At 38.6% G+C, this 72,089-nt stretch overlaps 3 pseudogenes; all 3 read left to right on the top strand.

Annotated features, from left to right (window-relative positions):
• The first annotated feature begins 37,855 nt into the window (after positions 1-37,855).
• LOC110288804 (large ribosomal subunit protein uL23 pseudogene) lies at positions 37,856-38,358 on the top strand (annotated as a pseudogene).
• A 9,845-nt stretch (positions 38,359-48,203) lies between these two features.
• Positions 48,204-52,565, top strand: LOC147004964 (uncharacterized; annotated as a pseudogene).
• A 6,037-nt stretch (positions 52,566-58,602) lies between these two features.
• LOC147004963 (large ribosomal subunit protein uL3 pseudogene) lies at positions 58,603-68,233 on the top strand (annotated as a pseudogene).
• The last annotated feature ends 3,856 nt before the right edge of the window (positions 68,234-72,089 follow it).

Genomic DNA, 72,089 nt, shown 5'->3' with positions numbered 1-72,089 from the left:
ATATTTTTCATATTAATGAAAAATTCAGAATTGATCATTTCTAGCTAAATGTCCCCACCAACCAGTAGGTATTGAAAAACAGAACCTATATTTTAAAAACATTTTCCTAAGTATCTTCTTCCCTAAGAAATTAGACATAAATAAACCACATAATCCAATTTTAAAATGGAATACAGATCTAAGTAGAGAATACTCAACAGAGAAATCTCAAATAACTGAGAAACAAAGAAATGTTCAATATCCATAGCCATTAGGGAAATGCAAATACATTGAAATTTCACATACACCTCTTGTGATGGCTAAGATAACAAGGGACAGTTCATACTGCTGAGGAGATAGAGCAAAGGAAACAATACCCCCATTGCTGGTATGAGTGCAAATGTATAGGTCCACTATAGAAATCAATGTGGCAATTCCTCAGAAAGTTGTGAATTGTTCTACCTGAAGATCCATCTTGGGCATATACCCAAAAACTGCTTCATCCTACTGCAAAGACACTTACTCAGCTATGGTCATAGAACTTTTATTCATAATAGCCAGAAACTGGAAACAACTTAGATATTCTTCAACCAAAGAATTAGTAAAGATAATGTGGTACATATACACAATGGAGTTTCTAAGCTGTTAAAAAAGTGACATCATGAAAATTACAGGCAAATTTTTTTGAGTGAGGTAACCCAGATCCAGAAAGACAAACATGGTGTGTTCTGCCTTATAAGTGGATATATCTGTCAATTAAAAATTATAATCATGCTGAAATCCACAGACTAATAGAGACTAAGTAACAAGGGTGACTCTGGAGGAGTGGTGTATAGACTGTCTTTGGAAGGGGAAATTGAATAGATGTTTCTGGTAAATTTGGTAGGTATGGGTGGAGGAAGAGAGTACTGGGAGAGACAACTAGAATTGAGAAGCATTTGGGGACAATGTGGAAACCCAATTAAGTGGAAACTCCCTGGATTCTACAAGGCTGACCCTATTGCAGACTCCTTATAATGCATGTTATGCAGTCTTAACCAGTCATTTTCTGAAATCAGGCAAGGCTCCTAGTTGAGGGACTGGGACCCAAGCTCTTCAACCTATAATTTGTCCTGAATGCAAGGTTTGTTGGATAATGAAAGCATATAACTTGTAGTAGTGGCTAACCAATGTTTGCTCCAACTTAAGACCTATACCATAAGAGAGAAAAATCCATTCTTGTCACTTATTGGATGGCAGGAAACTAGAGACTGGATGGCTCAGAGATCAATGGTAGGAACAAAGATGATTGCATTAAATAAATAAATATGATTTCTAATGATATCTAATGCTGTGCTCATAGACTTGAGTGTAGTAAATCATCATCAGAGAGTCCCAGAGACTTCATTCTGTAAGCTGATTGGAGCAGATGCAAAGACCAACAGTTAAATATTAGGTAGTACTCAGGTAAACCTGTGGAAGAAGAGGAATAAGAATTGTAGGAACCAGTTGGGGGTTGAGGATTCCAAAAGATCAGGGCCCATAGAATCAATTAATGAAGGCTCCTAGAGGCTCACACAGACTACAGCAATAATCATAATGCCTATGTAGTGAACTACGTCCTCTGCATGTATGTTATGGTTGAGTAGTCTACTCCAAGTGTGTGTGTGTGTGTGTGTGTGTGTGTGTGTGCGTGTGTGTGTGCACGTGTGTGTGTATGTGTGTGTCACTATGACTCTTTTGCCTGCTCTTCAGACCTTTTTCTTCCTTCTGAGTTGCCTTTTACAGAGTTAATATGAGGGTTTGTGCCTAGTCTTATCACTTATTATGTAATGTTAAGTTGATATCTCTGGAAGACCTGTTTTTGTTTGTTTGTTTGTTTTGTCTTGTTTTGTTTTGTTTTTCTGAAAGGAAACAGAGAAGGAGTAAATCTGAGGTAGAGGGGACTGTTTTTGTTTTTTTGTTTTTTTTTTTGTCACATCACCGAGATGAGCTAACAACATACAGATCTTTTTTTTTCTCTCTTTTTTTTATTGGGTATTTATTTCATTTACATTTCCAATGCTATCCCAAAAGTCCCCCACACCCTCCCCCACCCACTCCTCCACCCACCCACTCCCACTTCTTGGCCCTGGCGTTCCCCTGTACTGAGGCATATAATGTTTGCATGTCCAGTGGGCCTCTCTTTCCACTGATGGCCAACTAGGCCATCTTCTGATTCACATGCAGCTAGAGACATGAGCTCCGGGGGGGGTGGGGGGGTACTGGTTAGTTCATATTGCTGTTCCACCTATAGGATTGCAGATCCCTTTAACTCCTTGTACTGGTTTGAAAATGTTTGGCCTAGCTTCTGAGCCCAGCAGAGGCCACTAAGGGCTCCAGAGTGCTCTCATCGCTGCAGGACCTTGGGATCACCTCTGGAACAAGGGTGAGTGGAATTCAACATCAGCTCCAAAGAATTGCACAGGGTCTTGGGCCAGCAGGATCAGGGACAGACAGAGGAACCCCGACCGATCAGAGGCTGGGATCCCTTCTAGTCACAACCCCCGCCCCCCGCCATCTTTCTTCTGAGCCCAGCGGAGGCCACTAAGGGCTCCAGAGTGCTCTCCACACCTCAGAACCTCAGGATCACCGGTGAGTGGAACTCAACATCAGCTCCAAAGAGCCGCAAAGGGTCTTGTGCCAGCAGGAACAGGGACAAAGGAACCCCTCCTGACCAGAGTCTGGGATCCCTTCAGGTCTGAGCCAGCATCTTCTGTGTGAACCAGTACCTCCGGAGCTTGTGTCTCTAGCTGCATATGTAGCAGATGGCCTAGTTGGCCATCATTGGGAAAAGAGGCCCCTTGGTCTTGCAAACTTTATATGCCCCAGTACAGGGGAATGCCAGGGCCAAGAAGTGGGAGTGAATGGGTAGGGGAGCAGGGCAGAGGGAGGGTATAGAGTACTTTTTGGGTAGCACTTGAAATGTAAATGAAGAAAATATCTAAGAAAAGAAGAGAAAATAAAATAAAATAAAATGTTTTGCCCAAAGAGTGCCATTATTAGAAGGTGTGGCCTTGTTACAGGAAGTGTGTCACTGTGAGCGTGGGCAATGTGACCCTCCTCCTCGCTGCATGGAAGAGACAGTTTTCTTGTAGTGGCCTTTAGATCTAGAAGTATAACTCACAGCCACTCCTGAGCCATGCCTGCCTAGAAGCTGCCACACTTGCCACCATGATGACAATGTATAGAACCTGTAGACCCGCCCAAATTAAATACTGTCCTTCCCTACCAACCAAGTGTTACAGGACCCACGATGCTGCCTGGACTGGCCTGCCCTGCTGGGTGGACTCAGTCTCTGTCTGTCTATCTCTGTGGCATTCACCCCCACTCCTATACCAGCTCTGTACAGCACTGCCTATGCCCTGTGACCCAACAAAATACATGTGTATTTATAACAACAACAAGAAAAAGAGTTGCCTTGATCATGGTGGCTTTTTACAGCAATGGCATCCCTGACTAATACAGTGGGCACTGGGAAGAGTGAAGCGAGGAGAAACTCTGGTCAGGAGGTAACTTATAGGAAACGAATTAAAAAAACAAATAAAGCACTCTAATCCAGAAAAGATCTAATAGTTTTAGCTGTAGTCACTCTACAGCAGCAGGATTATCTACAAAAATAGACTCAGTATCTGGTTTGGATAGTAGTCTTCAAGAATGTATATGGAAATAACATATTCCTCCTTTATTAAATTGTATTAATTAGACTTCCTTTTTAAAATGTATTCTTCTCTCATACAATGCACCCTAAATGCATTGTCCTCTCCATTCACCCAAATCCCCTCACCATCCACCTCACGATTTCTCCATATCCACTCTTCTATTCTAAAAAAAAAAAAAAAAAAAAAAAAAAAAAGCAGGCTCCCCTCTTTGAGAGGACCTTGGTTCAATTCCCAGAACCCTCCTAGCAGTCCATAATTGTTTTTAAGTTCAGCTTGATGGCATCTGGCACCATCACAAGGACATGGATTTGAGAAAACAATTTCCATAAAATAAAAATAAATAGTAAAAATATTGTGAATATATGGAAATAGACTTCTTAATGAACACCTTATTCTGCAGACCAAATACTTCTGAAATTAATGTAGTTTTATAATAAGTCGTGAAACTTGTTAGCTATAGTATAATGTTTACCAACAGATACTTTCTAGAGTAGTAGTCTGATTGTGTGATGTGTGATAGAATTACCCAAATAATCTTTATAATATAAGTCCAATGTGAAGAATTCAAAAGCACACAATTCTTCTGTTTCCTACAGTTAACATTCTGACGCTTGGATAAAATCTAGGGCAAGTCCTACAATTTATGCAGTCATGCTTAGATGGCAGAAATCCCTGCTGTCACTTCTGATCACTGGCATAATCTCCTTTCAGGAGTGAAGTCTACAGATTTTATTTGAATGCAATAATATCCCCCAATTCTACTTTTGTCAGCACCAGGAAAAGAAGGTCACAGTTTACTATTTTGTGTTTCTTTAGAGTAGACTTTTTTTCTTACTAACCAATCAGTCTGTGAAGATTGCGCAAATAACAGAGAAGCATTAGGAAAAATTTTGTTTGATTGGTACAGATTCTCAATAACATTCTTTGCCTTAAGCTACAGCAGATGCTGACCAGAACACTTTTTCTTTCAGAGTGACTGAGGGATCATTTGAGGTTCCCCAGTCTGATAGTCAATACTGTGCTGGTGAATTCTGAGGTAGGTAGAACACCTCCTGTACCACAGGCCTCTGACTCACTGTCCTATGTCCTGTTAATCATGGCACACACTAACACCCAGAGCATCTCTATGCTAATCCATAGTGGAAGAGGTTTCCCCAGCAGAAGACACTTCAGTCAGTTGCAGGGACTCATTTTTTTCCCTCTTATTTTCTTATATATCATTTGGGGAAACACCTTGGTATTACAATTATCACAAATAATTTTACTCAGATAAAGGTCACATGTAATTTCAGTCAGATTTGTCTTTCCCATTTCTGTTCATGTAGAGGAGTTCTCAGTTACAAATGTGATGCATATGCACCAGTGGGTATTTCTCAGCAAGAAAAACAGAAATCATGAAATTTGCTGATCAACTGGAAACGTCCCAGTCACCCAGGTTTAAGGAAGACAAACATCTCCTACGCTCCCCAGTGTGAGGTTTCAGCTGCAAATATTCCACTCTCTCTGTTTAATTCCAAGCCTATGCAGAAGCCAGGAGACTGCATATGGGCCACGGAGAGCATATGAAAAAGTGTGGGTAACACACTACAGGTAAAATAAAAATAGAGATGGGGATACTGAAGATGTATGCTTGAGCAGACAGCAGAATGATAAAGACGGAGAAGAAAGGTGATGTGGAAAGGTTTGACTAAAATTCAGAGTATTAAAAGGCTACACGACAACTTAGCAACTTAAGAAAAATATGATATGATAGATTTGAAAGCATGGAGGACAACCTGAGAGCTGATGCTTTAAGCAGGAATTTGGACATCTGTACTTTGCATAGGTGAACAATATGGCTTTCAGAAGACATAAATTTCAGTGAATTAATGAATTTAAATGAAATTTCAGTGCCTGTTACAAGATATCTCTGAAACAGTTACTAGTCTGCAAAGACCCAGAGGAATTGAAGAGAATCTACGAAATTGAACTAGATAGTAAGAATCTATTGCTAAAGGCACTATGCATTTTGTTTATAGGGCACAGAGAAAGCAACCTTGAATGAGTAGGAATTGTCCTGCCTGATGGCTGTCTATCATAGTACAGGAAGATACTGTGTAGGATGCTGAGTGAATAAAGACATCAATGGTCTTGCCACATCCTGGGTTCTGCATGCTAAAAAACTGACCTTGCACATAAGATTTTTCAATTGGTTTAAAAGTGCAAAATAACAGGTGTGAGAAACTGTCCATTCTCGACTGGATGTGACAAATGTGTCACAAGTGGCAATTCATGTCTAGTATTATAATCAAAACACATGGCTTCGGAGGTCATTGTACTTAAAGAGTGAATCTATTGCTTGATTTTTTTATGTTTATGTTTACAAACTACCTTCTAACTATTTGCATTTCTATCCATAGCTTTTGTGTTACTACACACTTTAGACAGAACAACTGTATATCACAGTAGGGGGTGCTTAATCCATTATTGTTTAAAGGAGCAAGACAAAAAACCTGTGAGTGCACAGCCACAGATGAAACACCTATATTAACCCTGACATAAGGTTTAGGGAACACCATGGAAAAATAAGAGAAAGAATGTCAGAGTTAGAAGATGGGCAGTAGCAATACAAAATGCTACTGTGTAGATATGACATGGCTGTTGCCCACTGAATTTACAGCACCTGTGGTTTCCTATGCAACGCCAAGCCAACTGAACTTCCATCACTGATGGGAGAAGAGATATATGGGCCTCATCTCTAGGTGAGAGGCTCCTAGAGATTGGCAGCTACTAGGAAACACTAATATTGTTTTGGGTGAGGTGCCACTTGTACAAGGGATGTAAAACGACTCCCAGAAATATAAACAGACCTTACAAACCTTGGTTTGGTTGTAATTAAACCATGAATTTGATCATATTTTCCAAGGTATCATATTTTCCGAGGTACTACAAATTATACCAAGTCTTCAAAACACAATATTCCATTGCCTGCGGTATTTCCAACTTTGTCTTCAGTTGTTAAATAGCTGGTTATTCAAGAGCTGTAAATTATGAGTGAATAATCACTGGGAAGATGACTCAGTAGCAGAATGTTCAGAATTATTTGAAATTGCAATAGCTGTTAATACATATACATACACATACACGTATACACATATACATACAGACATGTGTGTGTGTGTGTGTGTGTATGTATACACATATATATGACATAGAAAAGTCAGTCTTGAACGACTAGCAATCTTCCTCCCTGACTCCCTGAAGGTTGTCTTTCATAGTGTGTGAATATGTATATATATATATATATATATATATATATATATATATATATACATCAATCATATATCATGTTTCATATTTCATATATTCCCAGGCCTGAATAGACTGAGAGAGCATCTCTATTTGCTTGTTTAGCCTTCTCTACAAACTGAAGTTCAATGAGAGACACTATCTCAAGCAAACAAAAAGCCGAGTTATTCCTGAAAAAATTTGGGGGGTTATCTTTAGCACATGTGCACATGCATGCATGTGCACGTGCACATACACACACACAAGAGGCGAAAGAGGCGATGGAGGGAGTTGGGGATTTAGCTCAGTGGTAGAGTGCTTGCCTAGCAAGCACAAGGCCCTGGGTTCAGTCCTCAGCTCTGGGGAAAAAAAGAGGGGATGGAGGGAGAGAGAGAGGAGAGAAAGTGAATGAGAGAGAATAATAATATCTCTATTCTACAATCAGCATATTCTTGAGTCTTGGGAATTTTTTTTTAAATGAAAATAATATAAAATTCTTTAAGACAATGTTCAGCTTTGTGAAATAGCAGCTCTGCTTAGGCTTTAGGTCATGCCTATAAATGGTATCAGCCACAGTGTTCCTTTCTGACAGTAGCTAATATTTGAAAGTGATTTCCAAGATTCTGGAAATATCAATGCTTGCATCCTGGGGAAAAAGTTTCTATTTTCTGTTGAGAGATATAGTGTGCCTTCTATTTTTAGTAACAGTGCTGACTTTGCATCTTAGAAAAAATGTAATAGATTATATAGAAAGGCTTTTGTTTTTTTATCAATGCACAGCTGACCTTGCAAACCACTGAAGGAAATCCTCAGATGTAGAGACCAAAATAGAAGCTGAAAATACACTGCTAAGTGTGTTCTGATATTCTAGTGCCCTGTGGACATCCTGAGTTCAGTAACTCAAACCATGCCTTTTGATGTCTGCAGAAGAAAATAGAAGATTTTGTCATGTGTAAGTGGGAGAGGGAAACAGAATTATAGTTCATTTTCAACAAAAATATTAAAAAGTTTCACATTGAAGAATGTAGATTTCAATAAAAAAATCTCTTCCCACAGTCATTTCCAGCTATCAATAACACAAATCAATATAAGGCATGATTCAAGGCATACTTTAAAAACTAGATTAGGAATATAAAATATTTACAAATTATAAAGATATGGCAAGCAAGCTTCACAAAATTTTTTAAGTTTATAATTCTTGAGCAGTTTACTAAGTCAAAGACGATTTAAAGCCAGGTGTGGTGGCGCATGCCTTTAATCCCAGCACCCAGGAGACAGAGGCAGGCAGATTTCTGAGTTCAAGGCCAGCCTGGTCTACAAAGTGAGTTCCAGGACAGCCAGGACTATACAGGGAAACCCTGTCTTGACAAACCAAAAAAAAAAAAAAAAACTATTTAAGTATAAAGTAAATACTTTGGAGCATTCTTAAATACCTAGAAAAGATAAATTGTCTCTAGAAATATGTACCCTTATAAAATATCAAAATTTATGAGGATAATGGGACACTTGAAAGATTAAAAAGTGGTTGTTATACAATGACAGATGGAAATTAAAGCAATCTTCCAAATTAACATGCATTACAGCATTTTACAAATTAACAAAATATGCAAGGTTATATCTGCTCACAATCATAGTAGAAAGTAAATATTTTCTGATGATACTCTGTATAAAGAAAAGTAATTACAAATATAAAATCTTCATAATCTATGAACAATGAAACCAAGCATCTTTAAAGTGTTTTTTTAAAAGATTTACTTATTTATTTATTTATTTATTTAATGTATGTGAGTACACTGTTACTTTCTTCAGAAGAGGGCATTGGATCCCTGTTACAGATGGTTGTGAGCCACCATGTGGTTGCTGGGAATTGAACTCAGAACCTCTGGAAGAGCATCCAGTGCTCTTAACTGCTGATCTATCTCTCCAGCCCCCTAAAGTATTTTAAAGTTTGGATATTGAAGGCTATGAAATACCTTGGAAAAAGTTAGCTATTTGTATATTGTATTACATTTTGATAAAGTTAAAAAGAAACAATGAAGCGAATAAAATTTTAAATTTTCTGATGCTTGAAACAATAGTAAAGTAGACAAAACATAAGAGAGCCCAAAAGATGGTATAAAAGCTAGTCCTAAAGAACTAGCTTTATAACTAACTAGGCTGAAAAGTCACAAAGTCAAGCTACTACAAATATTTTAAAATGGCAAAGGCAATGATACAATATGAATAAGAACAGACTATTTATAGTAAAAGCCGTATCAAATGGGCAACTAATTTAATTAAAAGTGAACAGACCTCAAGCTCACAGAGATCTGCCTACCTCTGCCTCCTGAGTGGTAGAACTAAAAGTCTGTGCTCCCAAATCTATGTAAAGCTGTTCATTATCTTTGAGAAATAGGCCGGTCACACGGAGTTCCAGGATAACCAGGACTATGCAGAGAAACCTGCCTCAAAAACAAACAAATAAACAAGCAGACAAACAGAAAGGCAAACCAGGACAAGCGTGGTGGCCCACGCCTTTAATCCCAGCACTTGGGAGGCAGAGGCAGGTGGATTTTTGAGTTCGAGGCCAGTCTGGTCTACACAGAGAAACCAGGTCTCGAAGAAAAAAAAAAAAGAGGCAAGCCAAATCCAAGTATCTTTAAAGTGATTTCACTTTAGACAGATGGCTCATCAGGTAAGGGCACTTGTTATTCTCTAAATGGTTCAGTTCCAATCATCCATGTTTTGACTCACAATCATCCCTAAGTCTAATGCCAGGGAAAGCTACACCCTCTGTAGGCACCAGGTATTCCTGTGGTATAGGCCAAACACTCCTACACATGAATAAATAGCTCTTAAAAATTAAGATCAATTGTTATGCACTGCATTTAATCCTTTGCTAAAATGTATATTATATATTCTGTTCTTAAAGACAAATCAATAGAAGTTATTGTTGCATGTAACCTTAGCTACCCTATCTAAGCCCCGAAAACAGTCCCCAACCAGCTTCCCTTGAATCCACGGTTAGAACACACACACACACACACACACACACACACACACACACACCACACACAGTTGGCCAATTTCAACTTATCTTCTTGGCACAAGTCCTCCTGCTAGCATGCCCTTAGCAATGCTCTTAGCTCCGCACCTCCTGCCTGCCCTAGACTTTAGTGCCCAGTTACATCTAGTCCCTGCTAAACATCCTTCACCACCCGCCTGTAGGAGTAGCCATAGACATCCGCTCCTCCAGAGACCTTACACGGCTGCTTGGCTTTTCTCTTTCCAGTGCATCCTGAACTATTTCTTCCAGGGACCTGGAGGTCCTGCCTATTCCAGCAATGACTTCTTTACGGACATATCAAAGAGGAACAAAGATATGAACTAACCAGTAACCCCCAGAGCTGTGTCTCTAGTTGCATATGTAGCAGAGGATGGCCTAATCGGCCATCAATGGGAGGAGAGGCCCTTGGTCTTGCGAAGATCATATGTCCCACTTCAGGGGAATGCCTGGGACAGGAAGCAGGAGTGGGTGGGTTAGGGAGCAGGGCAGGGGGAGGGTATAGGGGGCTTTGGGGATAGCATTTGGAATGCAAATGAAGAATATATATATATATTCTTATATATATATCACAAAGGTTACAAAAAAGAGAGAGAGAGAGAAAGAAACAATTGGGGAACAGAACAGCATCAGAAACACCACTATAAGTTATTTAAAAATAATTACTACAAAGAAACAATTATTTGCTTTATGTAATAAAGTAATAGACCATCAGAGATATTAGAAAATTAATTAATGTTTTAGATTACTAAGAAGTCAATTTAGTTTAACATACTAGAAAAATATTAAGTCTCCCAACTAACTTCTTTGTGGATACAATTCCTGAACGATACTATAAAATAGCATATCTAACATTGTATAGAACATCGTACAACATTATTTAAATGCAACACAGCATTATTTTAAAAGGAACACAGGGCCCCCAAAGGAGGAGCTAGAGAAAGTACCCAAGGAGCTGAAGGGGTCTGCAACCCTATAGGTGGAACAACAATATGAACTAACCAGTACCCCAGAGCTCTTGACTCTAGCTGCATATGTAGCAGAAGATGGCCTAGTCAGCCATCACTGGAAAGAGAGGCCCCTTGGTCTTACAAACTTTATATGCCCCAGTACAGGGGAACGCCAGGAGCAAGAAGTGGGAGTGGGTGGGTAGGGGAGCAGGGCGGGGGGTGGGGTAGGGGACTTTGGGGATAGCATTTGAAATGTAAATGAATAAAATATCTAATAAAAAATTTTTAAAAAGTATAAATTTTGTTAAAAGATAATTTCGTGTTTAAATTAAAATGGGAATAGACAGAATTGCAAATTTTAACTACTATAGGAGTTAAAACGAGTGAAAATTAACACTTACTCATACAAAGACTAAAATTACCTTTCATAGAAAAACATGATGTTTTCAATTTGTATTATGTTAAATAATAACATACTAAAGGTATTATATAAACATCATATAAAAGCATGCTCAGTATTCCTAAATAGGAATAGCTGGCATGCTAAGACAAGAAAGAATAATCAATATTTGTTAGGAAAAATAACGAGAAAAAAAGAAGCTCAATTATTTTTAATTTTTTATAAATTTCTCTGCTGATAACAGCATGTCTATAAGAATAAATGAAAAACTATTAAATATTCAAATAAAGATTTAAAATGTTTTACACATTTATAATGCCAAAATCTATTACATATATATACATATACATATATATACCAACTATGAGTATATATATATATATATGTATATATATATATATATAATTAAGAAAAATATGTGAAAGGTGTATGCAAATCTTATCCTCACCATACTCCCATGAATCAACCTTTAAACCTAATGCTGGAAAGCAAGGACACGGGTATTCTGGAACTCACTACAAGCAACTCTTGCCCAATGAGTTCTAGGTTCAGTAAGAGACCTTATCTAAAGAAATATAAGGGAGGGAGCAATAAAGAAGACACCTGGCCTCTACATACATATGATACATAGATATCCACCTTATATCACCTTCATACATAAATGGTAGACATATCATAAATAGGAGAAATGCAACAGTGAAAAATTATGTCAATCAGGAATGCAGTAATTACTCATCTAAGACAGTCTACCAAAACAAAATACTGATACCTAAGAAAGTTTGTTTTCTTTCTATAGCTAAGGCATCTCATAAAGAAAACTGAAGGAGATTTTTTTTTAAAACTTCAAAGAAAGGGATACTGAGTAATCACTGAATTTTCATGTGTATATGAATATAGAAATAGTGAATATGGAATCAAATATGGAGAATAGTCTATTCATGCCATTTCATCTCTTTCATTAACATTATAGCATTATGTAGAACAGTAAATTTAATACTCTAGGATGTGGTCTTTAACACATAGATATGTGATTTTTACAGCGATAAAACACAAAGGAGAAAAAAGAAAATATATGAGCATAGAGTAGACATTGTGTCAGAATGAGGTCAGTATACCTCGGAAGTGTGAGATCTGATCTGCTGATCTATTTTTAACTGAGCAACTAACAACTAAAAAAAATGCATGAAAATATATCTATGAAAGAACAGAGAAAGTACAATGAACACAGTGGATCATGTTACACACACAAAGAGATGGGATGGGGCTCAGACACACAAGAAAGTAAATAGGAAGGAAAACAGGACTATAATAGGGATGGATAAAATACAAAGCATGTTCTAAAGCAATAGCCTGAAATTTACCCATAACAAGAACACTGTGAAAAAAATTGTCTAATCATAATTAGCAAGAGTTTAATATGAAAACTATCTGAATTTAGAAGATAAAAGTGTATCGCCTTGGAATAGCTAACAAATTCTTTGTATGTGCTACCCAATACATGAACATTTAAACAAAAGGAAAAATAGCAAATTACAGTAAATTTTAAATTTACTGTAAATTGTACAATAGTAATTCAGAAGACATTGATAAATAACAAAAATATAACTTGCTGACTAGGATATTGTATTTGGAAATAATAAATAATGAAGGAACCTCAGATTATATTCATAAATAATAAACAATGAAGAAGTCTCAGGTGACCACAGTGGTCCTCCATCATTTCTACAAGACTGTTTGAAACAAACATAAAAAACAGATCCTCTCTGCTAGCTTCATATCCTAAGGACCCATGACATATTCCCGTTTCAGTCAAGTATGGGTACCTTTTAGAACACTTCTAACAACAAGGTTCAGCTTCAGTCTTAGGCCAGACATCTGCACACAGCCAGCACAAGGCAAAGACATTGGGCCATATGTCAAGAGAATGAAGTCCCTCAACAATCTGAGTGATTGTTTAGAAATGTGTTTAGAGATCTGTGAGTTATACATGCATAGGAGTAGACTCTTGACATTTAAAACTCATATCACAGTACAACCAGTAAAAATGAAGAAATGTAAAATCCAACTTCTGTTTAGACTAGTTTACAGTAGGACTTCACAATAACTAAAATAAACACCTTCCTCAACTGATGACCAAGTTGTAAAAGTCGACCATAAAATGTTCCAGACAGAATACAAAGCTCTAGAATAATCTTGACAGAAAACTCACAAATGGAACTTAATTAGAACTCTGCCTGAAACCTGTCGGCACCATCATTCTTCTGCAGAAGTCTGAATGGTATTTGGGTTTATATGAATCAAATAGATAAAGTAGTAGTATTCCTTCCAACTATTTATATTTTGCCCAGTGTTTGCTCTTTTTAATGGTTAGTAACAAAATTCAGCTTAGCTAATATAAAATATCAATTAAAACGGAATTTTATGAGTTATATATTAGTTACAGATTATAAATCATTAACTACCCACACTTATGAGAGTATCTGTACTTGTTTGGAGTCACTAGGACTCAACAGCTGTAAACAAGAAGCTATTTTTTCCAAAATAAAGTTAATTTGTTGTAGATTTCCAACAGTGAGTTACTAATGAGAGCATGGTGTTGTGGGAAATACTAAAAAATGAACCAGCCAACTCTCCACACTCCTGCTTCTCTCAACCACTCTAGTAGAACACCAGTGGGCTACAACACTAATTCCCAGCATGGTCCTGACTGCTCTGTCCTACATTTCAATAACCCAATAGATCCACAATCCTTGCAGTTTGATAACACAATACCCAGTAACTCGGTAAAAACAAGACTCAATGCTTATAGCTAACCAATCTGATTTATATATCAATAAATTCTCAATATACAAGATGCCAATACAATAACTTCAGAACCAATTAATAATGATAAAAGCTGCCCACCTAGGTTAGACAAATTATCCCAATATTCTAACCTTTATGCTATAACAACCTGTGGCTGGTCATAGCCACACTGATTCATGACCACTACCATCTTCCTTTCTCTCTCTACCCAGAGACATTCGCTCCCTGTCTCTGTAACTCTTAGCTGGCAGCCCTCCCACTGCCCTAATTTAATTGGACAGGGAAAATCCTGGGACAGCATGGAAACTCTCTTATTAAAAAGTATTAATAAGTGGTGATGATAGCCCCATTATCTTATTAATGGGTAATGGAAAATTCTCATGATATTGAAAAATATTAAGTTATGGAAGCTCAGCAGATCAAGGTACATTCAATACCCAGAATTCCCATGTTAGAAAAAGACCAACTCCTGCAAATTCCCTTTTGAATGGGAGTGTTGGGACATGCAGTATGTACACACAGACAAATGACAATAATAAGTAAATAATATTAAAAGGAAACAGATTTGGAATCAGGGATGCAGCTCATTGTTTAAATGTTCATTCTGCATACCTGGGGAGCTTTGAGACCTTTACTTTCATTTTTTTCATTTTTATTAGATATTTTCTTTATTTACATTTCAAATTTTATCCCCTTTCCTCATTTCCCCTCCAACTGCCCCCCCCATCCCATCCCCACTTCCCCTGCTCACTAATGCACCCAATCCTGCTTCCCTGTCCTGGCATTCCCCTACACTGGGACACTCAAGGCCAAGGGTCTCTCCTTTCATTGATGTCCCACAAGGCCATCCTCTGCTACATATGTGGCTGAAGCCTTGAGTCACTCCTTGTGTACTCTTTTGTGGGTGATTCAGAACCCTGGGAGCTCTGTGGGTATTGGTTGCTTTATATATTGTTCCTCCTCTGGGACTTCAAACCCCTTCAGCTCCTTGGGTCATTTGTCTATCTCCTCCACTGGGGACCCTGTGCTCATTCATTTTTAACACTGTAAAAATAACTGAATAAGAATGACAATAAACAAGTAAGTAAAAGTTTGATGGGGCCTTCTCTATCTCATGTTATGTTTGCTTTTTATCTAGTGCTTTCTTATGTTGCTTATAATGTTCTATTAAACATATTTCAATGATTTTATTTCATTTATTCCAGTCTATGGATTTGATAGGCCTATTCTGGTTTGTGTTGTAAGCAAAAATGACTTATTCAATAAACATGAATTTCTCTCCCATTTAAACTTATTTTAAAACCCTGGGATAGAACTTAAAAACATTAGGAAAAAAACGGTTAAAAACATGTGGTCTAAATTTAGAACTTAACAACCCAGTGTAATTACTGTCACTGACGAACATCAAGTTGAATAACTCTTGAGCTATAGCAAATGTTCTATTAGAGGGTGAAGGAAGTGATTATTACTATTCTGATACTATTGCAAACATAAAATGATAATTAATTTTTACATCTTATTTGTCAAAAATATGATATACTAACAATTTTCTTTATTTTATACTTGTGATTTGATTAGAAGTTATATACTGTTACATGGGGAGAAAACATGGTGGTTGTCTACTGTACAACAAGTGGTGCTTTAAGACTAAGGTAATTTAATCTTTGTGAACTCTCAGTGCATGTAGTGAACTTGTGACTATCAGATATTGAGAGAAAAAAAGGAAGATTCAAGTTGTAAAGCACTTGGTTAAAAACTATTGAATACCAACTTTGGGTGAGAATAAAAACACCACTGTATTAGAGCTTGATTTCTAAAGCCCTATATTCTAACCCTGCAGTTACACATGAGTAAAAGATATGAATTGTCAGAGCTATAACTAGAAAATGTATACTTGCTTTTAAAGCCTGTGCCTTTCAGTATACAGAGTAGCAGTTGTGATGGGAGAGTGTTAGGAGAGGCTGTATTGTGTCAGAATTATGAAAATTTTTTTCTGTGTTCTTTCAGTAGGTCTAAGAAATGAGTGTGTTGAGTTTTAGGGAATAATGGTAGGTGTGATCTTGCATTTACTTATAGATCAAATAAAATGGTATTGTTCTTCGAAAAGACAACATCCTGTCATATGCCATTTGTTTTTCTGAAACAAGCTTTTAGTTTTCTTCTTTGCAGACCAACAAAAATAATTTAGGAGGGGTCAAACCCATGCTTAGATACTTTGGCTCTGCACAAACTTTGAACATTCAAAATTAATACTTTGCTTCAAATTTTCACTGTTTTTTTAAAGCTTTATTTCTTCAGGATAGCTTTCAGGGTGTAAGGTGTGATTGTCTACATTGCTATTCAATTTAACCTTTTCTCAGGAAATGGATCATAAAAGAGCAGTTGTTTCATGCAAACCTAAATTGTAATGACCACATAATATAATTTTATAGTATAAGAATGATTTTATCTCGTGATTAGGTTACCTCACTCAGGATGATGCCCTCCAGGTCCATCCATTTGCCTAGGAATTTCATAAATTCATTCTTTTTAATAGCTGAGAAGTACTCCATTATGTAAATGTACCACATTTTCTGTATCCATTCCTCTGTTGAGGGGCATCTGGGTTCTTTCCAGCTTCTGGCTATTATAAATAAGGCTGATATGAACATAGTGGAGCATGTGTCCTTCTTACCGGTTGGAACATCTTCTGGATATATGCTCAGGAGAGGTATTTCGGGATCCTCCAGTAGTACTATGTCCAATTTTCTGAGGAACTGCCAGACTGATTTCCAGAGTGGTTGTACAAGCTTGCAATCCCACCAACAATGGAGGAGTGTTCCTCTTTCTCCACATCCTCACCAGCATCTGCTGTCACCTGAATTTTTGATCTTAGCCATTCTGACTGGTGTGAGGTGGAATCTCAGGGTTGTTTTGATTTGCATTTGCCCCTTCTTAGAATTGGGAACAAAACACCCATGGAAGGAGTTACAGAGACAAAATTTGGAGCTGAGACGAAAGGATGGACCATCTAGAAACTGCCATATCCGGGGATCTATCCCATAATCAGCTTCCAAACGCTGACACCATTGCATACACTAGCTAGATTTTGTTGAAAGGACCCAAATATAGCTGTCTCTTGTGAGACTATGCCGGGTCCTAGCAAGCACAGAAGTGGATACTCATAGTCAGCTATTGGATGGATCACAGGGCCCCCAAGGGAGGAGCTAGAGAAAGTATTTAAGGAGCTAAAGGGGTCTGCAACCCTATAGGTGGAACAACAATATGAATTAACCAGTACCCCCTGGAGCTCATGTCTCTAGCTGCATACGTATCGCCTAGTCAGCCATCAGTGAAAAGAGAGACCCATTAGTCGTGCAAACTTTATATTCCTCAGTACAGGGGAACACCAGGGCCAAGAAGTGGGAGTGGGTGGGTGGGGGAGTGGGTGGGAGACTTTTGGGATAGCATTGGAAATGTAAATGAAATAAATACCTAATAAAAAAAAGAATGATTTTCTCTCCTTTAAAAAAACCCAATTTTCTCTGATTTTTTAACTTTCACTAAAGTTTTTCAAAATTTTATTCAAGCAGAGCATCATAAGGTAAAAACAAAAAATGATGATACTTTCATATGTGGCAACTACTTATATATTAAAGAATTTTGATAAGTGGGTAAATAAAATAAAGAGGTTAAGTAATTGTAGAAAGTCTCTTGAAGAATGAAGTCAGCTACAACTTGTCTATTTCTAAAACAATGATACAAAAAAAGAAAATTGGATTGCAGTTGCAGCTATTTGTGATTCAATTGAAAACAATTTTATATCTATCTTTTATTACAAAAAGTAGAAATACATTTTCCAGAGTGTGCATGGGTGGAGAACTAGGGGGAGCTCCTTCAACCTGTGCCCCCCCCCCCCACCTCCCGCTTTGCCTTGCTGGTATCTAGGCATCACTAAAGCACTCCACAAAGCAGTGTTAAAACTAGTGAGAAATCCCAGCACTTGGGAGGCAGAGGCAGGCAGATTTCTAAGTTCAAGGCCAGCCTGGTCTACAAAGTGAGGTCCAGGACAGCCAGGGCTATACAGAGAAACCCTGTCTCGAAAAACCAAAACCCCAAAAAAACAGGTTTGCAGCATGTATTCTGCACCTATTTCTTTATTCATTTCCTTCATAATGTACATAATATAGAATGAATAGAAATAAACTCATGAACTAATTGTTTTAGAATGATGTTCAAATATTGGTTATTACTACTTAATAGCCAGGAGTCTTTATCTTATTTATCAATATCCAAATTGTGAAGAAAGACATTGTGTATAACAGAATAGAACAAAACATAAATTAAATTACTGTTATGAATTTTTCAATAAAATCATATTTTGTATTATCTGAAATGTTTTGGCATACAGACTTTTTTTTTGCATCATTTATAGATACTAGAAGAAAATAAACAAACCAAATAGAATATATCTTTGGAAAAAAACCTTTAGTTTAATGATGATGGTTGTAAAAGTATAAATGTAACACTTGTGCATGAAATTCTTTTAAAAATAAATGTAAAAGTTTATATTGAAAAGAGTATTTTCTATTTTTAAGGTCCCCTTGGTCTAGTGCTGGCTTCATAGCTGAAACAGTCTTGCTAAGAGGGTTTTGGCCTATGCCTTTCACTTGGCTGTTTTCTCTAACAGTTTCAGTTTCAGGTCTACAGTTATGTCTATGATACATTGGAGTGTGTGTGTGTGTGTGTGTGTGTGTGTGTGTGTGTGTGTGTGTGTGTGTGTGTGTGAGTGTGTGCGTATGTGTGAGTGTGTGTGTGTGTGAGTGTGTGTTTGTGTGAGTGTGTGTGTGTGAGTGTGTGTGTGAGTGTGTGTGTGTGAGTGTGTGAGTGTGTGTATGTGTGTTTAGAGGAAAATATAGTAATCTAGTTTTATTTGTCTACCTGTGAGTAGTCAATTTTCAAAGCTCTGTTATAAAGATACTATCTTTTCACCAATGTCTATTTTTGACACTTGCTTTCAGTAACTGAATGTCTGTAGCTTAACGGGCTGTATGGCTTTCTTATTCTGTTCTACTGATGGACTGTTTTTTGTTTGTTTATTTGTTTGTTTGTTTTCTTTTGTCCTGTTGTAACATTGACATTGTTGTGTCCATGCTTCTGTGGTATAACATAAAATCAGATGTGGCCATTCCTCTGTTATCATTTTATGCATAAATGCTTGGCTTTCTAGGCTCTATTGTGTTTCATATATTCATATGTATTTTACGTTTTTTTTTCTATTTCTGTGAATAACAATGTTGGCATTTTGTTCAGAATAACATCTACTGTATTTCTCACAGAGGTACAATAGAATTCCTGTGGTAGAATAGCTTTTTCACAATTTAATGTTTTGATTAACATGGGAGATATTTCTTTCTTATGGTGGCTTTCTTAATTTCTTTCATCAATATTTTAAATTTTCCATTGTAATGTTTACTTCTTGGTTATATTTATTGTAAGGTGTTCTACTTGTGAATAATAAGGCTATTGTGAATAAAAGCAACTTTTATTCCCCCAGATGTAATTGTTTTCTCAGAGACTTACTGCTGTATAACTCACACTTCCTAGCAGTTTCTGAATTCTGACTTCCTGTTTCAATCTGGCTTCTCCTAGCTTCTGACTTAATTTCTCTACCTGGCCTCATCCTAACTTTGGCAGTCTGTTCTCATCTTCTGGCTCATTCTCTCTTCACCTAGGTTGTTCTCTCTGCAACCTGTCTCTGTTAAAGTGTTCTAGTCAAACTACTTCTTTATCTCTCCTCCCTCTCCCTCCCCCCTCCCCCCTCCCCCTCCCTCTCCCTCCCCATCCCCCCTCCCTCCCCATCCCCCCTCCCTCTCCCTCTCCCTCCCCCCCTCCCCTCCTCCCTCTCCCTACCCCTCCCCCTCCCTCTCCCTTTCCTCTCCCCCTCCCCCTCCCCTCTCCCCTCTCTTCTCTCCTCTCTCCCCTCTCCCCTCTTTCCCCTTTCCTCTCCCCTCTCCCCTCTCTCTCCTCTCCCCTCTCCCTCTCCCCTCTCCCCCTTCTCCTCCCCTTCTCCCTCTCCTTCCCCTCCCCCTCTCCCTCTCCCTCTCCTTCCCCTGTCCTCCCCTCTCTCCTCTCCCCTCTCCTCTCTCCCCTCTCCCCTCTCTCTCCTTCCCTCTCTCCTCTCCCCCCTCTCCTCCCCTTCTCCCTCTCCTTCCTCCCTCCCCTTCCCCTCCCCTCTCTCCTCTCCCCTCTCTCCCCTCTTCCTCTCCCCTCTCTCCTCCCCTTCTCCCTCTCCTTCCCCTCCCCCTCCCCTTCCCCTCCCTTCTCCCCTCTCCCCCCTCTCCTCCCCTTCTCCCTATCCCTCCCCTTCCCTCTCCCCTCTCTCTCCCCTCTCCCCTTCTCTCCCCTCTTCCTCTCCCCTCTCTCCCCTCTTCCCCTCTCCTCCTCTCTCCCCTCTCCCCCCTCTCCTCCCCTTCTCCCTCTCCTTCCCCTCCCCCTCCCCTTCCCCTTCCCCTCCCTTCTCCCCTCTCACCTCTCCCCTCTCTCCCCTCTCTCCCCTCTCCCCTCTCTCTCTTCTCTCCCCTCTCCTCTCCCCTCTCTCCCCTCTCTCCCCTCTCCTCTCTCCCCTCTCTCTCCTCCCCCTCCCCCTCTCCTTCCCCTCTCCTCCCCTCTCTCCTCCTCTCCCCTCTCCCTCCCCTCCCCCTCTCCCTCTCTCCCTCTCCCTCCCCTCCCCCTCCCCTCTCCCCCCTCCCCCTCTCCCTCTACCTCTCCCTTTGCAGTGAACTTTTAAGTGATGCCTCTTTTCTTGTGAGAGATGGGTGTATTCTATTTCTGACTCACTCTGTCAAAACTTTTTCAGATTCATCACATTATCTGCCTCTCAATTAGAAGTCACTTACAAACATGGCTGTTTCCATCTACAAAATAACTTTACCTTCATTTTGGGGGAATTAAAGGTGTCAATTAAGGGCATGTCTTTAATCTAGCCAGGGGGGCTTAAAAAAGTGTCATTACAGCCATTCCACACAGACCTACATTTGGTCTTTGGATTTGATCCTTTTTCAGAGCAGTCATATTGCTGGATTAAAATTTCTCTACAGGGATTCTTTCTGTTTTCTTTCTTAGTATCATTAGTACGTAGGAAGAAGGCTTTTAAGAGTTTTTGGACAAATTAAAATATTTCCAGTTTTTTTTTATATACTGTATATAATGAAAGATCATGTATACTTGAATGTATTCAGTCACAATACATTAGACTATGTTTATAAGTTAGTATGATGTTTTAGAAATTGAAATAGTAATATTAAGATGTATTATTTATTCCTATAGATTAACATTTTTGATTTTGTATTTATATTTGTTATTACTTTCAGTTTGCACTTTCTCTTTAAAGGTAGAGTCTTATTTTTGGCATAGGTGAGCTGTAAAACTTCTGGGGTCAAAATACTTTATGCTTCAACATCCTATGTGCTGTGGATACAAGCATAAATTGCCTCTTCTGTGCATAATAACAAAATTTAAAAGCACTAAAATAAAATGTGCCTAATACTTTTTTTCTGTAGAAAAAGGTAAGACAAAAATCGTTAAGAAAAATTTTAATTTTTCATGGAAAGGAATAGAAAAATTGGTATAGAGACAGGTGAATATATACTTTATAAATTAATGTGAATGAAGGAAACATGTCAGTGGAGTTTAAGAATAAGATATGTTGGTCTGGAAATACTATTGAGGGGTATAAGAACTTCTTTAGCATATAGAAGCATAGCATATATATACATACACACACATACATTTGTGTGTGTGTGTATACTGTATATACAATATATGATATGCCTGAATTACAGTATAATTTTTTCTGATGTAAATATTTTATTTAAATTAGAATTTTATTACCACCATTGTATTTAGCATGCTTTTAGTTCACAGATGTCACAGAATATAGCATAGTGCAGTTCACAAACTGCCAGAGTTGTCATTGATGCAGGTTCTGATTTACATTATTTCAACAGTGGGTTTCAGGTTAGGATGATGGAAGTTCAATTGTTTTGTAGGTCATGCATTAATATAATTGATATTAAACTTTGGAAATAAAGTGATCTAATTGTTTATTTAAGGTTTAAGAAAAATGATTGCCACTCAAATACCCATGAGCCAGGACTAATTTTATGACACTATTGCAACAAATTAAAGAATTCACTTTACTTCAAATCTCAGTTCCTTTCTATGAAAATTTGTTGGGACCAATTTAAAATAAAGGGACAAAGTTACGTTAGTGTACCCCAATCTAGTTTAATTAGCAATTATGTCTTTAATTACCATATATTGCCTATAAGAATTTATCCTAGAGATACATATCCTACTTTCTGATAATATTCCCTTTAGCACTAGTGATGTTTAAATAAAATAAATTTAGGGAGTGAAGTCACAATGCTTCTAAGCACATACCTGTTATATAATAGTCTCAGAGGTATATAATATATGCTCAGACAGCTAATACTATATCATCTGCTTGCCTTTCAAATGAACTGATCACAGACAGGTTGAATGACTATGTGTCACAGAGAGAAATTCTAGAAGTTGGGTTCTAACATGAACACGATTTTATTTTTATCCCAGTATCTTAAAATTGCTACTATTTCCCTGTCCTCTAGATTTGATGCAATAAATGCTCTCAAAAGAATAGCTAATAAGGTTTTTTAAAAAAAATAAATTTCATCTTTTATCATGGTTTTAAATATAGACCGTGAACATTATCACGCACACCTTAGTGCATATGATTGTGTGATACTCTATATGCATACTATTTCAGTAGCATTTGCAAATTCCTTCAGAAACTGAAGATAATGTGCATAAATAACTACAGAGCATTTAGAATTTAATTAGGTGAATAGGAATTAGAGTAACCAAATGAAAAAGAATTACTCATGAAGCAAACTTAAAGCACACTATGACAGTAGAGATATGTATTATAATTATTTATGCTGTTCCAGCTAATGTATCATGTGCTATATTTGTTAGTAAATAATAATATTCCTTTCATAAAATGCCTCAAGTGTATAGAAAATATTTTGATATACAATTAAATTGGGTTAAGCAAACCAATATCTTAAAAGGGATTACAAGCTTACAGGGAAGCTTGAATTACGGAAAAATACTGGAAAGTATTTCTTGAATGACAATGTCTCTAGGGGTTGAACTGGCGTTGCAGTCCAAGTGCTGGCAAAGCATACTCATTGGCTGTTCTTTCTCCTGTTTTTCACATGATACTAGTGCTTCAGCTAGCAGTTTTTACCATGCTGTTGCAGCATCGGGACATAAAATGATAGATCACCTGTCAACGGCTGGAACGGCTACATAGATGAAGACACATTGCATGAAATGAACTTGCTGATAGTCATTTTAACACAATTTTTGAAATTGCAAGCAATTTAAACAGCCTATCATGACAGCTTTCTGTCAAAAAATCAGCATATTTCTATCTGTAGCTTGAAGAACTCATTATGATGTGTGCATGCTTGGTTTTCTTAATGATTTAATGAATACAGTACACTTCAACTGATTTTTGTTTCTACAGACTGAATAAAACTCAGTATTTAGGATCGTGGTATTTAAGAATGATAGAGATGACCTGATATACATAAAATTACATAGAGATGAGACTGATAAATTTTGAAATTAAAGTAACCTAATATAGTGGCTACTACAGTGAATAAGATAGAGAGAAGGAAAATAATCATTTCTTATAATTAGAAACATTGACTTAATTTAACATTATAAGCATTCAATCAATGTTCACACTGTGGTGATATTGTTCAGAAAGTATTTATTACTTTGCTAATATTGTTTGACATGTGCCTAGGGCTTACTTTTTAAAATGACTTCTTATTTCGTGCCATGAAGCAAGAGAGCGTAAGGAAGAGTTTAGTAATTTTGTATTCTAATGGTTTGACTTATGCACTTAGCAGCCAAGCACATGCAGTATCCAAAGTCTAAACAATGCACCTAGCATACTTGGGAAGACAGCTTTGTAGGGCTGCCCATATACTGCTCTCTGAACTATGGGTAACATTTTTCTTCTCCTTAATAACAACCAGACATAGACAATTTACGTTTAAACACATTCACAATATAACCATGTGTGAAGATAGGGAGGATGACCAAGTATGAACCAAAATCTGAATCTAAGTGAATATAAAGCTTACTATTTCCTTACATGAACCTTAGAGAGAATACCATATTACCCTCCTATACATATTCACAATTGGACATGAATATAAGGTTAATTATGGAAGGGGAAATGTACAGTGTAAAATATTTATATAATCTCATTAATCAAAACAATGAACCACCCTCACTGTGGCTTTGGCAACCAAACGTATCCCTGTCTTTAGTACCATAAAACAAAGTACAGTCCTTTGGGTGGATCCTTGAGGGTGGGTCCTTTAGTATTTTCATTCATGTGTAATCTGACCATTCTAGTCTTTTGTATTTTTGCAAAATTACATAAGTTTTTATTTTAATTTATTTATTTTATTTTTGTGTGTACTGCAGGAGTGTCACTTGCATATATATATATACATATATGTATATATATATATATATATATATATATATATATATATATATATTTACCTCCTCCCCCTGTTTCCAAGAGAATGTCCCCCCCCACACCCACTCCCTGGGGCTTCCTATCAGTTAGCATATGGTACCTGGTTGGTGGCTCAGTGTCTCAGAGATCTCATGGGTTCCTGTTAGTTGAGACTGCTGGTCTTTGTATGGGGTCACCCTCCTCATCAACTTCTTCCAGCCTATCCCTAATTCAACCACAGTAGTCACTGACTTCAGTAAGGTTGGGTATGAGTATCTGCTTTTGTCTCAGTCAGCTGCTTGTTGGACCTCTCAGAGGAAAGCCATGCTAGGCTATTGTCTATAAGCACACTGTAGCATCACTAATACTGTCAAGCCTTGGAGCTTCTTCTTGAAATAGATCCCAAGTTGGGCCAGTCACTGGACCTCCTTTCCCTCAGTCTCTCCTCCATTTTTGTCCCTGCAGTTTTTTTACACAGGAATAATTCTGGGTCAGTGTTTTTGACTGTGGGATGTCAACTCCATTGCTCCACTTGATGCCCTGTCTTTCTATTGGATTTTTATCCCAAATATTATGTACTGTTTTGGCTAATATCCATTTATTAGTGAGTAGATACTATGCATGTCCTTTTGGGTCTGACTTAAGTCACTCATGATGATATTTTCTAGTTCTATCCATTTGCCTGCAAAAGTCCTGATACCCTTGTTCTTAATAGCTAAATAGTATTTCATTGTGTAAATGAGCCATATTTTCTGTATCCATTCTTCCATTGTGAGACATCTGGATTGTTTCCAGCTTCTGGTTATCACAGATAAGGCTTCTATGAACATAGTGGAGTGTGTACCCCTGTGGCATGGTGGGGCATCTTTTGGGTATATACCCTAGAATGGTATAGCTGAGTCTTCAGCTATTTCCAATTTTCTGAGGAATTTCCAGATTGATTTCCAGTGTGGTTGTATGCCGATTTTTTCAATTCCACCAGAAATATAGGAATGTTCCTTTTTCTCCACATTCTCAACAATTATGTGCTGTCACCTGAATTCTTAATCTTAGCCATTTTGATTGGTGTAAGTGGAATCCCAGGGTCATTTTGATTGCATTTTTCTGATCACTAATGACCCTGAACATTTTTTATGTGCTTCTCTTCCATTCCCAGATGCTTCTCTGTGGATTCTCTGTTTATCTCTATACCCCAATTTTTTTTGGTTTGGGATATTTAGTTTTTTGGAGATTAGTTTCTTTTATATTTTGGATATTAGCCCTCTATCAGATGTGAGGTTAGTCAAGATTTTTTCCCCAAAATGTAGGTTGCCAATTTGTCCTATGGACTACATCCTTTGCCTTACAGAAGCTTTTCCGTTTCATGAGGTCCCATTTTTCAATTCTTGATCTTAGAACCTGAGACACTGGAGTTCTGTAACACACAAAGACCTTTTAAAACCTAGCTCAGACTGTGATCACCCTTAACAGATGGAGATGCTTCACCCTTCATTGAGTTAAAAAGGACAGATTCACTAAAGATTCACTAAAGATTCACTAAAAGTAAAGTTTTCATTGCAACCATGGCTGTCATAGTGACCATTATACTTGGTGTAGCATTTCAGGACTGTTTTGTTCCTTTTGAATGAGCTGAAATGGTGATGGCCTGCCTCTGAAACCAGGTGTCCAGGATCATCTGATGACTCGTAGAAGACATGAGTCTCACAGATTCTAATTCACAGGTGGCTTAGTTACAATATAAAGAATTCATGTATGGGGACAGGTGGAGCTTTCAGTCAATGGAAAATAAATAAATAAATAATAAAAATACAATGAAATAAAAGGCAAAAGAAGGACTGCAGAGATCACAAACATCCTTTTGTTTATAGATTTAATGATGACACTTCCCAACATCTTCTTTAGTATTCATAATATCTAGTGAAACTAAACAGCTGGTTCTGATAATATCACACAGTGATAATAGGTCTCACATCGGATGTTTATTAAAGGGAGGAATGAGCTGTACAAAGAAGCTGCCTCTGGGATTTGTAGGGAAGAAAAGGTGAGGACAGAAAACATGGCTTTTATTGGGGTCATGGTGCATGTGCACCTGACAGAATTGGTCATGGAAATGCATCTTCTCTAGGCAGCTAGTGATGAGGTGTGTTCTTGTCACTGAGTCACATGGGGCTGGCCAGGAAGTAGCCTGATTACTAACATTGCTGGGGAGGTACCTGATTGCCAACAGTATCACCTTGTAAAATGTGACAAAAATAAACAGCATTGTATAATATTTTTATAATATGGTATTTATTGGCCCTCTGAATCAACTAAGCCTGGTACATATATGCTCAGAGACTGAAGCAGGAAGCACAGGTCCTCTCTGTATATATTATAGCAATTAGTTTAGTATTTAGGCGAATCCTGAGAACAAAGTTTTTCTGACACTTGTGCCTGGTCTTGGGATTCTTCCTTCTGTTGGTATGTGTTATTCTGTTTCAATATGCTAGCTCATGCTTCATCTTGCTACATTTTATTTTTCATGTTGTAGTGCCCATTTTCAATCCCTAATAGACTGCCAAGGAGCCAATTTTTTTAAATTAGATATTTTCTTTATTTACATTTCAAATATTTTTCCCTTTCCTGGTTTCCTCTCTGAAATCCCTCTATCCTCTCCCTAACCTACTGTCAAGAATTGGGCAGTAAAGCGTGCTGGAAATAAATTCCTCAAACTTAGTGGGAAAGGTTCTAATACTTTTGTTTATAAACGGCAAAGCAAATAAATGGTAAAACGGGTCCGCATTCACTCGTTCACACACACACTCTCTTACTAACCTTCCAGTCTGGCAGGCCTGTCCTCAGCTCCCCAAGGCACACAGGTTAGATGCGACTTGATGTCCCTGGCTTCGGATCCACTGGAATTGAGCGGCAGTGTGCAGGCTTTGCGACTGCATGGGGTCCACGCAAACTTATTTCTCTACCTGTAGTTTTTCTGCCCGGATCTCAGGGGTTGAGCAATTTCACAGTGCCAGACTGCAGTTTTTTGTTTTTTTTTTAATATTTTTATTACATATTTTCCTCAATTACGTTTCCAATGCTATCCCAAAAGTCCCCCTTAGCGCCCCCCCACTTCCCTATCCACCCATTCCCATTCTTTTGGCCCTGGCATTCCCCTATATTGGGGCATATAAAGTTTGCAAGTCCAATGGGCCTCTCTTTCCATTGATGGCTGACTAGGCCATCTTTCGATACATATGCAGCTAGAGACAAGAGCTCCGGGGTTCTAGTTAGTACATCATGTTGTTCCAACAATAGGGTTGCAGATCCCTTTAGCTCCTTGGGTACTTACTCTAGCTTCTCCATTGGGAGCCCTGTGATACATCCAATATCTGACTGTGAACATCCACTCCTGTGTTTGCTAGGCCCCAGCATCGTCTCACAAGAGACAGCTATATTTGGGTCCTTTCAGCAAAATCTTGCTAGTGTATGCAATAGTCAGACTGCAGTTTTTAAGCTAAATTCAGCCATTTACAACTAATAATAATGTATTAAGTATTGTATAATTTACAATATTTGTTTTTTTTCAATCATATCATTCAGATTTTCTAGTGAATTTAAAGACAGCAGTAAAAATTTGACCTTACTCTTACCAAGATCCAGTTATCTCCCTTATCAGGTCACACATGAAAAGCAGGCTCTTTTCCTTTGGTGTATGTAAATTAATTATACTTGATTAGCCTATAATAATATCATTTATTCTTACTATTTTATATAGTAAATTACTAATTTTAAAGAAATTGGCAAATATAATTCTCTAAAGTTAAATATGCTTTTGTGGTGGAAATAATATTAAAGGTAAAGTTGTTTTATTAAAAAAATATTGGGGCTGGTGAGATGGCTCAGTGGGTAAGAGCACCCGACTGCTTTTCCAAAGGTCTGGAGTTCAAATCCCAGCAACCACATGGTGGCTCACAACCATCTGTAATGAGATCTGACTCCTTCTTCTGGAGTGTCCGAAGACAGCTACAGTGTACTTACATATAATAAATAAATCATTAAAAAAATTAACTTTTTAAATTAGAGGTTTTTCTTATTTTCAATCTTTATCATGTATTATAACTATAAAAGTCAAAATAATTTTACTCTATTCCTATCTGAAATATAAAACTGTTTTTAACAGCCTGTTTATTCTTTCATAATAAAGTATGTATATAAATATACATTTTATGTGTATTTATTATACATTTAAATATAAACAATTTTCCAAGCAAATAGTCTGAAGAAACAAGCTGGAGAAGCTATTCTAATATCTAATAAAATCGACTTCCAACCCAAAGTTATCAAAAAAGACAAGGAGGGGCACTTCATACTCATCAAAGGTAAAATCTTCCAAGAGGAACTCTCAATTCTGAATATCTATGCTCCAAATGCAAGGGAAGCCACATTCATTAAAGAAACTTTAGTAAAGTTCAAAGCACACATTGCACCTCACACAATAATAATGGGAGACTTCAACATACCACTTTCATCAAAGGACAGATCATGGAAACAGAAACTAAACAGGGACACAGTGAAGCTAACAGAAGTTATAAAACAAATGGATTTAACAGATATCTACAGAACATTTTATCCTAAAACAAAAGAATATACCTTCTTCTCAGCACCTCATGGTACCTTCTCTAAAGTTGACCACATAATTGGTCACAAAACAGGCCTCAACAGATACAAAAATATTGAAATTGTCCCATGCATACTATCAGATAACCATGGACTAAGGCTGATCTTCAATAACAATATAAATAATAGAAAGCCAACATTCACAGGGAAACTGAACAACACTCTTCTCAGCGATACCATGGTCAAGGAAGGAATAAAGAAATAATTTAAAGACTTTTTAGAGTTTAATGAAAATGAAGCCACAACATACCCAAACCTATGGGACACCATGAAAGCATTTCTAAGAGGGAAACTCATAGCTCTGAGTGCCTCCAAAAAGAAACTAGAGAGACCACACACTAGCACCTTGACAACACATCTAAAAGCTCTAGAACAAAAGGAGCAAATTCACCCAAGAGGAGTAGACAGCAGGAAATAATCAAACTCAGGGGTGAAATCAACCAAGTGGAAGCAAGAACTATTCAAAGAATCAACCAAACAAGGAGCTGGTTCTTTGAGAAAATCAACAAGAGAGACAAACCTTTAGCCAGACTCACTAGAGGGCACAGGGGCAGCAAAATCAGAAATGAAAAGGGAGACATAACAACAGATCCTGAAGAAATCCAAAACACCATCAGATCCTTCTACAAAAGGCTATACTCAATAAAACTGGAAAATCTGGATGAAATAGACAAATTTCTAGACAGATACCAGGTAACAAAGTTAAATCAGGATCAGGTTAATGATCTAAACAGTCCTATATCCACTAAAGACATAGAAGCAGTCATTAATAGTCTCCCAACCAAAAAAAAGCCCAGGACCAGATGGATTTAGTACAGAGTTCTATCAGACCTTCAAAGAAGACCTAGTTCCAGTTCTTCACAAAGTATTCCAGAAAATAGAAGCAGAAGGTACTCTACCCAATTCATTCTATGAAGCCACATATACTCTGATACCTATACCACAGAAAGGCCCAATGAAAATAGAGAACTTCAGACCAATTTCCCTTATGAATATCGATGTAAAAATACTCAATAAAATTCTCGCTAACCGAATCCAAGAACACATCAAAACAATCTGCTCACAGTCAGCTATTGGTTGGATCACAGGGCCCCCAATGGAGGAGCTAGAAAAAGTACCCAATGAGCTAAAGGGGTCTGCAACCCTATAGGTGGAACAACAATATGAACTAACCAATACCCACTTGAGCTCATGTCTCTAGCTGCATATGTATAAGATGATGGCCTAGGCGGCTATCAGTGGAAAGAGAGGCCCATTGGTCTTGTAAACTTTGTATGCCTCAGTACAGGGGAATGCCAAGGCCAAGAAGTGGGAGTGGCGGGGAGGGGAGTGGGGGGGGGATATGGGGGACTTTGGGGAAAGTATTGGAAATGTAAATGAAGAAAATACCTAATTAAAAAAAAGTCATCCACCCTGACCAAGTAGGTTTCATTCCAAGGATGCAGGGATGGTTTAATATATGGAAATCCATCAACTTAATCCACGATATAAACAAACTCAAAGACAAAAACCACATGATCATCTCGTTAGATGCAGAGAAAGCATTTGACAAAACTAACACCCATTCATGATAAAAGTCTTGGAAAGATCAGGAATTCAAGCCCCATACCTAACCATGATAAAAGCAATCTACAGCAAACCAGTAGCCAACATCAAAGTAAATGGTGAGAAGCTGGAAGCAATCCCACTAAAATCAGGGACTAGACAAAGCTGCCCACTTTCTCCCTACCTATTCAACATTGTACTTGAAGTCCTAGCCAGAGCATTTCGACAACAGAAGGAAATCAAGGGGATACAAATTAGGAAGGAAGACGTCAAAATTTCACTTTTTGCACATGATATGACAGTATATATGAGTTACCCTAAAAATTCTACCAGGGAACTCTTAAACCTGTTAAATAGCTTCAATGAAGTAGCTGGATATAAAGTTAACTCAAGCAAGTCAATGGCCTTTCTGTACACAAAGGATAAACAGGCTGAGAAAGAAATTAGAGAAACAACACCCTTCTCAATAGTCACAAATAATATAAAATATTATTTATATTATAATATATATTTATATTTATATATTTATAATATAAAATACCTTGGTGTGACTCTAACTAAGGAAGTAAAAGATCTGTATGATAAGAACTTCAAGTCTCTGAAGAAAGAAATTAAAGAAGATCTCAGAAGATGGAATGATCTCCCATGCTTATGGATTGGCAGGATCAATATAGTAAAAATGGCTATCTTGCCAAAAGCAATCTACAGATTCAATGTAATCCCCATTATAATTACAACTCAATTCTTCAAGGAATTAAGAAGGGCAAATTCATCTGGAATAACAAAAAACCTAGGATAGCAAAAACTCTTCTCAAGGATAAAACAACCTCTGGTAGAATCACCATGCCTGACCTAAAGCTGTACTACAGAGCAATTGTGATAAAAACTGCATGGTACTGGTATAGCAACAGACAAGTAGATCAATGGAATAGAATCGAAGACCCAGAAATGAACCCACACACCTATGGTCACTTGATCTTTGACAAGCAAGCTAAAACCATCCAGTGGAAAAAAGACAGCATTTTCAACAAATGGTGCTGGCACAACTGGTGGTTATCATGTAGAAGAATGCGAATTGATCCATTCCTATCTCCTTGTACTAAGGTCAAATCTAAGTGGATCAAGGAACTCCACATAAAAACAGAGACAGTGAAACTTATAGAGGAGAAAGTGGGGGAAAGCCTCGAAGATATGGGCACAGGGGGAAATTCCTGAATAGAACAGCAATGTCTTGTGCTGTAAGATCGAGAATCGACAAATGGGACCTCAAAAAATTGCAAAGCTTCTGTAAGGCAAAAGACACCGTCAATAAGACAAAAAGGCCACCAACAGATTGGGAAAGGATCTTTACCTATCCTAAATCAGATAGGGGACTAATATCCAATATATATAAAGAGCTCAAGAAGGTGGACCCAGAAAATCCAATAACCTCATTAAAAATGGGGCTCAGAGCTAAACAAAGAATTCTCACCTGAGGAATACCAAATGGCTGAGAAGCAACTGAAAAAAAATGTTCTACATCCTTAATCATCACGGAAATTCAAATCAAAACAACACCGAGATTCTACCTCACACCACTCAGAATGGCTAGGATCAAAATCTCAGGTGACAGCAGATGCTGGTGAGGATGTGGAAAAAGAGGAACACTCCTCCATTGTTGGTGGGATTGCAAGCTTGTACAACCACTCTGGAAATCAGTCTGGCAGTTTCTCAGAAAACTGGATATAGTAATTCAGGTAGACCAAGCAATACCTCTCCTGGGCATATACCCAGAAGATGTTCCAACTGGTAAGAAGGGCACATTCTCCACTATGTTCATAGCAGCCCTATTTATAATAGCCAGAAGCTGGAAAGAACCCAGATGTCCCTCAACAGAGGAATGGATACAGAACATGTGGTACATTTACACAATGGAGTACTACTCAGCTATTAAAAACAACGGATTTATGAAATTCCTAGGCAAATGGATGGACCTGGAGGGCATCATCCTGAGTGAGGCAACCCAATCACAAAAGAAATCACTTGATATGCACTCACTGATAAGAGGATTTTAGCCCAGAAACCTAGAATACCCTTGATACAATTTCTAAAACACAAGAAAATCAAGAAGGAAGATCAACGCATGGATACTTCATTCCTCCCTAGAATAGGGAATAAAATATCCGTGGAAGGAGTTGCAGAGACAAAGTTTGGACCTAAGGTGAAAAGACAGACCATCCAGAGACTGCCCCACCCGGGGGTCCATCTCATAATCAGTCATCCAAGAGATGGCTCTTTGAAAAAAATCAACAAGATAGACAACCTCTTACCCAAATGAAAGAAAAGGCAGAGAGACCATGCCCAAATTATCATAATCTGAAATGAAAAGGGAAAATATGACAATGAACACTGAGGAACTTCAAAAATTATAGGTCTGACTTCAAAAACCTAAACTCCAAAATATTGAAAAACTCAATATGAAATGGGTGATATTCTAGACAGATATCAATTACCATCATTGAATCTAGATCTAATAAAGTAACTAAATAATCCTATATTCCCTAAGAGAAACAAAAAGTTGTCAAAAGTCATTCACTCACCCCCCCCCAAAAGACCCATGACCACATGGTTTTAATGCAGAATTCTCCCAGTCTTTTAATGAAGACCTAATACCAATAGTCCTCCATCTACTCCACTAAATAGAAACAGAATGAACCTTGTCAAACTCCTTCTCTGAGGCCACAGTCAACCTGGTAACTAAATCACGAAAAGACACAAACTGAAAAGGGAATCATAGAAGAATTTCCATTATATACATTGATGGAAAAAGACTCATTCAAATATCACACACGGAATCCAAGAAGACATCAAAGACACCATCTAGGATGTTCAAGTAGACTTCATTTTAGGGATTCAGGTATGGATCAATATACGAACATCCATCAACTCAATCCAAACACACACACACACACACACACACACACACACACACACACACAAAACAACAAACAAACGACTGAAAAAAACAAAAACACTGAAAAAAAAAGCCACATTATCATCTTATTGGATGCTGAAAAACCCTACACAACTTCTTGTTAAAAGTCCTCCAGAGTAGGATACAAGATACATTCCTAAACAAAAGAAAAGCAATAAACACCAAGTCAATAGACATCATCAAATCAATAAGCAATAGGACACATAAAGGGAATCAAGGGGATGCAAATGGGAACGAAGAAGTCAAAGGAGAGTATATGTAAGTGATGCCAGAGGGTCTACCCTGCAGGTCTCTCCATAACCACTGCTAATTTCTAAGCTCCTGCTAAGCAGTATCAACTGTTCCAGTAACCCCCTCTACTCTTGACTGTAAAAGCAGAGCCATGTGGCTGAGGCTGCCAAGTTCTGCTTCTTGCTGGGGCTGGAAAATGCCCCCTTGTTCTATTACATCATCACCAAATCTCCATTTTTAATGATTTCACTCACTGCCTAAGCTTGGTGGTCCTGGACTGACCTTGAACTCAGAGATCTTCAGGGCTCTGTCTTCTGAATGCTGGGATGAATGGCATGGTCTACCATGCCTGGCTCTAAGCTTTTCTCTACCTGCAACTCTCTCTGTTCTAGACTAGTCTTGAATTTGGAGATCTCCTAGAGCATCTCATGGCCATGGTTCTTCAAGATATAAATCAAAAGCCTGTGCATTCAGCCTCAAGTTCTGGATCACAATAGGACCCTCCATTTCTGGATAGTAGTTCATTACACATTAAAAGTACAAATAAAAGTACAAATAAAAACTATAACCAGGTAATACTGCTGAATATCACATATTGGTAGTTTACATGCAATAACAATGAGCTTAGCTACTTGTAATCTTGTCCTGAGATCATCACTCCCTTAAGCTGGTTATCTCCTTCTACACAGGATTCAGCTCCATTTCGCTTCTTAGTGCTCCTTTAAGTCTTGCCCCTCATATTTTGTATTTTTCCTTTATCAGCTTGGTAAACTTCATCAAAACACTTTCATGAGAGTGAACCAGAGGACAAAGTCTATGCTGGGCTCTTGTTAGACTTCAGTTGTCATGCAATTTTTCTGACTCTCTTCATGCTAGACGGGGCCTCCTCAGTCTCTTCAGATAATGGCAAAAGCAGCCAGATTCTTCACCAAATACCACTCAAACAGTTTCTAGGCCACGTACTGATATCTTCCTCCTATAAAACCTTTTGCATCACTTTAGGTCACCCTCAGTACCAATTTCTTCCATATTTCTTGTAGGATGGGCCAAAGGCACCCCTTAATGCATTGCTCCACTTTTCAAATCAAAAGTCCCCAAATCCACATTCCTCCAAACAAAGACATGGTCAGTCCTATTATGTCAATATCTCACTCCTGTTGGCAAAGTCTGACTTAGTTAGGGTTTCTATTGTTCTTACAGAGACAGCATGACCAAAGCAACTTTGAATTGGGCCTGGCTTATTGGTTCATAGGTTTAGATAGTCATAGCATTTGAAGAGGTAGAATTTATATCATCTTCTGAATTCAAACAGAAGCTTTTGTCATTGGTAGCCAGGAGAAGGGTCTCAATTGCCACTCCCAAAGTGACACATTTCTTCCAGCAAGGCCAAATCTACTTCAGCATGGCCTCACCTCTTAATAGTGATATTCTCTGAGACTAGCATATTGAAACAACCACACCCAGTGTCTCAGTTAGGCTTTTACTGCTGTGAACAGACACCATGACCAAGGCAAATCTTATAAAGGGCAATGTCTAATTGGGGCTACTTACAGCTTCAGAGGTTCAGTCAAGTATCATCAAGGCTGCAACATGTCACCATCCAGGCAGGCATGGTATAGGAGGAGCTGAGAGTTCTGCATCTTGATCTGAAGGATGCTAGCAGAATCAGAGCCTTCAGGAAGCTAGAGCTAGGATATTAAAGCCTGCACCCAGAGTGATACACCTATTCCAACAAGGCCACAAGTCCAAAATGCACCACTCTCTCTCGGTACAAAAGATAAAATAGACATCAGTACACAGCACAGTCATAATTCTGCATGTATTAATATCAATTATACTCAATGTAATAATCTTTAGTGTAACATTCAAGTTGATATCACGATATTTTATTTTAGTTTGTTAAAAGTACAACAAAAATTATTTTTAAAGGGTAGCTATTGAGTCATTTAGATCAATGCTGTATTTTTATTACTTGAAAATTCCATATGAGTATATATATATATATATATGTATATATATATATACATATATATATATATATATAATTGTGAATAAATCAACTACCTTTTCCTCTACTCCATTTACTCCCCTATTTTACTTCCATTTTTTTTCCTCTCCCCTTCTTGTGCTCCATCAAAACAAATGAAAAAACAAGGAAAACACGTTGTCAGTATAGGCACAAGTTCAACGCCAGCTGCTTTGAGTATGGATAGTCTCTTAGGAGTTACACCCTTATTAAAGTTAATCACTGAGTCCTAGAAAATATCAGTTGTCAATAGCTTCTCAGTCAATGGTGGGAATTCATGATCCCTCCATGCTGGGATTTTGACTAGTTTGCTTTTTTGAAGATAAAAGGGTTTTTTTTTTTTGTTGTTGTTGTTTTTGTTTGTTTGTTTGTTTTCCCAGAAAGCAGACAGGAAAGTAGTCTCTTCCATCCATACTGCAAACAGATTACTTCAGGAAACCAGGAACTATGTTTGGTAAGGACCGAAAAAACTGTACTTAGCAAAGTGAGGGAGTATCCAAGGTTCTTGCAATAAGAATATATTTGGCACTCTATACAATAGCAACATGTCAAATAAATGGATATACGCCTGGCAAGAAACTATGTGAATGAAGTCAGTGATAGAGCAAGAACTGTTCCTTGCAAATGAGGGAAATGTTGAACTGCCAACAAGATTGAAAATTTGCAACAGGAATGTAATATTTGAAGTAGAGCAGGAAAAATAATTGGCTTGGCTTAAAATGATACTTTTATTGTCCTATGAATACTACAGGAGGGCATTAGAGTGCATTAAATTATCCACCTAATAACAAACAATATTTTTTATCAATAAGAGAGTTGCAAATCAGGAAAGAATCAGATTAATATGAACTGTGTTATTGAGTAAGATACTACTTCATCTTATTCAGAGGTATACAATACATGGGTAATAACGTAGCATGAATAGACTGTTTTGTCACAAAGAAAGGCATTGTGGAACCTAGAATATTTGTTATAATGTATGAAGTCTTCAGTGGCATGAATACATACATGAATGATAGAGATGTTGAAAAAGAAAATGCCACACAGTTAGCCTTTTCATAATTATTGATAAAATTGTCATGTCCTTGCCTAACTGCACTTAAAATTATTAACATGTATTTATTTATCTTCCACACTCTGCATTTTTATATTTTCTTTGGGTTAATTTTGTTTTACAGAGTGAAAGGTTATAACATACTTTCATAAGTATTAATCTTCATAGGTTTGAAAATTACTACACATAAGTAAATTTTCTCTATCTCGCTATATGTAGTGAGCACTTTTCTTCAAAATTATCCTGAAGAAATCCATTGTAAGGCTTTAACATACATATCATAATGTGAATTTTATGTAAGGTTTCCTTTTCTTTTCATGGGCTTGTAGATCACAATGGTATATTCCTTGAAATAATTTTAAAAAATCAAAGTTTAAGACTACCCACAGAAAAATAAGAACAAGAACATAAGAACAAGAACATGCACAAGAACATATGCAACAGAAAACAAATTGGACTTGGCAAAATCAGAACCCAGTTCATCCACCAGAGCAATCCGTGGACACCCAATACACCTATGAAGATCTAAATTGTGATTCCATGAAGATGATAGAGTATTTAAGAAGGATATAAATAACTCCCTTAAGAAATATAGGAGAACACAGGTAAACAAGTAGAAGCCACTAAAGAGGAAACATAAATCCCTTAAAAAAATACAGCAAGATCCTTTTCGCCAAGATGGCTCCGAAAGCGAAGAAGGAAGCTCCTGCCCCTCCCAAAGCCGAAGCCAAAGCAAAGGCCTTGAAAGCTAAGAAGGCAGTGCTGAAAGGCGTCCACAGCCACAAAAAGAAGAAGATCCGAACGCCACCCACCTTCCGCGGCCCAAGACCCTGCAGCTCCGGAGGCAGCCAAAATATCCTCGGAAGAGTGCTCCCAGGAGAAACAAGCTTGACCACTATGCTATCATCAAATTCCCAATGACCACTGAGTCAGCCATGAAGAAAATAGAGGACAACAACACTCTTGTGTTCATTGTGGATGTCAAGGCCAACAAGCATCAGATCAAACAGGCTGTCAAGAAACTCTATGACATTGATGTGGCCAAAGTCAATACCCTGATAAGGCCCGACGGAGAGAAGAAGGCATATGTTCGCTTGGCTCCTGATTATGATGCCCTAGATGTTGCCAACAAGATTGGGATTATCTAAACTGAGTCCAGATGGCTAATTCTAAATATACACTTTTTTCACCATAAAAAAAAAATACAGCAATAATTCAGTCAAACAGGTGAAGGAATTGAACACCACCATCCAGGATCTAAAAATGTAAGCAGAAACATTAATGAAAACCAAAAGTGTGACAGACCTAGAGATGGAAAACCTTGGAAAAGAACAGGAGTAACAGATGCAAACATTACCAAGAGAATTTAAGGGATAGAAGAGAGAATATCAGCTGTTAAAGATGACATAGAAGATATTGACACAACAGTCAGGGAAAATACCAAGAATAAAAAGCTCTTATGTCAAAGCATTCAAGAAATCCAGTATACAATGAAAAGACTGAAACTAAGAATAATAGGTATTGAAGTAAGTGAAGATTTCGACTCAAAGTGCCAGCAAACATTTTCAACCAAGTTACAGAAGAAAGGGACCTTAAACTAAAGAAAGAGATGCCCATAAATACACAAGAAGCCTATGTAACACCAAACAGATGGGTCAAAAATGAAATTCCCTGTTGTGTTTGGCCAGTAGATCACAACCTGGGTTTTAGCCTGGAAAGGCATTTTGGAAACCTGGAAGAGAAGAGGGGCTAGGCATCGAGAGAAAGAAATGTAGCTAAGACAGGCATTCTGATCAAAGCTCAATTTTACTTGTTTCAACACTCAGTTATGAAGGAAGGGGGAGGGGACCTGATTCCCGCCAAATAAACTTGGTGTCCAGTAGCAGGGTGAGCAAATGTGTGGCTCCAAACAGCAAAGCAGCATGGTCCAACAGTGGGCGTGGAAAAACAAATGAGCAAGAAGCTACACCCCTGTGCAAACAGGTTGCAGGCTAGGGGAGGGGAGACTACAATTCCCCCAACACATAATAATTAAAACACCAAATGCACAGGAAAAAGAATGTTGAAAGCAGTAAAGGAAAAAGTCAAGAAACATACAAAGGCAGACCTAACACAATTTCATAAAACATCTCAGCAGAGACTCTAAAAGCCAGAAGATCCTGGGCGGATCTCATACAGACGCTAGAAGAACAAAATTGAAAGCCAAGTCTATTCTGCCCAGCAAAACTCTCAATTACCATCGTTGGAAAATTCAAGGTCTTCCAAAATGAACAAACCAAAAACCCAGAAAAAAACAAACAAAAAACAAACAAAAAAACCAAAAAACAAAAAAATTTAAACAGTATCCTTCCATTAATCCACTACTCCGGAGGATAATAGATGGGAAAGTCCACCATAAGAAGGAATACTACACCCAGGAAAAACCAAGAAATTAATCTTTTCTAACAAATCCAAAAGAAGGAAATACACAAACATAATTTCACCTGTAACAACAAAAATAACAGGAAGCAGCAATCATTGGTCCCTAATATCTCTCAACATCAATGGACTCAATTCCCCAATAAAAAGAAATAGGCAACGAGACAGGATATGCAAATAGGATCCCAGCATTTTACATCATACAGGAAACACACCTCAGTGTCAAAGACAGTAAATATGTCAAAGTAGAAAGCTGGGAAAAATTTTTTTCCAAGAAAATGGTCCCAAGAAACAAGCTGGAGTAGCCATTCTAATAGCCAGTAAAATAGAATTTCAACCAAAAGTTATCAAACAGATGGGGAAGGAAACTACACACTCATCAAATGGAAAGTCAACTGAGATGAACACTTAATTTTGAACATCTATACAGCAAATGCAAGGGAAACCACATTTGAAAAAAAATCCATACTGAAGCTAAAAGCACACATTCAATCTCACAGAATTATAGTAGGATATTTCAACACACTCTCACCAATGGACAGATCAGGGAAACAGAAAATAAACAGAGACATATTAAAATGAAAATAAGTTATTAAGCAAATGGATTTAACAGATATCTATAGAAAATTTCACCCTAAATGTAGTCAGACACAAAGCAAACCTCCACAGATACAAGAACATTAATACTTTGTATTCTATTGGACCACCATGGACAAAGGCTAGTCTTCAATAACAAAAAAACAACATACATATGGAAGCTGAACACCTATCCACTCAGTGATAACCAAGTCAGGGAAGAAATAAAGAAATTAAAGACTTTTTAGAATTTAATAAAAATGAAGGTACCACATATCCAAACTTATGGGGCACAATGAAAGCAGTGCTAAGAGCAAACTCATAGCCCTGAGTGCCTCCAAAAAGGAATTGGAGGAATGATACACGAGCAGCTCAATAGCTCATCTCAACGTTCTAGAACAAAAAGAAGAAAATACACCCAAGAAGAGTAGATGGCAGGAAAATTTCAAACTCAGGGCTGAAATCAACCAAATAGAAACAAAGAGAACTCTACAAAGAATCAATAAAGCTAGGAGTTGGTTCTTTGAGAAAATCAACAAGATCAATAAAACCTTAGCCAGACTAACCAGAGGGCACAGATACAATATCCAAATAAACAAAATCAGGAATGAACAAGAAGAAATAACAATATAAACTGAGGAAATTCAAAAAGAAATAATCAGATCCCATACAAAAGAATATATTCAACAAAACTGGAAAATCTGGATGAAATGGATGATTTTTCTAGACAGATACCAGGTACTAAAGTTAATTCAGGATGAGAAAAACCATCTAAACATCCCATAACCACCAAGGAAATAGAAGCTGTCATTAGAAGTCTCCCAACCAAAAATGTCTAGGACCAGATGGTTTCAGACATTCAAAGAAGATCTAATACATTTCATGCACTTTCATAACTCAGAAACAGAAAAAAAAAACTCAATTTTTTCTAGGAAGCTACAGTTATACTGATACCTAAACCATAAAAAGACCCAAAAAAGAAAGAGAATTTCAGACCAATTACCCTTATGAATATCAATGCACATATACTCAATAATATTCTTGGAAGTCAAATTTCAAGTGCACATAAAAACTATCAATCATGGTGATCAAGAAGGCTTCTTCCAGGACTGCAGGGATTGTTCAATATATGGAAACCCATCAATGTAATCCACTATATTATCTAACATATAAAGAAACTCAAAGAAAAAAAACACCACATGATCATGTCATTACATTCTGAAAAAGCACTTGACAAAATACAAAACCCATTCGTGTTAAAAGTCTTAGAGAGATCAGGAATTCAATCTTCAACCTATATATAAGAAAAGGAACATACAGCAAACTGATAGCCAACATCAAACTAATTGGAGAGAAAATAAAAGCAATCCCATTAGACCAGGCCCTATCTATTCAATATAGTACTCCAAGTTCTAGTTAGAGTAATGAAACAACAAAAGGAAGTCAAAGGGGATACAATTGGAAGAATTAAATATTACAGTTTGCATATGGTAGATAGTTTGCATAAGTGACCCCAAAAATTCGACCAGAGAGATCCTACAACTGATAAACACCTTCAGCAAAGTGGCTGGACATACAATTAAGTCTAACAAATCAGTAACCTTCCTTGACTCAAAATATAAATGGGCTGATAAAGATAGTAGGGAAACAAAACCTTTCAAAGTAGTCACAAATGATATAAAAAATCTTGTTGTGATTCTAACCAAGGAAGTGAAAGATCTGTATGACAAGAACTTTAAATCCCTGAAGAAAGAAATCAAAGAACTCAGAAGATTGTAAAATCTACCAAGCTCATGGGTTAGCATGATTAACATAGTAAAAATGGTCCTCTCACTGAAAGCCATCTACAGATTCAATGCAATCCCCATTAAAATTCCAACTCATTTCTTCTTAGAGTTAGAAAGAGCAATTTGCAGATTCATTTGGAATAACAAAAAAGCCCAAGATAGCAAAAAATATTCTCAACAATATATGAAATTCTGGGGAATCACACCATACTGACCTTAAGGTGTATTACAGAGCAATACTAATAAAAGCAGCATGGTGTTGGTACAGAGACAGGCAACTACAGTATTGGAAAGAAAAATGACGACCCAGAGATGAAGCCATACACACATGGTCACTTGATGTTAAACAAAGCAGTTAAATACATCCCTTGGAAAATAGACAGCATTTTCAACATATGGTGCTGGTTCAATTGGCAGTCGGCATGTAGAAGAATGCAAATTGATCCATTCTTATCTCCTTGTACAAAGGACAAGTCCAAGTGGATCAAGTATGTCCACATAAAACCAGATATGCTGAATTGAATAGAAGACAAAGTGTGGAAGACACTCGAATACTTGAGGACATGGGAAACTTCCTGAATGGAAAAACAATGGCTATGTTTTAAGATCAACTATTAACAAATGGGATCTCATGAAATTAAAAATAGGAACCCACAGATTGCAAAAATATCTTTAACAACTCTTCATCTGATAGAGGTCTAATTTCTAAAATATACAAAGAACTCAAGAAGTATGACTCCAGAGAACTAAATAACCCTACGAAAAAGTAGGGTACAGGGCCAAACAGAGAATCTTCAATGGAGGAATCTCGAATGGCTGAGAAACACTTAAAGAAATGTTCAACATCCTTAATCATTAGGGAAATACAAATCAAAACAATCTTGAGATTCTACCTCATACAAATCAGAATGGCTATGATCAAAACTGAAGGTGACAACAGATGTTGGACAGGCTATGGAGAAAGAGAAACACTCCTCCATTGCTGGTGGGACTGTAAGCTGGTAAATCCATTTTGGAAATCAATCTGGTGGTTCCTGAGAAAATTGGAAATAGTTTTACCTAAAGACTCAGCTATACCACTACTGGTCATATACCCAAAATATATTCCAACACATAAGTAGGACACATGCTCCACTATGTTTATAGTAGACATATTTAGAAGCTGGCAACAACCTAAGTGCCCCTCAACAGAAGAATGGATATAGAAAATATGGAATATTTACAGAATGGAGTACTATTCAGTGATTTAAAAAACTGACTTCATATAATTCGCAGGCAATTGGAAGGAAACTAAAAAATATTATCCTGAGTAAGGTAACCCAGACCCAAAAGTACAGAAATGTATGTATTTACTGATAAGTGGATATTAACCCAAATGATCACAATGCCCTTCATGCAACCCAGAGAGCCTACGGTGCTTAGAACGAAGATCAGGGTATGGATGCTTCAGTCCTGCATTAAAGATAGAACAGGATGATCATGGTAGGTGGAGGTTGAGTGGGACCTGGGAGGGAGAGAGGAGGGGGAGGAAATAAGGGGGGCAGCATAAGGTACTGGAAGGGATTGGAGAGAGGTACAAAGGGTCAGGAAATCAAACAAAAATATGTAGAGGTTGGGGGGTGAGGAACAAAGGATCGCCTCTTGAGTGTCTCAGACATCAGGGAAACGTGAGGCTCCCAAAACTCAAAGGGGATGACTTTAGTCAAAATGCTAACAGAAGGGGAAGATAAAACCTGTAGAGACCATCTCCAGTGGAGAGGTGTGCCTCTGCCCACCCCCACCCGACCCCTATCCCCGCCATTGCCCTCTGTCTAGGGTTGGTGTTTACCCACCTATCTCAAAGTTTTTAACCCAGAAATGTTCCAGAGCAAATGAAGAACAGAGACAAGAAATGGAACAGAGACTGAAGGAATGGCCATCCAGGGACTGCCCTACCTGGGCATCCATCCTGTCTGCAAAAACCAAACCAGATACTGTTCTTGTGGTCAAGAGGCACTTGCAGACAGGAATCTCAAGTGACAGTTCTTTGGGAGGTCCAGCCAGCAACTGACAGTTGGAAGCAACCATTAGACTGAGCTCACAGAACTCCTTGTAGGACCTTGGGGAAAAATATGGAAGTGCATATGGGGTTTACAACTCTATTGGAAGAACAACATCTGCTGGCAGGACCACCCAGTGCTCCTGGAGACTAGACCACAAACCCAGGAGTTTAAAAGGAGGGAGCTATAGCTTCAGATACATTGTAACAGAGGATAGCCTTGCTGGAAGCAATGGGAGGGGAGGCCCTTGGTCCTGGAGAGTTATGATGGCCTAGTGTAGAGGGTTGTTAAAGCAGTAGGAAATGAAAGGGTGGGTGTGGGAAGGAGCACCCTCATCCAGGCAAAGGAGAGGAGGAGAGGGCAGATATGGTTTCAGGGGTTGTTGGAGGGGTATGAGATGTAATAGAATGGAATAATTAATATATAATTTAAAAAAAACACACATATGCCAGGCATTTCTTTTTAAGAATGAAGACTCAGGAGCCAGCTCAGAGAGTCAGGAAAAGCACCCAGCTGACCTTCCTACTCTGCTGACCTCCCAGAAGGAACACATTCTTTATTGCTCTCCCCACTGTCTTAAATATCCTTGAACTTAAAGACCTTCCTTTGGTTTAGTTATATTCATTCCCTTTCAATTGGTTAATTCTTCTGCCTCTTGACCTGGAGTTGACTTTATTTTGTCTTCCAATAAAGATGTGTGCTACACCTGAGCCAGACAAGAAAGTACAGCAAACAGAAAGCTCTTGGGTTAAAAGTCTGTGCTAGGGATGAGCTACATCATAAAAAGGGTTTTAGTTTGTTTCTTTTTGTTTCTGGTTTTTTTTTTTTTTTCTTTTCAGAAAATAGCACAATCTTGGGATTTACAATGGGATCAAATATCCTGCATCAGAATTCAGCAATGTTCCCTCCCTTATATTATCAAGCTCTCTGACAGTGCTCTGGTTGTTCTAGGCATGTCTGAGTGCATCATCATGGGCATAGGAGGATCCCAAGGACATCAGAACTGGGCTTTTGAACCTGTTGCACATGGCCAACAGGGACCTAAAAAGCACCAAGGAGACAACTGATCCTTATCACAAGGGATAAATCCCTCATCCCTCTTGTAACATAATTTACAGCAAGATGTCACCATTCCTGACCTCGGCTCATTGTCCTATGTGCTGCTGAAAGGAAGGGTTCCTGTCCAGGGTTCACCCAACAAACCACAGAAACACTGAATTTAGGTAAACAATGTTCCACAAAGCTCTATATAGGACCAATTCAATTCAGAGTCACTATGCACTGTTATATCTAAAATGACCTGATCAGAACTAATCACTTCATATGTGCTCCCTGTGGTTTGGTTTTGTTCTGTTCTGTTCTGTTTTGTTTATTTTGTTTTGTTTTGTTTTGTTTTGTTTTTCTTTTAAAGTTAACAAAGATAGAGATCTGGAGCCATGGCTCAGCACCCTAAACCTCAGCATATTCAAACTGGTGTGATTTCTCAGTAACTTTTAATGGCTCAGTTGCTGATTGAGGAAATTGTAAGGTAGGACGAGACATTTCTGAGAGGGGTTTGGAAAGGAAACACTCAGTTAGATACTAGGAATCACTTAGGCAATGCCAATCAAGATGGACAAAGATGGAAAAACCTCCCATGCTCATGGATTGGCAGGATCAACATTGTAAAAATGGCTATCTTGCCAAAAGCAATCTACAGATTCAATGCAATCCCCATCAAAATTTCAACTCAATTCTTCAATGAATTGGAAAGGGCAATATGCAAATTCATCTGGAACAACAAAAAACCTAGGATAGCAAAAACTCTTCTCAAGGATAAAAGAACCTCTGGAAGAATCACCATGCCTGACCTAAAGCTGTACTACAGAGCAATTGTGATAAAAACTGCATGGTACTGGTATAACGACAGACAAGCAGACCAATGGAACAGAATTGAAGACCCTGAGATCAACCCACATACCTATGGTCACTTGATCTTTGACAAGGGAGCAAAAACCATCCAGTGGAAAAAAGACATCATTTTCAACAAATGGTGCTGGCACAACTGGCAGTTATCATGTAGAAGAATGCGAATTGATCCATTCCTATCTCCTTGTACCAAGGTCAAATCTAAGTGGATTAAGGAACTCCACATAAAACCAGAGACACTGAAACTTATAGAGGATAAAGTAGGGAAAAGCCTCGAAGATATGGGTACAGGGGAAAAATTCCTGAATAGAACAGCAAAGGCTTGCACTGTAAGATCGAGAATCGATAAATGGGACCTCATAAAGTTGCAAAGCTTCTGCAAGGCAAAAGACACCGTCAATAAGACAAAAAGACCACCAACAGATTGGGAAAGGATCTTTACCTATCCTAAATCAGATAGGGGACTAATATCCAATATATATAAAGAACTCAAGAAGGTGGACTACAGAAAATCAAATAACCCCGTTAAAAAATGGGGCTCAGAACTGAACAAAGAATTCTCACCTGAGGAATACCGAATGGCAGAGAAGCACCTGAAAAAATGTTCAACATCCTTGATCATCAGGGAAATGCAAATCAAAACAACCCTGAGATTCCACCTCACACCAGTCAGAATGGCTAAGATCAAAAATTCAGGTGACAGCAGATGCTGGCGAGGATGTGGAGAAAGAGGAACTCTCCTTCATTGTTGGTGGAATTGCAAGCTGGTACAACCACTCTGGAAATCAGTTTGGCGGTTCCTCAGAAAATTGGACATAATACTACCAGAGGATCCAGCAATACTTCTCCTGGGCATATATCCAGAAGATGTTCCAACCGGTAAGAGGGACACATGCTCCACTATGTTCATAGCAGCCTTATTTATAATAGCCAGAAGCTGGAAAGAACCCAGATGCCCCTCAACAGAGGAATGGATACAGAAAATGTGGTACATTTACACAATGGAGTACTACTCAGCTATTAAAAGGAATGAATTTATGAAATTCCTAGGCAAATGGATGGATCTGGAGGGCATCATTCTGAGTGAGGTAACATATTCACAAAGGAACTCTCACAATATGTACTCACTGATAAGTGGGTATTAGCCCAAAAACTTGGATACCCAAGATATAAGATAAAATTTGTTAAACTCATGAAACTCAAGAAGAACGAAGACCAAAGTGTGGACACTGTGCCCCTTCTTGGAATTGGGAACAAAACACCCATGGAAAGAGTTACAGAGATAAAGTTTGGAGCTGTGAAGAAAGAATGGACCATCTAAAGACTGCCATATCCAGGGATCCATCCCATAATCAGCTTCCAAAAGCTGACACCATTGCATACACTAGCAACATTTTGCGGAAAGGACCCAGATATAGCTGTCTCTTGTGAGACTATGCCGGGGCCTAGCAAACGCAGAAGTGGATGCTCACAGTCAGCTATTGGATGGATCACAGGGCCCCCAATGGAGGAGCTAGAGAAAGTACCCAAGGAGCTAAAGGGAACTGCAACCCCACAGGTGGATCATTATTATGAACTAACCAGTACCCCAGAGCTCTTGTCTCTAGGTGCATTTGTATCAAAAGATGGCCTAGTAGGCCATCACTGGAAAGAGAGGCCCATTGGACTTGCCAACTTTATATGCCCCAGTACAGGGGAATGCCAGGGCCAAGGGGTTGGGGTGGGTGGGGGACTGGGGGGGGAGTGTATTGGGGACTTTTTGGATAGCATTGGAAATGTAATTGAGGAAATTACATAATTAAAAAAATAAATAAATAAAATTCCACGGAGAAAAAAAAAAAAAAAAGACAGACAAATCCTGGCTTTGGAAGGAGGATGTGCTCAATGGCTGTGTCCCAGGAAAGTCCCCAGGAAAGGGTATCTGTTTGTGGAACATGTAAGATTAACAAATGTCATTCAGAACACAGCAGGATGTGATCACCATGACCTTGCTCTGAGTCAAGTTATTTTTCTATGTCAGTGATTGGCAGGCATATTACAGCAACAATCTGAAATAGGGTCTGGGCAGATAACCAAATGGCTGTAGCTATACTGGTGGGCATACACCTCAGCTTCCTGTTAGTACAGGGAGAATATTAGCAGGGAGGCAAAGGCTATAGCCCATGACATCAGCAATCCCTTCTTGGAAAATCTATTGTCTCCTGGAGAGTTCTTGGCATCTCCTGTGATGTCACCAGTGTTGTAGCAACAAGCTCACTTAGGATTCTCACTTAGTGTGTAGCCACTAGGTTGGTGAACATGTTTGCTCGACTGTTCAATATTTTTGGGAGAGCCAGTGTGGATGGGAGAGAGACCAGAGAGAGGAGGACGGATGCTGGCCTTCCATCTGAAAGTAATGAAGGACGAAGGAGGTGGACTTGGAGAATGTGGAGTAAGTCCTCAGAAATGGATGTTGAGCTCCCTGGAAGGGGTGGCCTGAGATGGCCTTTCTAGTAATGGGGCACAGGAACTGGAGTCTCTGGGTAGCAAAAGAATTTCCATAATTATCAAAATTCTTGAACATCACAAATTTCAGAACATTTCTTTTCTATCCCCTAAGCAGGAGTTGGCAAGGCCAAAACTGTGATGCTAAGAAGTATTTATATTCACTGAGTATTGTGGGTGTTACATGGGGACGCAATGAGACCATCAGAAGTCACAGAGTGTCTAACCTATTCCCTTTTAGGGAAGGGCATGACTGTATTTCACTCTCAGGGTTCTTTAACTTCAGTGGCTATTTGGGAGTAGTATGATGGAGAAAATGGTGCTCCAGGCCATGACCTTATGTTCTCAGAATGATTCTGACATCCTGTCCATGACAGTTCCCACTTTACCTTTCTTTATTACCAGTTGTGAGTGGCAGGCATTTCTATACTGTAACCACAGACCTGTCATAGTGGATACACCCAGACAGAGAAGGGATCCTATTGCTACTTCTTGGGTGTTTGGTGATTCAGTAGGGGCAATTGATAGCATTTTGACCAAGTGGTCCCACTGGATGACTTTTGAAGCCCAAGTTCTGGGACTAGCATAAATGAATGGGTAGGAGATCTGAGCATCTCCAAGCACTAAAGTATTTGAGAATAGTGATTTTACCATCTGACTTGTGAAACCACAGGACTGATGGCTCTGAAGCCAAATTGCACTCTGTTCAGTTGATAATCATCCTGAGTAAGCCATCTCTCTGGTAATAATAAGCATGTTTAGGGAGACAGAGGAAATATCTGGCTGTTTACATCTCCTGGTCTCTCTAGAATACTGGTAGAACTGAGACCCACTGTGGAGGCCTCTCAAGCCCAGATCAAAGGCTTTCTGTTGTCACTAGTTTCCAGGCATGGTCTCTCTCTTGGTGGTCTGCCTACACTCTTTGAATTCTCACATGAAAGTATTTTTGTATTCTTCTACCTAAAGGGGCTGGAAGACACACATCATCCACTGCACCTGACCTAAGCAAGAATGAGTTCAAAAAGGAAAAGGAGAGGCTGACCACAGAGCTGCAGCTCCTTATCCAGAAGAGAAATGAGCAGAGTGATCACCTGATCGCTTTCAAAAAGAGATCCAACTACAAGAGGTATGCATTGCTCCAAACCCTGTGGTGTCAGTCTGGGGTCTTCAATGTCAGCCTCAGCTTATCCTTTAAAGGAGGTGGGTTCTATGAAGCTGTACCACCAGATCATCCCTATGCCCAACCTCATGTCCATGAATGCTTCATAGTGGAGAGGCAGAACCTGAAGCTTGGTCAGGAGGGAGATGAGAAATGGACTTTTCTGCTTCCTCCAGTAGAAAAGAAGGACTTGTATTCTGAATGAAGAATTCAGGGATAGAGGCAGTGGAGAGTGAGTTCCCAGCATGCATTTGGAAAGCACTTGACAAGATGTGGCTTTGTGAGGTTCTAGGTGATGTGAGTTTATGGTGAGTGTTTATACTTGCCTGGCAGGTGACTGAGTGCTTAGAAGCTCCTCGTAGTATCTAGAGGGGCCAGGTCCCACATTTTCCTTCTCAGTGCTTTTCTAGAAGACCTGAGGCTCCTTCCTATTCCTCTTTGTCTGTGTGCTTTATACTGAGAGACAGTAATGCTGCATACATTTCTTTTGCATCTCATTGTGCTCTCTGTTTCTGTCTCTCATTCTCTGTTACCTTTTCTCTTCTGTATGTGTGTGTGTGTTTGTGTGTGCGCATGCGTGTGTGTATGTTGTGTTCAAGTGTGTGAGTCTGTGTGTGTGCACATGTACCTACATGTTAATGAGTTTGGTATGTTTAATTTTCCCTCCAATCTTGGGAACCTATGGGATCTGTGTTTTGACTTGAGGATTTATCTCCATAACAATTTCAAGGTGATGTTAGTGCTGAAGTCTCAGAGCTCCTACTTTATTCAACACTCTTCTTTGCCTATGTGGTCACAGTTGTCCACACACTTGTATCCCTTGAGCACATTATAAAGCTGTGGTAATGTCTGATCATATCTCCAGGGTTATGTGTAAGGTCTGTTTCTACAGTATAAGTTATTCAGGATTTACCACCCCAGCTGTAAAAACAGGAAAAATGTAATCACAGGTTTCTGGTGGGCAAAGAACCTGTGGCCTAGGATCTTGAGAACATAGCTGGTTAGACTGCAACATGCAACCCTACTGAGTGAACACAGGGAGCCAGGGAACCCTCCATCTTGATGCTTAGCTTCTGCTGTCCTGGACCAGGATAACAAATTTTCAAAGCTGAAGATCATCCCAGTATATAGAATCCAGAATGTGCTTTCCATGGCTGGGGTATTCCAGCACTCAGCCTGAGAAATGTGTTCCTAAAAGTCCATGTTCATGGAGTTCTTTCTTCCTAGGACCAAGCCCTTGGAGAAGATAAATCCATTCTATGAACAACTGATATCAGAGAAGAACCAGGTCCTGTCCTCTCAGTCCAAGTTAGAGAAGGGGATATTTGAGGCCCAACAGAACATCCAGGAGCTCATTAAGTGGAAATTCTACTTTATGTAAGTACCATTTAGCAAGCCAATCAACAGTGGAATGGCAATTTCTGCCTTCCTTGGGTTATGGACTGGAGAATCTGCAGTTCTGCTTCTATCCCTTCTGCTTTTAGGCATCAGTGTGCCTTGGGATAATAGACTCAGTTTTCATAAATCCGTAAGAGACTGTTACCCCTCCCAGCATTGTCCAGGCATCCTTAGAAGCCTTTCAGGAGAAGAGTGATTGTGCATAATCATTATGCAGTACTGAGAGCCTGGTTCACAGGCAGTGTTTTAGAGAGCTGAGTGTGACATAACACAAGGATAGAATGCCCTCCCTTTGATTCTGCTGATCTACTCTGATGCTATTTGCACCCTACTAATTGATGTTGCCCTAGTGCATTCGGCAGTCAACGATAGATGGAGATCCCTCTTTCTTTTGAAGAGACATGGACCCTCATTGGTGTTCAGGCTGTAGCAATAATTTCTTCTTCCCTGAAATGGCTGTTTGCTGTTTGTACAGATTTATTGAGATTGATTGTATTAGGTCTTCATGGGAACCAGGATCCTGGTGGGGTTAATGGGCCTATACATAAGAATGAGAGGAGGAGGCTGCAGGATCTTACTATGCAGATTGTGTTTCCAGGAACATACAGAGCCAGATCATGATGGAAAAGAAGAATCTTACTAAGATGTCTGTCACACTGGAGCAAGAGAGCATGGAAGTACAGATTGATTGGGCTCTCATTGAGAAATATTTGGTTGTCTTGAACCTGAATGGACAAACAGGAGCAGACCAGCAACCATGAGACCCAACAACTTCAGGTAGGGACAAGCAGCTCAGTCAGGCTAATACTGTCTGACACCATTTGCCCCATTGGATTAATCTTTGCTTTCCCCTACTACTTTGCTAATCCACACTCCCAACCAGCCACCCACCTCATGGAATGTAGTTGTTCACTGCTCTTTTTATACACACATATTCTGGGAAGTTAGCCTCTTGTGAGAAATTAAATCATTTGCAAGTGTACTTTGCTGCACTGCTTTAATATGAAGTCTAGAAAAGGTGACAGATGAATAACATGCCACATTTCTGTATGTGTTCATGATAAGTGGGATGGTATGCAGAGTTTTGAGCAGCATCTAGGTCCTGGGACAGAGGTCATGCAAGGGTCATGTGACTTGAGGTGTGAAGAACCTTCCAGGGTTAAAATCGAAATGCAAATATCAAATGCATGCTTCTCATTGTCATTAATCTAGGGGGCAGGTGGGCTTCTCCTTTCTTCTTGCAATCCAATGAGGTCTCTTCCTCTTGCCCAATTCTTGGTTTGCAAGCATAGAAGTCTGAGTGATAGCTTGCCAGTCTTAGTGTTTGTGAGTGTTGTTTGACATTTTGCCCTGCATGTATATAACAGCAATGGTTTCAGTTAATAGATCACTGTTAACTGTCCTGTTGAGGTTGTGGGAGACAGCAGTCTGACAGCTAACATTTAGGTTTCTACCAAGCCTGTGTCTTAAGAACTGCCTTCCTCTCCTAGGACTCAGAGACTCCAGCAAGAGCTGTAATGTCCACATCCCAGGAAGAGAGCCTCCTGCAGAATGAGTTACCACCTCAGGAGCCCCCTGCTGAACTCCATCCCCAACATCCCCAATCTACCTTGGATTAATCTTATTATGTTCAGTACATTTATGCAGTGTGAATAGGAGAAAGCCAGTGAGCCAGCTGATTCAGGGTCTTATTCCCTTTCCTGTTCTGGCAACACCCCTTGAGAGACATCTGAGGTGACTGCCCGGCCAACAGCAGTCCAAGAGGAGATACAGGCTGTAGGTCTGTACTTCTTAATATGCAGTGAAAGGGTGATGATGTAGAATCATTTTCTGTTAGTTTTGGTTAAAGTTTGCTCTTTATTGTTTTATTCATTTTTTAGGTTTTGCTGAAGTTAGATGTTTTTGTTTGGTTTTCATGTTTGGATTTTATTTTTATCTCTTTTTAGTAATTGTACTTTTAAAGCCTGTTTATTAAACATTTTATTTCTTATCAATAAAAATTGATTTACAACTCTTGACTCTTAAGACCATGTTCCTTATTCGGGTTTCCTCTCCCCTCCTGTAAACCTAGAACCCACAGTCAGAGATGGAGCTTTGTAAATGTCAGGCATCCTGGGCTTCAGATTGAAGTCAATGTCACCAAGGGTTATAGAACAAGATGATTTCCTGTGGGTAATGTGGCTTACCCCATGGAAACACACTTTATGATGCAAGCAGTTCCATACTGTATCCATGCTGCTACATACTCTCCTACACCTAAAATATAGCACTCTATAACATACATTCTTGACTGACACTGTGGACCAGAAATAGATTAATATACAGTCATTGTTCTAATGCTGCTGAGGAAATAAAAACATTCCCAAAGGAACTGGAAATAAATCAGGAAGGCCAGAGCCATGTGCCTCAGTCTTGTTTGCAATACAGCATCAGTGACAACCACACCAAAGAGATAATGGCTTTCTAAGTCAGGCTTTGAAATATCATTTGGTAGATGACTTTGTTCTTGAACATTTGCTGTGGGTTTTTTTTTTTTTTGCTTATTTGTTTGTTTTGTTTTGTTTTTGTGCTTTTTAGAGACATTGTTATTTATGTGAATGGTTGTTTTTCCTACTGTATGTCTGCACACAAAACACAAATATACAAAAAAAATCAAAAGCAACAAATGGTATTTTCTTGAAAGCAGAGATAAAAGAGCTGTTCTTCTCATCTGTCTCCCAAATCTGAGCAGAGAATAGTGTGAAGCGTGAAGATGGATGGTAGAGGAAAGGAGGGAGAGTTAATTTCTCACTTCCTTAACTTGAAACCAAGCTCCAGACCCACTTTAACTAAGATCAGTACCAGGTGGATTCCTACAACCTTACCTGAAGGGGAATACTCAAGAACTGAGTTGTTGCAATTGTATTAACCCTGTAGGAAACTGCTTCTAATACCCTCCCCAAAACATAAGCAGCAGAGGGGAGATACAGATTCTACCCACTCTGGGAGGGAACATGAGCACATAAGACTTAGTCATGGATATCAATGCCAAGGTTTTCTACATGTAACTCAAGAATTGGCAAAGATCTAAAGGTTGGTACCTATAAGCTTTTGCAGACAGCCCCTAAATCTACCCATATGTTAGTACTATCTTGGTTGTCACGAATCGCCTTACTATTCATTTACTACTGAGCTAATATTTTCTTCCTTTATTAATTTCAACACATACCTTTACTATTTACAATAATCTTGGTTGACAATTGTATTCTTTCAGAGACTGAAATATATCATGTCATGCTTTCTTGTGCTGTAGGATTGTAAAAAAGAGATTCGATGGAAATCTAATACTTGGCCTTGTGTGTGAACTGACTTTATCTCTTACAGGTTTTTTTTATAAATTTTATTTATGTATGAGCATTTTGTCTGCATGTAAGTCTCTCTACCATCTATGTACTTACTACACTTTAAGGCCAGAAGACAGGGTTGGCTTCTATTAAACTGAAGTTTTGTGCTGCTGTATGGGTATTGGGAGTCAGAGCTGGGTTCTTTGGAAAGCACAGTGTTCATGACCTGTGAGCCATCTGTCCAGCCCCATTTTCTAGTTTTTAATGTTTTTTAGTTTTGTGGTTTTGACATCATGATGATAATACTTTGTAGACATATTCTTTTCTGGTCCAGTATAGTTGAACTTCTGAATGTCTCTTGTGCTTGAAAATTCATTTGAGAAAAAATTGTTTATAATTTCAATCACCAAATTTTCTAACTTCCCAATTTATCTCAGGTCCTTCTTTTATTCTTAGGATTCTTAGATTTATCCTCAAGAGAATACAGTTTTAGATGTTATTTTAAAATTTTTATCATATTTACTAGATATCATTTTCTGGAGTAGTCTTTCCTATTGTTTGAGCCTTGTATTGGACCCTTGAACATCATGCTTCTGCTACATATTGTTTTTTCAATGTGCCTTTTCTTTGCATATTTTAAACTCTTGTTATGTGATTTTTCTATTTGCAGAATATCTATTTGGACCTTTTTCACAGTCATTTTTATTTTTTGATTGTTTTCTTTTATTATTAATCATTCCATTCATTTACATATCAAATGGTATTCCAATTCGTGGTTACCTTGTCCATCAAGCACCCCCTTCCATCCCATGATATCCCACTTTCGGGTTACCCATCCACCACCCCTCCCTCGATCACACATCTGCTCTCCCAACCTCCCTTTTCCCTATAAGAGCCTGCTTCCCCACCCACCCACAGTCTTCTGCTCCACCTCTCCACTATCCCCCTACTCTGGGGCATCAAACCTCTCTAGGACCAAGGGCCTCCCCTCCTCTTGCTGTCCAGCAAAGCCTATATATATATATCTGGAAATAAAGATCCCTTAGTTGGTGATCTAGTCTCTGAGTGACCAGGTGGTCAGGCCAGCCTGTATTGTTCTTCCAATGGAGTTGCCATTCCCCTCTGCTCCTCCAGTCTTCTGCCAGCTCCCCCATCAGGTTCCCTAAGTTCAGCCTGATGGTTGGCTCCAAGCATTCGCCTCTGCTTTGATCAGTTGCTGGGTGGACCTCTCCAGTAACTGCCATAATTGGTTCCTGTCTGTAAGCACCTCTTGACCACAACAGTGTTGGGTTTGGTGTCTGCAGACAGGATGTGTCCGCAGGTGGGAAAATTCCCTGGTTGACCCTTCCTTCAGTCTCTGTTCCATTTTTTGTCCCTGTTCTTCCTTCGGACAGGAATATTACTGAGTTAAAAGAAAATTGAGATGGGTGAGTGGCTCCGTCCCTCGACCAGCATCTGTTTCTATCTACTGGAGTTGGTCTCTACAGGTTCCATCTCCCCCTTTTCTTTGCATTATGGCTAAAGTCATTCCAATTGGGTTCTGGGAGCCTCATATTTCTCTGCTGTCTTGGACCCTCCAGTGGCGATCCCCAGTTCTGCATACCCCCTGCTTCCTATTTTTATTCTATTTCCTGACCCTCTGTACCTCTTTCACATCTCCAAATTCTGATACTGCCACCCTTTTTTCCTCCACTTCCTCCTCTTCTTCCTCCTCCTCTCTTTATCCATACCTTCTTCCTTTCCTCCCTTCCTCCCTCCCTCACGTACCCCTCTTCTTCCATATCCCACAATTGTCTATTAAGAATTTTGGCTAGATAGATGGTTCAGTGGTTAAGATTACTGGCTGGTCTTGCTGAGGACCTCAGTTAAGTTCCCAGCACCAAAGTAGTAGCTCACAACTGTCTATAAATCCAGTCCCAGACAATATAATGCCCTCTTCTGGCCTTCACAGATACTAGACACATGAGCATAGTACATATACATGCATACAGGCAAAATACTCATACACATAAAAAATTTTTGTTGGAATTTTGATGGTGATTACATTAAACCTGTAGATTGCTTTTGGTGAGATGGCCATATTTACTATAGTTATCCTTCCAATCTATGACCATAGGAGATCTTTCCATCTTCTGAGATCTTCTTTGATATCTTTCTTCAGAGACTAGTCATACAGATCATTCATTTGCTTGGATAGAGTCACACCAAGGTATTTTATATTTTTTTTTGACTATTGTGAAGAATGTTGTTTCTCTAATTTTTTTCTCATACCTTTTATCCTTTGAGTAGAGGAAGGCTACTGTTTGCTTGAATTAGTATGACATCCCGTCACTTTGCCTAAGTTGTTTATCAAATGTTTGAACTCTGTGCTAGAATTTTTGGGGTCACCTATGATGCTATCATATAATCTGCAAATAGTGATAACTTGACTTCCTCCTTCCAAATATGCATCCCTTTATTCTCTTTTTGTGGTCTAATTGCTCTGCTGGATCCTTTATCAAAACTTGGGTTTTAAACTCTGGACAAATGCAATTCTTACCTTCAAAAGTACTTCTTAACCTAGCTTGTAGTGAGATGTGTTGGCTTTTTTATCTTTCATTTCTCAAATTAATCAATATTTTCCTGTGAATTTGAGCTGTAATTGGAAAGATTCTGTATCATTTGTTAAAAATATCCTTTATGAAACAGATTATAAAGAAGTGGTTGAGAAGTAGCAAAGTTGTAACTCTATATTCTAGGCAAAATTACTTTTTATATTTGAAAAGCACATGCATGTACACATTTGTAGGCACACTAGTATTACGTAAAAATAAATTGTGAAATGTTTATGGATGATGCTTAAACAGATAGGATTTTTTAAAATTATTTTGTTACATGAGGATTTCAACAGCTTCTTTTTTATTTCAATATCTCTATGATCTAAATACCTCAAATATAATAAAAGGACATTCAAATGATTTCATGTATACAGATAGATAGATAGATAGATAGATAGATAGATAGATAGATAGATATAATAGAATAGAATAATATCATTAAATGGAATAATATCATTTGCTTTGCAAATTTGTAAATTATTGAAGATTTGGTTTGATAGAATGATTTCCAAGTATCAATTGTTCTTAAAATGTTATAGCCGGGCAATAGTGGCACACCCACGCCTTTAATCCCAGTACTTGGGAGGCAGAAGCAGGAAAATTTCTGAGTTTGAGGCCAGCCTGGTCTACAAAGTGAATTCCAGGACAGCCAAGGCTATACAGAGAAACCGTCTCTTGAAATACCAAAAAAAAAAAAAAAAAAAAAATAGTTATAAAAGAATACTGTAATATAACATTAATATATTTTCTCATGCCTAGTGTTTACATATGAAACATAAATTATGCATAATTATAAAGAAGATAATTATACTATTATACTATTGTGATGGATAGCAGATTATTCATTAGCTGTAAGACCCCCCCCCCATCCAGTTGTATATTTTATTTTCAAATACTCATTCAGTTTTCACTGAATCAGTCTAAGGATTAAGACTCTGAACTCTCTTATTTCTAATTTATATGACAAGTTATTCAAATAGAAGTCAGAATATGGTGTGATTTTAGTAGGCTTTAAAAGATAAATTATCTCTGCTCAGTATTTATGCAAGTTTATCTCTATGTGCTTTGGAGTCATCCCCCCCCCCCACATGCCTCTTTTATGGATTCTCTGGGCGTTTCACATTATGTACCACAATCACAATTCCTTCTCAGTTCCTTCATGTCCATGCCTCCCTGTGATCTTATGCTCCACAATTCCCTCTCAGTTCCTGAATGTCCACATCTCTCCTGTGATCTTCTGCCTCCACAATTCCTTCTCAGTTCCTACATGTCCACTCCTCTCCTGTGATCTCCTGCCTACAAAAGAAGAAATCAAAATGAGAGGAAAGAAAAGTAAACCAGAAACCCAAAACCCCAAAAGAAGTACACTTTGTGATATTGATACACTCAATGATACATGGTCAAACTCTCAGTGGCCTGCTCGTTAAATACAACTGTCCTTCACAGCCTCCCACCCCCACATCAGAAGCCATTAACTGTAGAGAGCTGCTCCTTGGCATCTCTGTCACAAGTTTAAAGAGTTCTCTTCTGTCATTTATTATCTAGGCTCTTACTTTTTGGTTGTTGTGGTAGTGGTATTTTTAGGGTGAATGGGTGGGGGTGGTCAGAGATACATTCCATATATGTCAAGACCTTGTCTACAATTATCAATACCATAGCAAATATAGTTTCCTTGCTCTTCACAATCATTAGAACCATGGAAAATGAGCATATACATGAGTTCTGGTGACAACACCATGATCATGGACCCAGACAAGGCCATTGGAATCTACCCAATCACAGACATGAGTATGGACCTTGGTGGCAACACAGCCAACAGACATCAAAGTGGATTCTGGTTGCCACATGGCTCTTGGTGGTAACAAGGACCATGGATATCAACAGAAAACCCCACTTCCAGGTTCAGTCAGGCCTTGGACCCAGATGTGATTCTCAGTGGCAGTATGAGTGCTGTGGGACATCACCATGACCCCAGGTGGTATTATAGGCCATTTAAATCAGTGTGGGTCTCAGCAGCATCCTGGTTTACATGGCTTCAGGTTTCAGCACAGATTACAGACATTTGCATAGTCCTCAGTGGTAATGTGTGCTGGTCATCTGAGTCCCAAGCTGGTCAAAACCAAGTAGGGAGCAGGCGACCATGGGCATGGCTGGCTTGGCCAGATGTTGACTTTTCTGCTTGGTGTCCAATGCAGGACCTTGGAATCATCTTTGCCTTCAAGTTTTCAGTCTGTACGAGGGGTGGTGGGGAATATATGTGTGTAGTTATTTGTTTGTAAGTGTTTTTGTTACTGAAACAGGACTGTTTCATTCATTTGTAAGTAATCTTAAGACAATGAATTCACCATGCTCCTGCCCAACTTAGAGGGCAGCTATGACAGTCAGGAAGCTTTTGCTCCCAGGCAATGGATTCTCCTGTTATGTCTGTGTTGTAAATATATATATAGATTGGATCCAGTAGGAATCAGGGTTCTGTGAGCCTGGTAAGTTTCCGGAGGTTCCTGAGACTGGCAAGATGAGGTCTCCCAGATTTATGTGACCCCCTTGAGTCTCCAGCAAGGGATGTTTCAGTTCATAGGAAACGGCTGCACAGTATCAATTCTTTCACTTTCCTTAATTCCTCATCATTTTTGGTAAGTGAAAGTCCATCAGAAAAAATTTGGAATTTGTAAGAATATATTTTCCAGTGCTGTCATTCAGTTTAGAAATATGGACCACTCTCAAATCATCTTACAAGACTTCAGCATACACTCACTGTTTATCTGTCAATCCTGCTTGTTCCTTGTTAACTAGGTTAAGAGATGGACAGACTATTGAATACTTCACTCACTCAGTAGCACTATAGGACAGGTGTATGCATGAGCATGTAACAAGATGTACAAGACTCTACAAAATCAAGCCAGACCAAAAAATACAAGCATGCATTAGGGAGAGACTCATTAAGCCCTATTCCTAACTAAGGAGCCATGGGAATGTATCATTGATGAAGAAAGGGATAATCAACAGGTTTCAGGGAAGTACTTCCTGAGAGTCTACCCATCTTCTAGTTTATAGCCTAAAACTTATATACATACAGTCAAAACTGAGTGAACTCAGTGGGTTTGATAAAATATCACAGGAAATTTTGAAGGAATAATGATTAGGAAATAAACATAATTAGAGGGAAAGGAATGGTGCTTAGATTAGATGAAACATACTACCTGCATATGTGAGATTCTCAAACAATAAATAGAAAACTCAAATTAAGGAGCAGAAATGTTCTATCACCCACCTTTCACATTTCTGTTCTTTTGTTGCATTCCCTTTCCTCATTCCTTTCTAAGAAGGCTCTGACCTGATGTTATTATTATGGTTCTAAATTTTCTAGAGTTTCCCATTAGACATGACTTAACTAAGGGCGACAAAGGTTCCTGTCTTTGGTCTTTATTTCTGATTGTTCTTCCGTTCTACATGCAACAATGTACTTTTACTTTGTTTTCCTGAATTATAAACTTACATCTTCTGAGTGTCATAATTTGTTTACCTATTTGCCCTTATTTTTGGTTTGTTATTATTACGGATGATATTGTTGTGAACACTCCCATTCAAGTGTTTTATGTGTAAATGTATTTTCATACATATTGAGTAAATATGTAGATGTATAATTGCTGGGACATGTGCTGTGTTCAAGTTTCCCTTTGTAAGCCACTGCCACAGTGGTCCATGATGTGCATGTATCCTTTTGCCTTCCCAGTAGCAGTGCTGGGTGATTCCATTCTCACTGCAGCTGGATTTCTCAGCAGCAGGATTCGGGACACTTTGTGGTGAAAAATTGTTTGTTGTGTAAACTTCCCTGTGCATTTTATGTGAGCCACATCAACTTTGTATTCTCACACTGTAAAGGGCAAGCAAGAGTAGTCACAGGCCTCATTCCACTCACAGCAGGAATTGCTTCCAGACACTGCTGTGTGCTCCCCAGAGGCAAGAGTTTTCCCAAGGGAAAGGTTATTGTTCTTCATTATTAGTAAGTATGGGATCATTCATAAATAAACTTCACAGCAGTTTAATTTTACCAGGTATGTGTGGGAAGAGTACTGTATCATTCTGCTGGTTGCCACAGTGTGGGTCTTGCTTTACAGAATGCTGCTATTGGGAGACAGTTGGCAATTGTAAGGAGTATTGCCTAGAGGAAGGTGTTTAGATCATAAAGGCCAAATCTTCACATCAAAAGCTTGGACCATAGTGAAGCAGTTTATAGGCACACACCATATAATATTTGTGACCAGTGTCTGTTACTCACGCCAGGAATGCTGTAAGTACAAAGCAAAGGAAAAACAAGAGTAATTTTTATTTACCATAGCCATGCAGGAGTAATTACTGGAATGGAAACAAAAACACTAGGGCCTTCTGTGCTGAGAGATGGTGCCAATGGAGCAACTGGTGAGTGTCCCAGTGCTAAGTGCCCAGAATGCTTCTGGGTACCTGAGTTCAAGATGAAGGGTTTAAGGTATCAGCAAGTGACTGGTGGGATTGACAAGGCCATGTCTCCTAATGAGAACAGGACATGAAGGCTGAAGTTGGATGTCTCTGGAATTAATCTGCTGCCTATAGTTGATATCTGAATCCTGGAGGCTGGCTCTAGAGAACTCCCTGTCTGAAGCAGAAGCCTTAGAATCAGAGAGCTTGCAGAGTGTACATCTCCTGTGAGCTCCTTAAGGAGTGGAAGCCTCAGGCCCAGGCAATCTGGGGGAGAAATCCTCAGGCAGAGCCAGGACTATTGCACTGAAATAATTTACTTTCTCACTCCTGCATGTTCCACTGTAAAAAATAAAAAAGGTTGATGCCTCAGGCACTGCTGCATTTAGTGAGAAACCAGCAAGTCTTTGATTGGCTAAAGGTAGGGTACAGTAATGAGGTGAGCTTTAGGACCAATCAGGGAGGAGTTGTCATACTCCTAGAAAGTTTCTGGTTTTTCACAATCGTGGTAATCTTTGCAGGCTTCCAACTGCCATTCATGACTTGGTCATACTAGGGCTCTGAGAAGTCAAAAGCAAGCACTTAATATAGTAAAAATGGTTCTCCTGCAGAAAGCAATGTACAGATTCAATTCAATTCCCATCAAAATTCCAAATCAATTCTTCACTTAGTTGGAAAGGGCAATTTGCAAATTCATCTGGAATAGCAAAAAAACCTAGGCTATCAAAAACTATTCTCAACAATAAAAGAATCTCTTGGGAAATCACCATGCCTGACCTCAAGCTGTACTACAGAGCAATTATGGTAACAATGGCATGATAGTGATACAATGAGAGACACGTATATCAATGGAATAGAATTGAAGACCCAGAAATGAACCCACACACCTGTGGTCACTTGATCTTTGACAAGGGAGCTAAAACCATCCAGTGGATAAAAGACAGCATTTTCAACAAATGGTGCTGGCTTAACTGGAAGTTACCAGGAAGAAGAATATGAATTGATCCATTCTTATCTCCTTGTACAAAGCTCAAGTCTAAGTGGATCAAAGATCTCCACATAAAACCAGAGACACTTAAATTTATAGATGAGAAAGTGGGGAAAAGCTTGAAGATATGAGCACAGGGGAAAAATTCCTAAACAGAACAGCAATGGCTTGTGCTGTAAGATCAAGAATTGACAAGTGGGACCTCATAAAATTGCAAAGGTTCTTTAGGGCAAAAGATAGTGTCAATAAAACAAAAAGGACACCAACAGATTGGGAAAGAATTTTTACCAATCCTAAATCTGATATATACAAAGAGCTCAAGAAGTTGAACTCCAGAAATTCAAATAACCCCATTTAAAAATGCAGCTCAGAGCTAAACAAAGAATTCTCAACTGAGGAATAATAAAGGGCTGAGAAGCACTTGAAAAAAAGTTTCAACATTCTTAATCATCAGGGAAATGCAAATCAAAAAACCCTGAGATTCTACCCCACACCAGTCAGAATGGCTAAGATCAAAAATGCAGGTGGCAGCAGATGCTGGCAAGGATGTGGAGAAAGAGGAACATTCCACCATTGCTGGTGGGATTGCAAGCTGGTACAACCACTCTGGAAATCAGTCTGATGGTTCCTCAGAAAATTGGACATAGTACTAGTGGAGGATCCCGCAATACCTCTCCTGGGCATATATCCAGAAGATGTTCCAACCGGTAAGAAGGACACATACTCCACTATGTTCATAGCAGCCTTATTTATAATAGCCAGAAGCTGGAAAGAGCCCAGATGCCCCTCATCAGAGGAATGGATTAAGAAAATGTGGTACATTTACACAATGGATTACTACTCAGCTATTAAAAACATTGAATTTATGGAATTCCTAGGCAAATGGATGGACCTGGAGGGCATCATCCTGAGTGAGTTAACACAATCACAGAAGAACTCACATAATTTGTACTCACTGATAAGTGGATATTGGCCCAGAAACTTAAAATATCCAAGATATAAGATACAATTTGCAAAACACATGAAACTCAAGAAGAATGAAAACCAAAGTGTGGACACCTTGCCCCTTCTTAGAATTGGGAATAAAACACCCATGGTAGGAGTTACAGAGACACAGTTTGGAGCTGAGACGAAAGATTGACCATCTAGAGACTGCCATATCCGGGGATCCATCCCATAATCAGCCTCCAAACGCTGACACCATTGCATACACTAGCAAGATTTTGCTGAAAGGACCATGATATAGCTGTCTCTTGTGAGGCTATGCAGGGGCCTACCAAACAAAGAAATGGATGCTCACAGTCAGCTATTGGATGGATCACAGGGCCCCCAGTGGAGGAACTAGAGAAAGTACCCAAGGAGCTAAAGGGATCTGCAACCCTATAGGTGGAACAGCAATCTGAACTAACCAGTAACCACAGGGGCTCATGTCTCTAGCTGCATATGTATCAGAAGGTGGCCTAGTTGGCATCAGTGGAAGAGAGGCCCATTGTTCTTGCAAACTTTATATGCCTCAGTACAGAGGAACATCAGGACAAAGAAGTAGGTGGGGGTGGGTAGGGGAGTGGGGTGGAGGGTATGGGGGACTTTTGGGATAGCAGTGGAAATGTAAATGAAATAAATACCTAATAAAACATAAATAAATAAAATAAAGATAAACATATATATACATGTAGAATGTGTACATATTAGTGTAAATACACATACACACTCACACAAACACATGCACACATTCCTTGATTAAATATCCTGTCATTTTTTAATATTATTCCTTCCCATTATCAAATTTTCTTCTTCACAGGTTCACCTCCTAATTTTATGTCTCTGTGTGAGTGGGTGACTTTTCTATAGCAAATTATTTTTTTAAATTAAGGCATCCCAAAACAAATAAAAGACAAACACTAATATTTTGGGATAAAAAATAAAATTTTCATAACAATAGGAGATATATCAGAGATAACTATAAAATTGGGAAGATAATATTTTTAACAAATACACAGACCAGACTAGTACTTTTCTCATTTAATCTATTCTTTAAAACTTAAGAACTGAAGAGATTAAACTCAATAGAAAATTGGATAGAAGGCTCAAACAAAAATGAAAAATAATTCTCATTATCAGGAAGATCTAAATAAAATGTGGTTAAATTTCTCATTTATCAAATTGGTCAAATATTTTTTAAAGATTTATTTATTATATATAAGTACACTGTAGCTGTCTTCAGACACACCAAAAGAGGCCATCAGATCTCATTACAGATGATTATGAGCCACCATGTGGTAGCTGGAAATCAAACTCAGAACCTCTGGAAGAGCAGTCAGTGCTCATAACTGCTGAACTATCTCTCTAGTCCCAGTCAAATATTTCATTGTAAACTTTTCATACTTCTATAAATCTTGGGGTATAAAATAATGTTATTGGTTATTGAGTATATAATAGAGTAACTAATATAAATTTTATTATATCTATAACCTCAAACATTTAATAGGTTTTAGACTTTTGAAAATTTAAAATATAACATCTGGGCTAAGATTTTTCAAACCTATGTTAATAAAGGTTCTCAAATGCTTCCAACCCTGCTTCTAGTCCAGCATCCAAAGGTAGGGGAGAAAAGATGGTAAATAGGACAAGGGGATGTGGTGCTGTTTAGTAGTAGTTCTTTGGGCAATTCCAATTTCAATGTGTCAAGATATACAACATTATTTAAAAGTAAAATTCCCTTCTTTCTTCATAATGTCACCACAGGACCTCTGTTATAATTTCTGTAAGCTAAGTATATCCAGAATTTTCCCAGCTATGTATAGAGGTCCTTGTCATATTAAATTCAACTTCTCCAGCATCATGTGCAGGAAACCATGCTCACTTATGTGACCATAGTTTCTTCATCGGTGATCACCTGAATAACAAGGGTGCATCTTCCACACTCTTTTGAGAATCACCTTGAAACTTGTCCTCCTGTACCATATTCACATGAAAATTGTCACTTCTGTCACCTGTTAAGTCTGTCCCTGATGACTGAACCAGCCTCAATAAGTATGCTCAAAAGTCTAAATTTGTTGATATTGTAAAGAATAATAGTAACTATTGTGTTGAGTGAATTTACAGATAACAATTGTAATTGTTCTTCTGTGAACATAAATGTGCAGTTTATAACAGGCTAATAATTCTGTAGCACCAAGAAGCTACCCATTTTTACTGAAGGGAAGTTTGTCTTGCTTTCCTTAATATCTTGTAACTTGTGTCTTTGTCTCTAATCTGTGTCCATCCCATATTTTTGAGTCTTTATTTTTCAAAATTCCTTCTAAGAAGTACTTCTGGTTACTGTAGCTTCTGTGTCATATGGAAAGAGTACACAGTGAGTGGAAGATTATCAATGAAACCAGGACATATTCTTCCTTTTTAAAATAGATAACCCTTGGGCTTTTTCTTTATTTTCTTTTATTTTTGAGGTTACAACACAATTACCTAATTTCCCCCTGTCCTCCATCTAACCCTGCCATATACTTCTTCACATTCTTTTTAAAATTTAAGGGCTTTCTTTATATTATCTTTCTTTTTTTTCTCCCTCCAGGGCTCATAGAGATATATACTATTGCCAGAAAAAATGAGAAAAAATTAAATAATATTAACAACCACCATAAATAAGAGAAGATGAGTAAGACTAAATATTACTATAAGAACAACCGATATCATGTTGTATATTAAACTATACAATGTTCTTATAAGATAAACATTTGTCATAACTTCAAAATTTCTACGCCTTTTACTAATTAATTTATTTAAAATCTAAGTTTATTAATTGTATCATAATCTTCATAAAAATCCATATATGTAATTAAATTGGTAAAAAAAAGTCTTATATTTGGACATAATTTAAATAACAGAAAGCTAGGCAATAATATATTTCTTAGGTATATACTGTCTAAAATAAAAGCCAATATTTTATCTTAATAAAATTTTATCTTATTTAGAACAGATATTCTGTACACTTCATCCTAGGGCACATTCTAGGCGGCAAGGCATAATTCATAGAGTGATAAAATTCAATTTAGAAATGAAAACCGATGCCATACACATACAAATCTGATCTATATCAAAGATTTTACAATTTATATAATTTACAATACTTATAAACAAGATTTATACATACACATGTCATTGAGCACACTAAATAAAATACATGTAAATATAGATATGTGAAAAGAGAAATGTACATTTCATATAGTGTTTCAGAAATCTTAGCACTTACTTACTCTGATACTGAGCACTGTGGAATGATGGGTATTTGTGAGTGAGCCTAATCATGAACCCTGATCATACACACTTAGCAATCCTCCTCCCAGGTCTGCCCCCAACTCTTGGAAAACACATACCGCTGTTGCTGCCGAAAAAGGAGGAAAGGAGGAGGAGGAAGAAGAAGAAACACAACTGATTTAGGTTCTCATGGACACACTGGAGCACAGTCAACTTCCATTGATCATCTCCATAAAGAAAACTGAATGCTTCCCCACCAGCACCCCCTCTAGAAGACATCAATCGTGGAGAACCTCACTTCAGCATCCTTACCACAGTTTTTAGGAGTTCTCTTAGATGGATTCCTGCTTATTTGGTGTGGACAAGAGTAGCAATTGTCACAGAAACCTTCTAATGTCCCTCCTCTTCAAATGTGAATTTGCAGTCATTCACATACCACTTCAAAAGTAGATTCCACTCCCTATCGGTAGCTTGTGGTGGTGAGATGTCTCACAGCAAATTCTCAGGCATGGGTCCTTGGGCTTCCTGCCTCGAAAGCATAGCAGCTGGCATCCTGGGAAAGTGAAGAGCTTTCCTAAGGATGAGGCTTCTGAGCCTGTTCACCTCACAGCCTTTCTGGGGTACAAGGCTGCCATGACCCACATCGTCCAGGAAGTCGATAGGCCAGGATCTAAGGTGAACAAGAAAGAAGTTGTGGAGGCTGTGAACATTGTGAACCCCCCCCCCCCAGTGGTGGTTGTGGGCATTGTGGGATATGTTGAGAACCCACGAGGCCTCCGAACCTTCAAGACTGTATTTGCTGAGCACATCAGCAATGAGTGTAAAAGGTGCTTCTATAAGGACTGGCATAAGTCTAAAAGAAGGCTTTCATCAAGTACTGTAAGAAATGGCAGGATGACACAGGCAAGAAGCAGCTGGAGAAGGACTTCAGCAGCATGAAGAAGAACTGCCAGGTCATCCGCATCATTGCCCACACTCAGATGCATCTGCTTCCTATGTGCCAGAAGAAGGCACACTTGATGGAGATCCAGGTGAGTGGAGGCACTGTGGCTGATAAGCTTGGTTGGGCCCAAGAGAGGCTGGAGCTGCAGGTTCCTGTGAACCAGGTGTTTCGGCAGGATGAAATGATGGATGTCATCGACGTGACAAAAGGCAAAGGGTACAAAGGGGTAACCATTTGTTGGCATACAAAGAAATTGCCCCAAAAGACCCATCCAGGTTTGCACAAAGTTGCCTGTATTGGAGCCTGGCACCCTGCCCGTGTCGCCTTCTCTGTGGCTTGAGCTGGGCAGAAAGGCTACCATCACCGAACAGAGATTAACAAGAAAATTTACAAGATTGGTCAAAGCTACCTCTTCAAGGATGGCAAACTGATCAAGAACAATGCATCTACTGACTATGACCTGTCTGACAAGAGCATCAACCCACTGGGTGGCTTTGTCCATTATGGTGAGGTGACCAATGATTTCATCATGCTCATAGGCTGTGTACTTACTCTTCGTAAGTCCTTGCTGGTCCAGACCAAATGTCGGGCCCTGGAGAATATTGACCTGAAGTTCATTGACACCACATCCAAATTTGGCCAAGGTCGATTCCAGAACATGGAAGAGAAGAAAGCATTCATGGGACCACTCAAGAAAGATCCTATTGCCAGGGAGGAAGGAGCTTGATTCCAGGACCACTTTGTGCAGATGGTGTGGTCTCACCAATAAAATATTTATAGTTAAAAAGAAAAGTAGCTTCCTTGTGCTTTCCAGTGAGTGAGTGGGCACATGGATCATAGACCATGGACAACATTTATTGCAAAAAGCCTTTCCTTTGTTTCTTCAACATAGAAAGGGACACTGCAATGATGGTTAGAACAGAGCCTAGTAATCAAGGCAGTATATAGCATGAGGAAGACAAGCCCATGAGGAAAGGTAAAGAGACAGAAACTTCTTTCTTTTCTTTCTTTCTTTCTTTCTTTCTTTCTTTCTTTCTTTCTTTCTTTCTTGCTTTCTTGCTTTCTTGCTTTCTTGCTTTCTTGCTTTCTTGCTTTCTTGCTTTCTTGCTTTCTTGCTTTTTCTTCCTTTCTTCCTTTCTTCCTTTCTTCCTTTCTTCCTTCCTTCCTTCCTTCCTTCCTTCCTTCCTTCCTTTCTTGCTTTCTTGCTTTTTCTTTCTTTCTTTCTTTTTTCCTTTCTTTCCTTCCTTCCTTCCTTCTTTCTTTCTTTCTTTCTTTCTTTCTTTCTTTCTTTCTTTCTTTCTTTCTTTTTTATTAGATTTTTTTATATCCATTTCAAATGCTATCCCGAAAGTCCCCTACACCCTCCCTCCCCCCACTCCCCTTCCCACCCACTCCCACTTCTTGGTCCTGGCATTCCCCTGTATTGGGGCATATAAAGTTTGCAATACCAAGGGGCCTCTCTTCTCACTGATGGCCAACTGGGCCATCTTCTGATACATATGCAGCTAGAGATAAGAATCTGGGGGTACTGGTTAATTCATATTGTTGTTCCATCTATAGGATTGCAGTTCCCTTTACCTCCTTGGGTACTTTCTCTAACTCCTCCATTGGGTGCTCTATGTTTCATCCTATAGATGACTGTGAGCATCAACTCTGTATTTGCCAGGCACTGGCATAGCCTCACAACAGACAGCCATATCAGGGTCAAGAGAAAGCTGTGGTTGATTATTTCTGCACGTACTGGTTTCAACTAATTTCAACCATTCTGAACATCTGTGCTTTGACCACAGGCTTAGGCATTCCTCTGAGCCTGATCCAAGGAAGGCTTTGTCATTTCTCTAGCTATAAGACACTGCAATGCCAGTCAGGTTGTGGTAGCACAGGCCTTTAATCTCAGCACTTGGGAGGCAGAGACAGGTGGATTTTTGAGTTCTAGGCCAGCTTGGTCTACAGAGTGAGTTCCATGACAACCAGGGCTATACGGAGAAACACTGTGTCAAAAAACAAACAAACAAACAAAACAGAACAAAAACAAAAACAAACAAGACACTGCAATGCCTAACAAACAAGGCTGTGCTTATGTCAACAGTGCACATTCACTCAGGAGTTTGCTTGGTTCCCACACTGTCACACTATATTTAAACCCACAAATTTTATAAATGACATTTTACAATAACAATATTGCATATTTACACTGAACTCTATACAAAATATGAGGCAACAGTTGTATTAAAGGATAGCAGCATTAAAAATTTTGAGAACTACTGGACTATACCTTTAAAATGTGAGCCAATAAAAACTGGTTTTCAAACATGTCCCACTATTTAGGTTATTTTATTACTGAACGAGAAAAAGTAATGCATACCCTAATGACTTCACAGGGTTCAAATTCACTGCCAATTCTAATCAGCAGATGTTAGAGCAGTTCACTAATTACTTCAAGGTACTAAGATCACAAATCTCTATACATGGCTTTAATTAATACTGGCTAAATGTTGGAGAAATTATTTAAATTCCCAGCCTGGAGCTTCTATCCCACCTTGATCATTGAGTTCCCTGATGAAGAACATACTCACGCCTTTATATTTACTGTAAGCCCAAGGAACACAATAGCTGGGCTACCACCCATGTTGTTAGAATCTACTTTCCAGTGGATAATCCCAAGTTAATGCTTATTATTTACTACATTCCATCTGGGCTGCTCTTAATTTCAGTTGGGCAGCCCTCAGGGCTACACTCTCAAGAATCTTAACCCCATCAGCTTCTCCTTCCTCTCCTTCTGCATATTCCTCTTCTTTTCCTTCCTCTTCATCCAAGCCTCTGAAACCTAAACACTTCTGCCAAGCTATTGGATGTTGGCATCTGTCTCTTCTGCCCTACTATTAGTTGTCACCATCTTTATTTACCAATCACAATTAACTGTGGGCAGGGTCACTTAGCTAGAATTTACATGTGGACTCTCTCATCTCTGGGGCAAACAGTTTTGGGAGTCCAAATTAGCATTAAAATACAAGCCCAGCTATTGTCCTGTTTAGGGCTTATTGTAAATATAAAGGCTGTGAGTGTGCTGTTCCTCTGGAAATTCAGTGATCAAAGTAGGGTAGAAACCTCCAGCTGGGACTTTAAGTAATGTCTTCATTTAGCAATGATAATCAGAGAGATGTGTGAAGATTTGTGACCTTAGTACCTAGAAAGCTTAGGACCTAGAAAGACAGGTAACTTTGCTTTTCCCTTTCAGGCCTTGCCTCAGTGTCATTTTACTTTTGTTTCTCCAATTTCCAAAACAGGAATGGTATTTACATCTCATTTCCCCTCGTCTCCAACACCTCTCAAGGTTAGATTTTAGTATTTTGAAGTATAAGAGAAAATCTTAGATATCTTAGAGTTATCTTCTTTAAATGACCCAGGAAGTAGTTCCTAAAATCTGTGACACTTGGAAAGTAATTTTATGCCATGATGAGGACAGTGGAGTAGGTCTAAGAAGAGATATGACACTGTTAACCACAGCTATATTTTGAAACAGTCGCATATTGAGTTCTATGTTCTGAAATAAGAAACATCTTAAAAGTAAGAAATAGCTTAAATATATACATTTCCAGGAAAAGACAGAAAAGGAACTGTTTCTAGAGGTGCATGTCCAAGACACTGGCACAGGAAGAACAGATGTTTTCATGATCCAGGACCCCAAACAATGTTCTGAAAAGTGGTGCAAATTTGTTAGTTACCATGCAGTCACTGTTCTGAAAAGCATTAATGACAAGGGCTGGCTGGAACACCAACAGAGTTACTTTCATTATTGTTGAGCAGAACTAGATTTTGGCTGGCTTTATTACTAATGCGCAAGTACATCTTAGAGATCCTGGTCTTTTAATACACTTCCTGTTTTCTTTTCTTTTTTTTTTTTTTTTTGCAAGTGTGTCTTTGTCTTAAAATGTAATGTACATCATTCAAGAAAAAAAAAATGAGACAGTGCTTATGAGACACTCTGATGGGAAATAAGTTAGGTTTTGTAGTACATGAAAATTCATCTTTGTAGGTCACAGAAACCTAAGATAAGTTATGATCTTAGGATTTTTATTAGTGAATTGTCCTACACATTGGAGCAAACTGTGTATTGTCACCCAAGGTAAGTGACAGGTGATGACTACTGAGCATGTGAAGCAGCTGAGAATGCGACTCAGTTAATATTCCTCACCAAGATGTGGATTCGGGGTCTGCATTTAAGCAGCTGTGCAATTAAGAGGATTACGTTGAGTTTTCAAAAGTATTTAATCAACCGCTTACTTCATATCTCCTGTGAGGTCCAAATAGACTTCTAAAATTATGCTTTTCATATTCAAACAGTGGCATTTCTCAATAAAATGATAATAGACAACAAACTCCAGTGTTATAATTCCCTAATGTTAATAAGCTATACTGAAATTATGCACGTTATAATAAAATCTATAATTTTGAGTATTCTATTTTCAAAATATATATTTATACAGTTTATCATTGTAAAGGTGCCGGTTATAAAAAGGATTCTCCCCTTTTCATATTAACTTTCACATAAAGAATAAACTCCAGTTACAAGGGATAAAAAT

The sequence above is a fragment of the Mus caroli genome, unplaced genomic scaffold (genome assembly GCF_978045245.1).
Source record: "Mus caroli unplaced genomic scaffold, Mus_caroli_1 scaffold_4, whole genome shotgun sequence".
Taxonomy (NCBI): domain Eukaryota; kingdom Metazoa; phylum Chordata; class Mammalia; order Rodentia; family Muridae; genus Mus; species Mus caroli.
Note: the sequence above shows the minus strand (reverse complement) of the source record. Positions and strands in the feature narration are given on the sequence as shown.